The sequence below is a fragment of the Micromys minutus genome, assembly GCF_963924665.1.
Source record: "Micromys minutus genome assembly, chromosome: X".
In the NCBI taxonomy this organism is placed as follows: Eukaryota; Metazoa; Chordata; class Mammalia; order Rodentia; family Muridae; genus Micromys; species Micromys minutus.
Window position 1 is genome coordinate 54,278,906 of NC_137970.1, and position 72,089 is coordinate 54,350,994.

Below are 72,089 nucleotides of genomic sequence, written 5' to 3' on the forward strand. Positions count from 1 at the left end.
AGTAGTCATCAAAAGTCTCCCAACCAAAAAAAGCTCAGGTCCAGACGGGTTCAGTGCAGAATTTTATCAGACATTTATTGGGGATATAACACCAATACTCTCCAAACTATTCCAAAAGATAGAATCAGATGGAATACTACCTAACTCATTTTTTGAGGCTACAATAACCCTCGTACCTAAACCACACAAAGACCCTACAAGGAAAGAGAACTTCAGACCAATCTCACTTATGAACATTGATGCAAAAATACTCAACAAAATCCTTGCAAACTGAATCCAAGAACACATTAAAGCAATCATTCATCATGACCAAGTAGGCTTCATCCCTGGGATGCAGGGATGGTATAATATAAGGAAATCCATCAATGTAATCCACCATATAAACAAACTCAAAGATCAAAATCACATGGTCATCTCACTAGATGCTGAGAAAGCATTTGACAAAATCCAACACCCCTTCATGTTAAAAGTCCTGGAAAGAACAGGAATCCAAGGTCCATACCTAAACATAATAAAAGCAATATACAGCAAACCAACAGCCAACATCAAACTTAATGGCGAGAAACTTGAAGCTATCCCACTAAAATCAGGGACTCGACATGGCTGCCCACTCTCCCCCTACCTATTCAACATAGTACTGGAAGTCCTGGCTGGAGCAATTAGACAGCAAAAGGAGATCAAGAGGATACAAATCGGAAAAGAAGAGATAAAAACATCACTCTTTGCCGATGACATGATAGTGTACTTGAGTGACCCCAAAAATTCCACCAGAGAACTTCTAAAGCTGATAAACAAGTTCAGCAAAGTGGCTGGATACAAAATTAACTCAAACAAATCAGTAGCCTTCCTATACTCAAAGGACAAACATGTCGAGAATAAATTAGGGAAAAGGTACTTTTCACAATCGTCACAAAAACTATGAAATACCTTTGTGTGACTCTAACTAAGCAAGTGAAGGACCTGTATGACAAGAACTTCAAACCTCTAAGGAAAGAACTTGAGGAGGATCTCAGAAAATGGAAAGATCTCAAATGTTCATGGATTGGAAAGATCAACATCTTAAAAATGGCCATCCTACCAAAAGCAATCTACAGATTCAATTCAATCCCCATCAAAATTCCAACCCAGTTCTTCATGGAACTGGAAAGATCAATGTGCAATTTCATATGGAATAACAAAAGACCTAGAATAGCTAAATCCATCCTCAACAACAAAAAACATCTGCAGGAATCACTATTCCTGACCTCAAGCTATATTACAAGGCAATTGTGCTGAAAACTGCATGGTACTGGTACAGAAATAAGCATGTGGATCAATGGAATAGAATAGAAGATCCAGAAATGAGCCCTCATGAGACACTTTAATACACAACAAAGATATAAGGCTGTTATGAACATGGTGGAGCATGTGTCCTTGTCATATGTTGGAGCATCTTTGGGGTATATGCCCAGGAGTGGAATAGCTGGATCTTCAGGTTGTACTATGTCCAATTTTCAGAGGAACCACCAGACTGATTTCCAGAGTGGTTGTACCAGTTTGCAACCCCACCAACAGAGGAATGAGTGTTCCTATTTCTCCACATCCTCAACAGCATCTGCTGTCATCTGAGTTTTTGATCTTAGTCATTATGACTGGTGTGAGGTGGAATCTCAGGGGGTTTTTTTTGATTTGCATTTTTCTGATGACTAGGGATATTGAGCATTTCCTTAGGTGTTTACATGCTTTCTTTATGGAGGAAGTGAAAGGTGTCTTTACTCTGCTATTGTAAATAATGCCTATTCATGATTAATAACTCTTTTCTGTACCATTCTGGATGACTATCATTTGGCTCAGGAAAATTCACTCTTATGGACATTCAGCCTCTGGGATCCTCCTATTTCTCTGATCTCTGTCATGAAACTTTGGTTGTTTTTGTCTATGATGACAGATAAAAATATCAAGGTAAGCAAAAATCAGTTGGGAAAGTAGGGTTAAGGGAGAGAAAGATAAGAGATAATATTTACTCGTTTGTTTAGATGATTCACACAAGCCTGAGAAAGTAAAAATGAAGCTACAATGAAAACACACCTGTTTTCATTTGGATGCTATTTCTTCTGTAAGTTATCTTTTGGACACCTAAATAGAATAAATAGACATATTAATCTCGGAAAGTCTAGACTTTGCATTTCATTGTTTTTTACCTTTTACTATGATTGTTTTCAAATGCACAACAATAGATCTAATTGCAGTGAAAAGCCATATAATCATCACTTAGAGTCCAGAAATTAGCATTTTAATATCTGTGCTTTGTTAAATATGTGCCTATTTTTCTTTTATACATCTTCCAATTCAAATTGTTTTGATGAATTTCAAAGTTTCAAATATCAGTATACTATTTTCAAACTTTCCAGTATACATAACTATAGTACAAGTTTTCTTTAGTGTTTTTTTCCTTTTGTCTGGTATTAGATTTTTGTCGTCTACAAATAGTACCAGCTCTGGGGTTACAGAAAACACTCATTTACTACACCATAGCAGCTGGATGCTCTCTTCAAATTAGAAACAGGCTTAAAGCATGAGACCAATTAGACTGAATTGTCATCCAAAAATTTTGGGGAAGAATTTACTAGTCTGTCCATGGTATAGGCTGAAATTAGTTCCTTATTGGCATAAGGTATCTGATTTCTTAGTACATGTTAACCAACGACTATTCTCAGCTCTTAAAGACCACTCATACTACTTACCATGTGTCTCCATTCACACCTGGGGCTCACAAATTAGTAATGAAGAATCTGTCTTGTAATGAATTCTTATACTCAATCTCTTTTGCTTTGAATTGTTTGACTGCTTATTCTCTGACATTTTCACCCAGGTTTAAAGGAATCGAGAGTACAAACTCGCCCATATTATCAGTCTTTCTTAGAGGCAACTTCAGGTAAAATTACGTGTTCAAAGGGGTTTTCTATTGATTTCCCTTGGGATTATATCAGTCACGTAACCTGGACTTCACATTTATCCTGTGATTTGAAAGATAAATATGTTGTGTACTACATTCCATATGTCTCAACAAACTCACTTACCCCATGAACGTGTAGAATAATAGGAAAAATATATTTAATTTTATAAGAAAACTGTCAAGATGTTTCTAAAAAATAGTTGTGCTACTTTATACCCCCCCACCCAAGAAATAGTGCTTTGTTAGCTTCAAGTCAGCACTAACATTTTATGTGGTCATATTTAATGTTAGCCATTCTAGCAAACTGTAATCATCTGTTACTTTGCCTTTGTTTCTTATTTCATTGATGACGTTTTTGTAAATGGTTTCACATGCTCAGTGTTCATTTGTGTATCTTCCTTTGTGACTTGTCTGTTCAAATATTTTACACATTTTAACATGGGTATTTTATTATTGAATTTAAGGACGTATTTACACATTGTACATTCCAGTCTTGATTCAATTACATGTCTTTGCAAATATTTTTTTCCTAGGATGTAGTTTGATTAGTAATTTCCCTAATGATGTGTTTTGATGAGCAGCTTTAAAATTAGATGAAGTCTAATTGACTTTTAAGCACAATGTCACTGTGGGTCATGAGGGAAAAGATGTCCATCAACAAAAAGCATGTTTCCCACTGGGACATGAAGTAACTGCAGGGATGAGGCCTCTTAGTGCCTTTGTGTGGTGTATTACTGCTTAAAATTATCAGTTAAATATTTATAAGTACAAAAATAACAGGGTACATGTTATATTGGAGGAGGGATTGTTGTGAAGACACTTCATTTAATAGTCATAAAGAGAAACTTATTAATAACTATAGTTTTTGTGTGTAAATGTATGCTCTGCGTACATGTTTGTGTGAATGTGGGCATGAAGGTATGCATGCATCTGCATGTGTGTAGAGGCCAGAAGTCAATGTCAGATATCTTTCTCTATCAGTGTTAACCTTATTTTTAAATATTTTATTGGCGTGTATTATATTTATTATTTTATTAATATTTATAGAATTTAAAATAAAATATTGCTTTGACATTTTATATATGACAAAAGACTTCAGTTTTAGATTTTTGGATATTCACATGACATAACATTTGCATGCAATGTTCTCCAGATGTCTGCTAAGTGCATTTGATCTAAGGATTTTCTGTCAGGATGACCTGCCTGTTGATAAGCCTGAGGTATTAAAGTTACTTACTGTTATTGTGTTAGGTTAACATGTCACTCTTGGTCTAGTACTACTTGTTTTATAAAGCCAGGTGTATATCACATTCATATTTACAACTGTAGTTTCTTTTTGACAGATTGTTCCATTAATCAATAAGATGCGATCTTATTTCTATCTTCTGATGAGTTTCAGTTTGAAGTCTGTTTTCTTAGCTAATAGAATAATGAAGACCCCTTGAGTCCTACTTCCATCTGTTCACATAAAATAATGCCTTTCATGTAAGATACTCTTTGATGGTGAGGTGTGCTTCTTGAAGACAGCAGATAGAAGATCTCTTTTATTTTCTCAATTCACTTCTGTCTTTATACGAGTATATGTATGTGTATGGTGTGTTCATATGTGGGCATGTATGTGCATATGTGTATATTCACTTCTAAATGCATGTGTAGGGGTCAGAGGTTCTCACTGAGTGTCTTCCTCTACTGTTCTTCACCATGATTTTTGACAAAGTATCCTTGTCTTGGGGTTTTTATTCTTGAGCTAAAATATGAAGATCATAAGCAACTTGGGGAGGAAGGGTTTATTTAATCTGGTAGATTACAGTCCATCATGGAAAGATGTCAGAGGAAGAACCTGAAAGCAGGAGCTGCTTTCAGCAGGAGCTCATGGAGTGTTGCTTACCGGCTTGCTCTTTAGATCTTACTCAGCTTCCTTTATATCACCTAAGCCCACATGCCCAGGGGTGGCACCACCCACAGTGAGATGGACTCACCCACAACAGTCATCAGTCAAAAAAAAATTCACCAAGCCTGGTGTGGTGCTGCAGACCTTTGATAGCAACAATCGAGAAGCAGATCTTTGAGTTCTAAACCAGCCTTGTCTACAAAGGGATTTCCAGGACAGCCAGGGCTACACAGAGAAACCTGTCTCAAAAAAGAAAACAATCAATAAAACAAACAAAAGCACCAGTGGCTTGCCATGGGCCAATTTGGTGGAGACATTTTTTTTTGTAAGTTGGGGTTCTCCTTTCCAAATTGACTATAGCTTGAGACACATTGACATAAATCTAGCCAGTACATTCTTTCACCAAATATGGGACTTGCTACTTCAGTTAGACTTTCTGGTCGATGAGTCACTTGTAGATCTGTCTCTGCCCCCACCTAGCTAAGGCATTACAGATGTTTGCCATCACTCTGAGCTTTTATATGAATGCTAGTGTTACCAACTCAGGTTGCAACATTTTACCAACTGTTGTATTTCCCCAGGTCTTGCTTTTTTAAATACAACCCAGTAGACGGTATCTTTTTCTCTCCTTGCTGTTATTGTTTTGTATTGAGCCAGGGTCTCTCCATTTATTCTAGGATGTCCTGGCAGTTGGTCTCTAGTCCAGGTGCATACTTTATAGAGTGTGACATCTCTATAGCCCACCGAATTATCACATCACATGTAAACTTTTAATCTTTTATATATCCTTATGCTACCTCAAGATTCTCTACTTTTTCTTAATAATGTCAGTTAACTAGCCAATTATAAACATTGTTTTATTTTTGTTCAGATATCAGTATGAAATACATATTGTGATAAGTCTTGCTTATCCCATTTTTCTAGTTGCTTTTTCTGTTTGTTGAATGAAAAGTTAAATAAAAAAGGATAGCTTTTCCTGGTCAGAAAATATATAATTCTTACATTTACTATGAGTTGATGTTACAGAACAGAAGCAAACAATTAAACATATAAATTAAGTAATAACATTATTTCTCCTATGTATTTATGTACACAAATTTCAAAATATTTTGTGGACATAAATGTAGGAAAGCTATGTGTTGACTCCATTGTAGGAAGACCATTATGGAACCCAAAATTATCCAAGGTATCTATGAAATAAATCAGTTCTAGGTCATTGCCACTTTTATTTTCATTGTTGTACAATGAAAACTTTGAAAGGTCACAGTATGCACCGGCTAGCAACAGATTTAAGTTAAGAAGAATATTGAAATTCCAGTTGTTTCCTAAGCCTAATAATGGGATTTGCAAATCTGTAAAACTATAACACTCTTACTTTATTCAATGGATTACAGTTATTTTTATTGAATTGTTATCAATGCGATATAATACACTTACTATTGCTTTTAAAATGAATTAATGCATAATTTTAAAAATGTCATTAAAAAAACAAAAAGGTGTGTGGGTACCTTTATATATTTATGTATTTTTTATATTATCGAAATTCAAAGACCCTGAAAATTACTACATTAAATCATCCGAAAAGACTTGTTCAAAGCCAGGCAATGAGGCAGAGACAGGCAGATAGTTGTCTGTGAGTTGGATATAAACCTGGTCTTCAAAGCAAATTCCGGGACAGCCAGGGTTACACAGAGAAATCCTGTCTCCAAAACCAAACCAAAAAAAAAAAAAAAAATTACTTGTTCAACTAAAAGTTTTACAAATTTCAGACTTGAATAGAACAAAACATAGTATCCTCTGACTCCAATTAAATGTTGTCTTTTATAACACTTGCTTTGATCATGATGTCCGTTCAGAGCAGTAAAACCTTAAGACAGATGGAGTTTGCAGTATAAGCTACTGATTTACATATAGCTTAACAACACTGTACACTGGATAAGCATTGGTTTGAACTGTTGAATAGTAACTATACCAATAGTCTTTTCTGGTTATTTATTTATTTGCATCCCAAGTACTGTACCACCTCCTGAACTTCCCATCATGATGTCTCTTCCCCCATTCCTCTGAGACAGTGCTCCTCTTTATGGACAGTTTGTCATCTTTAAAACTTGGTCAAAATTAACAAATTTTTTTTTCATTCTCCAGGAAAAGAGAATCACAGCTAGGTATGGTGGTACAAGCCTTTAAGCCAAGCACTTTGGAGGTAGAGACAGGAGGATCTCTATGAGTTCAAGGTCAGCCTGGCCTACACTACAAGTCCCATGGCAGCCAGGACTACATGGAAAGACACTGTATTTTAAAAAGGAGCACTGTTGCCTGGAACCGGTCCCTTCCAGCCTCCATCTGAGCCCAGAGGTAAAGCGGGCCCAGTGCTTCTGGGACTCACAGCCTGCCAGAAGAGAGCTGAGCACCCACAAGCACACTCACTCCTAAACCCAGGCCTACAGGCCCACAGGAAAGACAAGCTCCAGTCAGAGACAACAAGATCAATTAGCACCACAGATAAAAAGTTGGTGAGAGGCAAGCACAAGAACCTAAGAAACAGAAACCAAGACAACATGGGAAAATCAGAACCCAGTTTCCTACCACAGCAAGTAGTGGATATCCTAACACAGCAGAAAAAACAAGATTTGGACTTAAAATCATTCCTGCCAATGATGATAGAGGGCTTCCAGAAGATAATGAATAACTCTCTTAAAGAAATATAGGAAAACATAGGTAAACAAGAAGAACCCCTTGTAACACACACACACACACACACACACACACACACAAAAACCCACAAAAATACTTTAGAGAATTACAGGAAAACACAAGCAAACAGTTGAAGGAATTGAACAAAACCATGCAGGATCTATAAATGAAAACAGAAACAATAAAGAGATTATAAAGGGAAACAACCCTGGAGATAGAAAACCTGAGAAAGAGATCAGGAGTCATAGCATAAAATAACAGAATACAAGAGATGAAAGAGAGAATCTTAGGGGCATAAGTTACCATAGAAAACATTGACATAACAGTTAGAGAAACATGCAAAAAACCAAAAAGCTCCTAAACCAAAATATCCAAGACACACAGGACACAATGAGAGAACCAAACCTAAGGATGACAGGTGTAGAAGACAGAAGACTCCCAATGTAGGGAGCCGAATGCAAATGTCATTACAAGATGGCACTGGCTCCCTCACGGTTTGAGGTAAACAACTCCATATATAGTAATGCTCTTGTCAGCTAAGGCGCTACACCCTGCTCATGCGCGGTACATAACCTATCTCCAGCCAATCCCGAGGCCTCTGGTGTCAGCAGACTGGTGACAACCAATCATGGCAAGCCCGTATGCGCTTCTCCCTATATAAGTGGACAGCTAGGGTGGTTCGGGGCCCTTCGCTTCCTGCTCTCCCCTTCAATCAAGAGGCTCCCACAATAAAGCATGATCTGAGAAGAATCCTCTGGTGGTGGTGGTCTTTCCTCGCTGGTCGAGGAGCGCGCCGCATCCCAACTAAAAGGCCCAGTAAATATCTTCAACAAAATTATACAAGAAAACTTCCCTAACCTAAAGAAAGAGATAACCATGAACTTAAAAGAAACCTATAGAACTTCAAATAGATTGGACCAAAAAGAAATTCTTCCCAACAAATAATAGTCAAAACACCAAATATACAAAAAAAAAAAAAAAAAAAAAAAAAAGAAAGAATGCTAAGAGCAGTAAGGGAAAAAGGACATGTAACAAATAAAGGAAGACCAATCAGAATTACACCCGACTTCTCGACAGAGACAATGAAAGTTAGAAGATCCTGGACAGACATCATACAGACCTTAAGAGAACACAAATGCCAACTGATGTAATTATATACAACAAAACTCTCAATTACCATAGATGGAGAAACCAAGATATTCCAGGACAAAATGTAATTTACACAATATCTGTCCACAAATCCAACACTACAAAGAATGATAGATAGAAAACTCCAAAAAGAAAAAAAGAAAACTACACCCTAGGTACAGCAAGAAAGTAATCTTGAAACAAAACCAAAAGAAGATTACCACTGGTTCTTTGAGAAAATTAACAAGATTGATAAATCCTTAGCCAGACTACTAGAGAGCACAGAAAGAGTTTCCAAATTAACAAAATCAGAAATGAAAAGAAAGACATAACAACAGAAACTGGGGATATTCAAGAAATCATCAGATCCTACTACAAAAGCCTATATTCAACAAAACTGGAAAATTTCCAGGAAATGGACAAATTTCTAGACCAAAGTTAAATCAGAATCAGATAAACCATCTAAACAGCCCCAGAAATGACTAAAGTAAGACAAGCAGTCATCAAAACATCAAAAGCCTCCCAACCAAAAAGAAAAAAGAAAAATCCCAGGATAAGCTGGGTTTCATACAGAATTCTATCAGACCTTAATAGAAGAAGTAATCCCAATACTGTCGAGACTATTCCACAAAATAGAAACAGAAGAAACAATTCCTTCTTCAAAGCATCTTCAACAAATGGTGCTGTTTCAACTGGCAGTCAGCATGCAGAAGAATGCAAATCAATCCTTTCTTATCTCCTGTACAAAGCTCAAGTCCAAGTGGATCAAAAACCCACACATAAAACCAGGAACACTGAGAAAGAGCTTAGAACACATAGGCACAGGGGAATATTTCCTGAACAGAACACCAATGACTTATGTTCTAAGAGCAAGAATCAACAAATGGGACCTCATGAAACTGTAACGTTTCTGTAATGCTAAGGACACTCTCAAGAAGACAAAATGACAGCCACCAGGTTGGGAAAGGATTTTTACCAATCCTACACCTGATTGAGAGCTAATATCAAATGCATATAAAGAAATAAAAAAGTTAGACTCCAGAGAATTAAAGAATCCTAATAAAATTTGGGTGCAGAGCTAAACAAGAATTCTCAAATGAGGAATACTGAATGGCTGAGAAGCACCTAAAGAAATGCTCAACATCCCTAGTCATCAGGAAAATGCAAATCACAACAACCTTGAGATTCTACCTCTCACCAGTCAGAATGGCTAAGATCAAAAACTCAGATGACAGCAGATGCTGACAAGGATGTGGAGAAAGAGGAACACTCCTCCACTTTTTGTGGGGTTGCAAACTGGTACAACCACTCTGGAAATCAGTCTGGCAGTTCCTCTGAAAATTTGACATAGTACTACCTGAAGACCCAACTATTCCACTCCTGGGCATATACCCTAAAGATGCTCCAACATATGACAAGGACACATGCTCCACCATGTTCATAGCAGCCTTATTTATAATAACCAGAAGCTGAAAAGAACCCAGCTGTCTTTCAACAGAGGAATGAATACAGAAAGTGTATCACAATGGAGAACTACTCAGCTATTTATTTTCTCTTATAACTTTATTTTTTTAAAAAGAGAAATACATATACAGATTTTTCAAGGAATTTTTGCATAACACTATATGAACATTTTTTGTCAGTATGCCCAGCTATTATAAACAATGACTTTACAACATTTCTAGGCAAATGGATGGAACTCGAGTATATCATCCTGAGTGAGATAACCCAGTCATAAAAGAACACACGTGGTATGCATTCACTGATAACTGGATACTAGCCCCAGAAAATTCTGAATACCTAAGACCTTATGAATCCTCAGTCCTTCTTTCAAGGGAGAAAACATCACTCATGGGAGGAAGTGCAGGATCAAGTTGAAGAGCAGGGTTTGAAGAGTGGAATCGTTCAGATGCTGCCTTACCTGGGGATCCACCCCATATAGAGCCACCAAACCCAAGTACTATTGCTGATGCCGAGAAGTACTTACTGGCAGCAACCAGATAAAGATGACTCCTTAGGGGCTCTGCCAGTGTCATACAGATGCAGCTGAGCATGCTTGTAGCCAACCAGTGGACTGAACACAGGGATCCCAATGAAGGTGTTAAAGAAAGGACTGAAGGAGCTGAAAGGGGTTGCAACCTCATGGGAAGAACAACATTATTAACCAACCAAACCATCCACAACCTCCATGGACTAAAGCACCAACCATTGAGCACACAATGAGAGACCTATGCTTCCAGTTGCATATGTTACTGAAGATAGCAGTGTGTGGCATTAATGAGAGAAGAGGCCTTTGGTTCAGGGAGGGCATGTCTTTCTTATGTAGGGGAATGCCAAGGCAATGGAGTGGAGAGTGTGATTAGTATCCTGAGTGAGATAACCCAGTCACAAAAGAACAGACATAATATCTAGTCACTGATAATGGGATACTAACCCCAGAAAGCTCTGAACACCCCAGAAACAACTCACAGACTGTGTGAAGTTCAAGAAAAAAAAGAAAGAAAAGAAAAACCAATTAAGCTCAATCCTTACACACCAAGAAAACTTTGACTAATTCCTGGTTACATCTTGTTTTACATGTACTTTATGCTCATTGTAACTAGTAAGATCTTAATGCACACTATCAAACCTTTGGAAAAAAAAGCCAAGCACTGACAAAAAATATATTTGTATACTTTTATGCAAAAATGCTAAAAAAATTGTTCATTTATCTTTGTTTTTTAAAATAAAGTTGTTTTTAAAAAAGGAGCTAGTGCACCTTCCTGAAGAAAAGTGGAATGGGAGGGGGAATGGGAGTGGGGTGGGGGAAGTGAATAACTTTTCAAATGTAAAATACAGAGAGTATCTATTAAAAATAAAATATTTTTCTATAATATAGTCACCAGAAAAACAAATACAAAACAACCAATATTACACTTAAATTCATATGTGTATCTATTTTAAAGCATCTACTATCATTCTCAATACTTCCCAAATAGGCATTGTTACTCTTTGTAATATTGTAAATCCAATGAGATAATAGCCTGTCTTATCTCTATGTATTTTACCATGTAGGATTTATCACATTAGAAAATGGCTACTCAAAGATGTCTGCTCTTGTTTGTCAGGCAAGCATTTGCGTATTGAGACTATGGAGAACACAATAAGCCAATTTTACAGTGTACATCGAACTTCTTCCCTTCGAAAACAAGACTGAAAACAGAAGAAATAATATGCTAAGAGGAGGCAGCTTTCCTTTGGCAAAAACTACTTCCTCAGGTTTTGGCACACCTTTCACCTATACCTAGCTTTAAGAAACCTATGAAGAAGAGCTGAAGAAATACCTCAGTGGCTAAAACCCATGATTCATGTTTTATTCCCAGTACCCATGATCAGCAGCTCATAATTGCCTATAATTTCAGCTCAAACTTCAGCCTCTAACCCCGCAGACACACATACACAAAGTTAAAAAGAATAACAATTTTTTAAAAAATATATCTTATGAAATAAAAATATTGACTTGAAATTAGAAGAGTGGTTATTAGAGGTACTGAGTGCAAGGGAAAAAAGAGTGAATTGGTATGAAAAATGAACTGCTATACCCATGTATAGAAATATCCCAGTGTGTATCCAATTAACTTGTATAATTAATATGTATTAATAAAAAACTATTAAGAAGCAGCAAGCATAGCAGCAGAAAATCATTCATTTTTAAAAATCAACATATCTGAACCATACTTTATAAATAACTGTCAAGAAATCAGCAAAGGAATCTAACTTGAGGAAATAAGATTATCAATATTTTAATAACACCAATTTTAAACATATTCAGTAAATTATACACATCTGACAAAAACATGACAAATGTATGAAAAACTAAGTCATAGAGAGTTATGCAGCCTATGAGTTAGCTTGAAAGTCACAACTTTCAGTTGCTATCTCTTGCTGCTTCCTTCGTCAAACAGTAGACTTAGAAAGGAGCTTCATCATGAATATACCCTCCAATTTCTAGACTAGTTTATCAAAAGCAGTTACAACAATAGTTCATACAAAATTTCATGAAATGAAGTATTCTTAAATTGCAGAACTCTTCATTACAAGTGCCTTTTGGAATATTGTGAATACAATTGCAATTAAGGTCCTATTGCCTAGTTTCTACTTAGTAATTCTTTCTGTCTTAGGACTATTTAAGTAGAAAAGACAAAGTTTAAACTACCAGAATGTTTATTTGTAACCCGGGGCACTGATGCAGTAGTAGAGATGTCTCACTACTCATCAAAGGAGCTTTATTTCATATGGAGTGCTAGGAGGGTAGATATTAAACTTCTGGACATAGTAATTCCTTTAATCACCATGGTGACCAAGTAATTAACAAGCAACTGAACTGTGGAAGGATTCGTTCTCTCATGATGTTTAAGGCGAGGCAAGCCAGAAAGCGACTCCGTGTTGGTAGGAAAATCATCAGGTGGTTTGTTTGCACCTCAGTAACTAACCAGAAAAGCAGAGGAAGGAGGAGAAGCAGGGCTCAATTGTGAACCTTTAGGATTTTTTCCCTGCCCCACACTAATAACCCATTATTTCAATGCAGCCTCACTTTCTAAAGTCTCTACAAACCCCTAAGGCAAGATAACAAATTGGAAACCAAATATTCAAACTCATGGACCTATGTGGGACACTTCTTATTAGAACAATGACATTATATTCTGACAGTCCCCCAGCCATGGCCAACTCATAAAATAAAAGACATTTACACCAAATTCAAAGGTCCCAATAATTTAGTGTTTAAAAGTCCAAAGTCTTCACCATCTGTTGGGTGAAGCCACGCAGATGACTGTTATAGTAACCTCTTATCTGCAAATATTGCAGAATATTAATAGTGTCAGGGTGGGCTCTTGATTCACACAGCAACTGCAGCAACTGATGGAAACAGGTAGAGAACCAAAGCCAGACATTAAGTAGAGCTTGGGGAATCTTGTGAAAGAGGGGGAGGAAAGATTTAAGAAGCAAGAGAGGTCAATGAGAACACAAGAAAGCTTACAGAATCAAATATCGTGGGTCCACAGAAGCTTACAGATATTAAACCACAACCCAGAAAGCGTGCATGAGATGGGCCTAAGCCCTCTCATACATGTTACATATGTAACAGATGTGCTGCTTGGTCTTCATGTGGGACCTCTAACAGCAGGGGTAGAGGCTGTCTCTAACTCTGTTGCCTGCCTTTAGATCCCTTTCCTTTAACTAGGATGCTGTACTGGCTGGTTTTGTGTCAACGCGACACAAGCTGGAGTTATCACAGAGAAAGGAGCCTCAGTTGAGGAAATGCCTCCATGAGATCCAGCTGTAAGGCATTTTCTCAACTAGTGATCAAGGCGGGAGGGCCCAGCGCATTGTGGGGGGTACCATCCCTGGGCTGGTAGACCTGGGTCCTATAAGAAAGCAGGCTGAGCAAGCCAGGGGAAGCAAGCCAGTAAGTAACATCCTCCATGGCCTCTGCATCAACTCCTGCTTCCTGACCCGCTTGGCTTCCAGTCCTGATATCCTTTGGTGATGAACAGCAATACGGAAGTGTAAGTTGAATAAATGCTTTCCTTCCCAACTTGCTTCTTGGTCATGATGTTTTGTGCAGGAATAGCAATCCTGACTAAGACAGATGATTAGAATATGAACCCAGTCCTACTTCAACTAAGGCATGTTGGGATATTCCTCTGAGGAGAATGTGAGCAAGGAATAAGGGGAGGGTATTGGAGAGGGAGGGGCTAGGAGGGGGTAGGGGAAGTTCTGATGAGAATCTAAATAAATTAATTAATTACTAAAAATAAAAGGTATAAAACACAAGTTTAATTATTTTAAAACTTTTTTGAGACTCAATGCAATCTTTTACCTGTGGTCTCCTTTAGTACATGTATATAATGCTCCAGGATAAACATTTTAATTCTAAAAGGAAATATGAAATATAAAAACATATCAAGAAATCAAAGCATTATTGAAAAATTGGAGGACAAACAGATAAACTTACAGTGCCTTGCCTAGAATCTAATTTCTGTGATGGTATCACCTAGGTTTTGTGTAGCTCTACCATTCAAGTCTTGTTGCCAGTGACAACTATGGTCTCTCTTGGGCCAGCTCTACAGAGTGGTTGCAGCTATTTTTTTTGAAGGGGGGAGGTGAATGCTCTCAATTCAGTTTTGAGGTGTCCACTGAACCTTAAACCTTTACCTTCACAACTTCATGCACACGATGGCCCAGGAACTCCAGGAAGGGGATTAGACCCTGTTGTAGTCAACTGACCTTAATGGCTTTCTGGATCCTCCACAAAAGTCTCTCTTTCTCCTTTCATTCTTGCATCCTACAAGCCTGTAACCTCATCACTACATGAACAGCCCCAAGTTCTGCCATCCCAATCATCAGCCTGACTTCTATGTATCTCATTTGTGTGCTTTCACAGCTCAACCTTGAAAAATATCCCCCTTGTGCCTGCCCTAGAATGCACAGAGATCTGTGTGCCTCTGCCTCAGTCTGAGTACTGAGATTAAAGCCTTACACCACCATGAGCTGAAAGTTTGTCCTTTGAATGATCTCAATCTCTTTAATAATTATAGTTACTGTGGTATACCTGACTTTCTGCTACATCCACCACTTTTACCTTGTTCATGTTCCTTCCCTTGACAAACTGTGCTTATAACTGTTCTGTTCTTTTAAAAAAATGAATTCTCACTATAAACATCTCAAAGGGAATAAAGCTATGCCCTATTGCCTGAATATAGCACTGTCTAAATGCTGCCTTGTCTTAATATATCACCTTCCAAATACTTTAATCACTAATTTTAAATTTAGTCTTTCTTAAAGTTTCAGAACATGAGTAGAATCCATCCAGATGTTTTATGCACATATAAGATAAATGACCTCTAGCTCAATTGCTGAGTCCTTCATCTTGAAACTTTATGAACCCAGCCTTCCCTGTCCACATGCTGGGTGAAGGAAAAGAGTCCATCATGCTAGGAAAGGTATGGCCACTGATGGTTCCATGGAGGCAGAGATACAAAGAGGCTTATATGTCAGTGGCCAACTGGGAAGTCCCAAATCATTGCTGTTAGCATATTTGCATTATCATTCTTATTCCCACAATGTGCAAAGGGTTATTATAGGGACTTTTCAAGTTGTATGTAATTTAGTTCTTACACTAATGCTAAAAGAGTTCCTTTCTGCTTATAAAGTTGTTAGAGCTATTATTTAGTGATTAAATAATTTCTCCAATGTTATTCAACTAGAAAGGGGCAAAAATGGGATACAACAATTGTGTTTGACTAAAATGAAAAGATTGCCTGTCAGAGTTGTTTTTTATGTTATCATTTGTATTAAGGTGCACCTGCATTTATATATTCACTGGCACAGAAAAACTAATGTTCATTGAATTAATAAATGAATCCATGATTATTTACCACCTTATTTTTTTTCTTATAGAAGGTATTAAAATGACTTTATTCTATGAGCATAGTAGAGAAAAGATGCCTAAAAATATATTATGACAAACAAATTCTGCTTAAAGTTTCAAAATAGCATTGATGGTCAATTTAATTTGCTCACTGAAGCTGGAAATTAGGAGAGTTAGCCTACAATTTCTTTTGCAGCAATTCTATTTGCCTAATCATAATATAATTCTGCTTGGAAACAAACATAGCAACCATAATTAAGCTTTACTTCTAACTTCTAATTGACTGTAAACCAATAACAGCATGCTTTCACTGAACAAGTCACAGAGAGCACACACACCATTCCATAGAATTCCACCTGTGGCTCCCTCTTTACGCTTACTATGAAGCCAATTTAATTCTCATGCGCCTTGCTTGCAGTTTCTCTTTTAGAATGACCTTTTCCTAATCATATTCCTAAGACACTGTGTGAATTTTGTTATTTATTTTTTTCACCTAGCTTACCAGCCTTGAAATTATTATGTGTATTCTGTTCTTTTATTTTTTTCTTGCCCATGCAGGTGGTCAAGGATTAAAAACAAATTGCCACGGATTTAGCCACATGGGGGATAATTGAACTGTGTCCATACACACTTTACCCAAAGCCTATCTGTAGTTGGTTGAACAAACAGTAAGAATTACTAGGAGAGCAATGAGTGGCAATTCAAGAATGTTATATTTAGTACTCTAAACACTGGCTTCTACTCTATACTCGGAAAATTATTATTTCTGCTGTTAGACAACTCTCCTAAGATCAATGCACCTCAGTTTTCTTACATAAAACTGTATTTGTAAAGTTTTATATACTTTATATTGCTCAATGGATTTTTGGCACTAGTGGCAATGGAGACAGTGAAAGTGATTGCATAATGTGTGTGTGTGTGTGTGTGTGTGTGTGTGTGTGTGTGTGTGTGTGTGTGTACTAATATAGAATTATCATCATAAGAGTTGTTTATTTCATCCCCTAAACATCACTTAAGTCAGCACTTGTAACAAGAAGAGTTTTAAGTAATTGACATGTTTTTCCATAATTAAGGCTATAATGTGAAAGAAAGGAAATGAAATGAAATCTAAAATAAAGGTAAGAAATACCCTTGTATTTTCTCTAATACCAGAGGATGCAAAACCCTAGTTAAATGCTATCAATTACATATATTCTTGGAACACTGAGAAAGTTAATATAGCAAAGATCCTGAGACACTTTAAACTCTCAGTTAAAAAAAAAAAGTCCTTGGCATTTTACGAAGAGTATGGGTGTTTTTGTTTTGTTTTGTTTTTATCCAAGTACCTTTGCTATTTTTGACGACTTGTAAGGCTAGAAATTTTAATTTCCTTCTCCATAAAGTTATTAAAATCAGTAAAATCACACAGTTCTCAAATAACATGTTTTTTTTTTTTTTTTTTTCAAATTCAAGGATCACTCTTTTTTTCAAGCATAAAAGTTCTGTTTAAATACGTTTGGTTAATGTAATTGTTTTCTAAAATCATTTTCTCTTCTTCATAAAGCATTATGTCACAGTGGCTACCCGGCATGATAACAACTTACAAATTACTAAAGAAGTCTGTGAAATGTCTTTATGGATAAATAAATCTATAGCCCAGTTTCAAACTCAGTAGTCACATACGTATAGGGCACATAATTTGTACATAGGACGATATACATTATTTCATTATTGAAACAGATAATAGTCAACAGTGTGAAGACTTGCATACATGACATGAAGGTGAAGCACTAAAGCAACTGATCATTGGGAGCAATGTTTACCACTGTTATCTAGCCATTTCAGATAAAAGGGTTTCCCTCTGAATTAGTGAAAAATTGCTTCATTCATTCATTTCACATTGAAGACAGAAAACTACTGTCTCTGAAATTTTAATTTACTTAAATATGTGGTGAATGATAAATTAGTACCCAATATGTTTGTTCTATGAATATATTAAGTTTCAGGCTGACCACTAAGTCTATCTGTCCAGCTACTGAATCAAATGTACTACGAGATACATCTAATTGTGTGGGAAATTATAATTTAGATGGATTATTTTAAGATTGGTTTGAAAACATGATTAATCATTTATTCATTACAGTTGTGGTTAACTGTGAGAAGGTGTACTGGGACTAAAATATTCTGGGTTAAAGTGCCCAATTTTGCCACTGAAGGGCTTATAGCATCGTAAATATTCTAAATGATCTCCAAGGACCCCCACTCTTCTCACCTGTAAATAAGTGTATTGCACTAAATGTTTCTGCTTTCCTCTCAGTGCTCAAAGCACTCCCACATTTAAAATGTAATCAAGAAAATTTATTCCAGAATTCATGAAACTTTAAATACCTTTGTGGTGTGTATTCTCATACTCATTTTATTCCTCAAAGCTGTTTAAAAATAAGATGCCATAACCAATGAGTGAAAATTCACACATAGAATAAAGATGTAAGCATAAAGAATTTAGTGGCTTTGGGTATTTTAATGTATATAGTCAATTTTTCCCTACTGTTTGGATACTTCATAAAATAATTGTCAATAAAAGCTATTAATTCCAAACTTAGTCATCAGTGAAAACAAACAAACAAGTCCACCCATAATTATGACTTGTCAAACAAGTAACTGAAAAAAATTTAAAATTAGTTGCTGAACATGAATAGAACATTAATTTTTCTTTATGCACATTTCTTTATGCATAATTACCTGTGAAGAGGTAAAACTGTTTTAGAATGTTTAATTGTAAGCTTCTATCTTATGAGAATATGAAGTTTCTGAATATGTCTGTAATTTTAACAATAACATCTTTTCATTTCTTTTCCATTTTCCCTGCACAAAAATTTTTAAAATATTCAAGTAAATAATAAAATAAAGCAAAATATTGTGATAATTGTATGTATGCTGTCTGTTATGCATATATTCCTGAGATTAAACTATATACGACAAAAAGTAGACTTTATTTGATTCTATTGATATTCCTTTATATGATTTTCTAACAGTTCATCTACACTATCAACAAACGTACTGAAACTAAAATTTAAAACCATGTTATTTACAGTCACTTTACTTAATATCTAGAAAAAAACTAGGTGCTAATTTAATGAAGCATACTGGTTTTAAATCCTAAAAATAACAAAATTCTGATAAAAGAAAATGAATGAAGGGTGTTAGCAAAATGTCAGAGTAGGAAGTCACCTGTATGTCACTCACACTAAGCTACACTTGCATCCCTGTTACCCTCTCCCTATTCATTTTGGCCCACTGGTCATCTGTATTCCTTGGCTAGTATACTACTCCTCCATCACCAAAATAAACCTTCCACTCTGTTTCCATTATCTTTTCATCTTATTTTTCTAGTCCTGTTTTTCTATACCCCCTTTATATAAGAATATTTTGGATCTAGGCACATGAAGATACTCCTAGATATAATAATAAATTATGTTTATGAAAGTTTGTATTACCATGTAAGGTAATATTACTAGGCTCCAGGAGTTAGAACTTGGATATCTTTGAAGGCCAGTCAGCAGCTGATGGAACATGTAGAGAACGTTTCTAAATTGTTACAATTAATATAGGAGTATCTATAATTATCTCAAAATAATAATTTAATCAACTAAAATATATTAAAGTTTGTTTAGTCCTATAATTTCTTACATAGGACACTTATTAAAAATCAGAAACAAAAGAATTTTATAGTTGCTCAGTTTAGAATACTTTAAATATTTAAAAAGCAGGGACTTGAGAAATGACTCAATGGTTATGAGCACTTGCTTTTCTTGTAAAGGACTTGGGTTTGGTTTCCAGTATCCACATGACAGCCAACAAGTGTCTGTAACTGTAGATCAAAGGGATTTGCTGCCATCTGGCCTATATGTAGTGCACAGACATACTTACAGACAGACACTCATGTACATAAAATAAAAATAAATAAAAAATGAAGGTAACCTTCTTATGTGTATGTCTCATTCAATCAAGTCAAAATATAAAGTCAAAAATTTTAAATAATAAAATTTACATTATAAATATTCTCATTGTGATGTTCATTTGCTTAAAAGTAACACCATAAAGAATTATTTTTTACTCATTCTATTTTAGAGTGGTGATTATATTTTATTAGAAAAAAGTACTTGTAATTTTTTGGTGAAAATAAAAAATTGGTGGAGAATAGTTGTATATCTCCTCCAACTTGCTCAACCCAGTTTAATTGGACCTCTCATCAGCTATACACTCTTCCTGTTCCTGTCCCTTCTCCCTCCTTCCCCCTCTCCCTACTCCTTATCCTCCACCTGTTTCTTCCTCCCCCTTCTCTGTCATCCTATTTACCAGAATTTAGCATACATATATATTCTAGAAGTTTTGTATTCATTGATTTTGTATTTATTATTGTATTTCTTTTGAAATGTTAATGATTGATTTTATATTGATGATATTAATGTATGAACAGTGTTTATTTTAGGATGTTAGAATATTGTGCTTTATGCAAGATGTCTTTTGTGTCTTCATAATAATAATAAGAGTAACAACATATTTATTAGAACACATTGTCCAGAATTTAGTACATCACTCCCCTAACCGCAAAGCAACTTGAGATTATTATTGTTCAGTCTTTGTAACTTCGACATTAGTGTTAAGAAAAGAGTGATAGGGTTAAAATTAGTGTTGAGTTACTCATATGACAGTATCTTGTTATAACTTTTATTTCTCCCTAGAATAATACTTTTCATTGAGATTTTTTAATGTTTATTAACTCAGTACATAGCAATCCAATTGGGTTTGCCTAACATACACTGTGCTACTGGAAGTGCAGATTGCAAAGCCTCTTTAGAAAATTAGTTGGCAGGATTTATACATGACCCACACCCCAGCAATTCCACTTCTGCTATATATACTCAACAGAAATGGATGCATGTGGTCACTAAAAACATGCACAAAAATATTCATAGAGGCTTTATTCATATGAACTCCAAGCTATAAACTACCTAGACTATAAACAATTTAATGAATAAATTAGGTACATTCACACAACAGAATTTTATATGTTCTCATACTGGCCAAAGTACCACTTCAGAGGAAAATACGATTGAACCTCATAAACCTGAGGCAGAATGAAAAATTCAGATACCAAAGTGACCGGGCATTATAATATACATTTAGAAATGGAAAATTAGATAAAATTAAATTGTGCTATGAATAGTCAGTTCCCTTTGTTAGGGAGTGGATAATGAAAAATAGGAAGCCTAAAAGGATCTTTTGGGATGCTTATATAATGTTATTTGGTTTGGATGTGTTCAGTATAGGAAAACTGAATTTCAATTAAAACCCCTGTACATTTATATGTATAAATTGTAGAATCAAAGTAAAAAATCAAACCAAACCATAAAAACTATATCAAGGAAATCATGTGTTTCTGCTTTAGTAATTACTCACATGAAATAATTTATGAAGGATTATGGTTGCATTTTATTTTTATATTTTGTTTCTCCATGTGATCAGTGAACTAACTCACTATGTTTCTGTCCAAATAGTTCCTTCAATTGTTTATGTCTGATTAGATTCAGCCATTAAAATTTAAATTTGTTTCAGTATTAACTGTTTGTGGGGATGATCTATAAAATGATTTGTCTTCCATTCTGAGTAATATAACTAGTTTAAATTGGAATTCTGAAACGCTTATCAAAGAAACCTTACAACCTGAAAGTTTGCATTGATCTCTTAGATTATATTTCCAGTGTAACCCATAACATATACACAAACAAGTATTGGGGACAAAATGGTTATCTTGGAATGAGAACAGTTAACTGGCTGCTTTCTCTTTTTATGATAATTTTAAAAAGCCAGTGCAATTTCTGTAATTATAAAACCAAAGTAACTGTAAATAGACTTCTTCTAGATCATCCATTACATTTTGCTAGTCATTTGCTATTTTCTTTCTCCTGTCCTGTGTTTCTTTATATTGCTGAAGCTCGCATCTTCATCTACTATTCTACTGTATGTGAAGTAACTTCAGTTTCATGTAGATACTCAAATATTTTATATTCTCAAGCTCTCATCACTATGTTTTCTTACATAATCAGTGTTGATCTGACATTGCAGATAATCTGGATATAAAACTGTTTCCATGTCTAATTTCATAAATACTTTCTTTAGGACTATTTTTTTCTAAGTGTTAACATCACACTTATCTAGAGACTGGATTTTTGCAAAGCAATTGTAGAGGGAAATTTGTTTGCTGTACATTTGGAATGGCAAAATTGAATATGAAAATATATGCAGAAATATTTTCATCTGATCTTAAGGCATAGGTAAGAGAATAATATCAGAATAGATGATCACAGTCAAACCAACCTAAGACATTCTTCAACTTCCAACTTAGAAATTACCCTCAAATGTTTCACTTCTCAAATAACTCATTAAAACTTCTCCTAAAAAGTGGTACTATAAAACAACCCAAGCAGATAGAAAGTAAAACATCATAATCTTTACAAAACTCTTTTTATACTTGGCATAGTGAAACAACATTTTATGTGTTACCTTTCTGGAAGAGTAGATAGGAGATACATTTTTTTCAGACTGTATATGTATAAAAATTTTCTAATTGTGCTTTATTAGTAAGTTGTCCTTGTATAGAATTCAAAGCTTGATGTCACATTTTATCATAATTTTAAAAGCATGATCCTTTACTTTGTTATTAAAATGTCTTACAACTAATTTCTTTTCTGTGCATGTATGTGCATGTTTGTGCATGTATGAGACAGAGCATGAATATGTCACTTTTTCAACTGTTCTTGTAATACCATGCTCTACAATACTAAGATCTCTGCATAATATGACCTGTCATATTGTCATATTTATGTTTTCAGCTTAAACTGTACTGAATACTTGATGAATTTTTAAAATAGAAAATTTCAGATGACCTAGTAATAAAAGGTTCTTGCATAATTTCTCTGCTAATTTCCATTTCATATGCTTGTTACTTGTAACTATCTATTCCAAAATTTAATGACATAAAATAGAAATATTATGAGTTCTCAAGATTGAATGAGTATTCACGGGTATGATAAAGTGGCACCCACTGTAAAGCTTTCATGTTATTATATTCTGATCATGCAAAGAAGTAGTGATATGATGACCTGAACACATTTCTGGTTGACTGGATCTTTAAAAATGTCTTTTTGCACTGACGTGTCCAATACCTCATGTAGACTGATTAGATCCGTGAACATCAGCCAGGCATTTATCTCCATGTGTAAACTTTCCTACAGTGTCATTGTCTAAGGGATGTTTAACTTGTCAAATGGAAGTTGGGTTTCTGTAAGAACACACACACTCATTGATCCAAAAAACAGAAAGTCAAAATCACCAGTTATTTGGTATATGGTACAATTTTTATTGGATATCATATTTATTTACATTTCCAATGTCCTCTTTCCCAGCTTCCCTTCTGAAAACCAATCTCATCCCCAATGAGGATGCTTCAAATTTGGGTGCTCCTCCAATCACTTACCCACCCCCACCTCACTGTGCTGGCATTCCCATACACTGGGGCATCGGCCTTCACAAGACCAAGGGCCTCTCCTCCCATTAATGCCAGATAACCTCATCCTCTGCTACATACGCAGCTGGAGCCAGGGGTCCCTCTATGTGTACTCTTTGTTTTATGGTTTAGCTCCTCAGAGCTATTTAGTACCTCATGGTTTATATTGTTGTTCTAATTATGGGGCTGCAAACATCTTCACCTTATTCAGTCTTTCCTTTAACTCTATTGGGAAACCCTTACTCAGTACAAAGGTTGGCTGCCAGCACTCACATCTGCTTGTTAGGCTCTGGCAGAGCCTTTCAGGAGACAGCTGTATCAGGCTCCTGTCAGCAAACACGTCTTGGTATCAGCAATAGTGTTTAGGATTAGTGCCTGTATCTGGGATGGATTTCCAGGCACGACAGTCTCTGAATGGCCTTTCCTTCAGTCTCTGTACCACACTTTGGCCTCATATTTTCTCCTGTGAGTACTTTGTTCCCCCTTCTAAGGACTGAAGCATCCATACTTTGAGCTTCATACAGTCTGTAAATTGTATCCTGTGTATTCCAGCTTTTGGGCTAATATTTACTTATCAGTGAGTGCATTCCACATGAGTACTTTTGTAACTGAGTTACCTGATTCAGGGTGATATTTTCTAGTTTCATCCATTTGCCTAGGGATTTCATAACGTCATTGTTTTTAATAGATGAGTAGTATTCCATTGTGTAAATATAGCACATTTTGTGTATCCATTCCTCTGTTGAAGAACATCTCCGTTCTTTCCAGCTTCTGGCTATTATAAATAAGGCTGCTATGAACATAGGGGAACATGTATCCTTGTTATATGTTGGACCATCTTTAGGGTATATGCCCAGAAGTGGAATAGCTGGGTCCTCAGGTAGTACTATGTCCAATTTTCTGAGAAACTGCTAGAATGATTTCTACAGTGGGTGTACCAGCTTGGAATCTCACCAAAAAAAATGGAGGAGTATTCCTCTTTCTCCACATCCTGGCCTGCATCTGCTGTCACCTGAGTTTTTGATCTTAGCTATATTGACTGGTATGAGGTGGGATCTCAGGGTTGTTTTAATTTGTATTTCCCTGTTGACTAAGGATGTTGAACATTTCTTTGGCTACTTCTCAGTCACTTGAGATTCCTCAGTTGAGAATCCATTGTTTAGCTCTGTACCCCATTTTTAATAGGGTTTTTTGTTCTTTGGAGTACAACTTCATAAGTTCTTTGTAGAAAATAGATATTAGCCCTCTATCAGATGTAGGATTGGTAAAGATTTTTTTCTATCTGTTGGTTGCCATTTTGCCATTTTGTCGCATTGACAGTGTCCTTTGCCTTACAGAAGACTTGCAATTTCATGAGGTCCCATTTGTCCATTCTTGATCTTAGAGCATAAGCCATTGGTGTTCTGTTCAGAAAAAAAATTCCCCTGTGCCCATGTCTTTGAGGCTCTTTCCACTTTCCCTTATATTAATTTCAATGTTCTTGGATTCCGTTTGCGAGAATTTTATTATTTTCGCATCGATCTTAATAACTGAAATTTGTCTGAAGCTTTCTTTCTTTGCTGGATATTTGTATGGTTTAGGTATAAGCATAATGTGTCTTCATAGAATGAGCTGGGTAGTGTTCCTCCTGTTTCTATTTTGTGGAATATTTTGAGGGGTATTGGTATTAGGTCTTCTTTGAAGGTCTGATATGATTTTGCACTAAATATGCTGCCTGCCAGTTGAACCAGCACCATTTGTTGAAAATGCTGTCTTTTTTTCCCCCACTAGATGGTTTTAGATCCTTTGTCAAAGATCAAGTATCCATAAGTGTGTGGGTTCATTTCTGGATCGCCAATTCTATTCCATTAATCTACCTGTCTGTCTCTGTACCAATACCATGCAGTATTTATCAGGATTTCTCTGTAATACAGCTTGAGGTCAGGGATGGTGATTACCCCGAAGTTCTTTTATTATTGAAAAAATTTTTGCTATCATAGGTTTTTGGTTATTCCAAGTGAATTTGCAAATTGCTCTAACTCAACAAAGAATTGAGTTGGAATTATGATGAGGATTGCATTAAATTTGTACATTGTTTTCAACAAGATGGCTATTTTTACCATATCAATCCTGCAAATCCATGAGCATGGGAGATATTTCCATCTTCTGAGATCTTCCTAGATTTTTTTCTTCAGACACATGAAGTTTTTGTCATGCAGATCTTTCTCTTGCTTGGTTAGAGTCACACCAATACATTTTCTTTTATTTGTGACTATTATAGAGGGTTTTACACACACACACACACACACACACACACACACACACACACACACACACATTATATGATTCTCTAATCTTTTCCTCAGCCTCTTTATTCTTTGAATAGAAAAAAAGCTATGGATTTGTTTGAGTTAGTTTTATATCCAGCCACTTTGCTGAAGTTGGTTGTCAGGTTTAGGAGTTCTCTGGTGGAATTTTTGGGGTCACTTAAGTATACTATCATATCATCTGCAAATAGTGATATTTTTACTTCAACCTTTCCAATTTATATATGTTTGTTGTCCTTTTGTTCTCCAGTTGCTCAGCTAGGACTTCAAATACTAACAGATAAGGAAAAAGTGGGCAGACTTGTCTATTCCCTAATTTTAGTGTGAAAGCTTCAAAGTTTCTCTCCATTTAGTTTTTGTTGGTCTGGTGCATATTGCTTTTACCATTTTTAGGTATGAGCCTTAAATTCCTGATCTTTCCAGAATGCTTAACATGAAGGACTGTTGAATTTCTTCAAATGCTTTTACAGAATCAAATGAGATGATCATGTGTTTATTTATTCTCTTTGAGTTGATTTATATAGTGAACTGCACTGATAGATTTTTGTATATTGAACCATCCTTGCATCCCTGGGATAAAGCCTACTTGATCATAAAGGATGAGAATTTTGATGTGTTCTTGGATACGGTTTGTGAGAATTTTATCGTGTATTTTTGCATCAGTGATCATAAGGGAGATTGCTCTAACTTCCTTTTTCTTTGTTGGGTCTTTGTTTGGTGTAAGCATAATTGTGGCTTCATAGAATGAGTTGGGTAGTATTTCTTCTGTTTGTATTTTGTAGCATATTTTAAAGAGTACTTGCCTTTGGTTTTCTTTGAAGGTTTGATAGAATTCTGCACTAAACTCATAAAGCCCTGGCCATTTTTTGTTTTTTGGTTGGGATATTTTAATGACTGCTTATTTTTCTTTAGGGGTTATGGGACTGTCTAAATAGTTTATCTGATCCTGATTTAACTTTGATAGCTGGCATCTATCTAGAAAATTGGCCATTTTCTCCAGATTTTCCAGTTTTGTTCAGTATATGGTAGTAGGATTTAATGATTTCTTGAAATTCCTCAGTTTCTGTTGTTATGTCTTCCTTATTTTGTTTATTTGGATACTCTCTTTGTGCCCCTAGTTTTTTTTTGGTTAAGTACTTATCAATCTTGTTGATTTTCTCAGAGAACCTGCTCCTGGCTTTATAGAGTTGTTTTTGTTTCTATTTGGTTAATTTCAGCCCTGTGTTTGATTATTTCCTACACTCTATTCCTCTTGGGTGAATCATTTGCTTCTTTTTGTTATATATACAAGCTTTTTTTTTTTTAAGCGGCACTCAGAGTTATGAGTTTCCCTTTTAACCCTGCTTTCATTGTGTCCCATAGTTTGGGTATGCTGTGCCTTCACTTTCATTAAAGTCCTTAATTTCTTTCTTTATCTCTTCACTGACTAAGTTATCACTGAGTAGAGAGCTGTCCAGCTTCCCTGTGTATGTGGGCTTTCTGTCGTTTTTGTTGTTATAGAAGATCAGCCTTAGTCTGTGGTGATCTGATAGGATGCATGGGAGTATGTTAATCTTCTTGTATCCGTTGTGCCTTGTTTTGTGACTGATTATATGGTCAATTTTGGAGAAGGTACCATCAGGTGCTAGGAAGGTATAATCTTTTGTTTTAGGATGAAATGTTCTATAGATATATATTAAATCCTTTTGACACAGTGAAGCTAACAGAAATTATGAGCCAAAAGGATGTGTCTCTGTTCCATTTCTGTTTCCATGATCTGTCCATTGGTGAGAGTGGGGTATTGTCTCCCATTATTATTGTGTGAAGTGCAATGTGTGCTTTGAGCTTTAGTAAAAGAAAGTTTCTCTTATGAATGTGGTTATCCTTACATTTGGAGCATAGATATTCAGAATTTAGAGTTAATCTTGATAGATTTTCCTTTGATGTGTAAAAAGTGTCCTTCCTTTCTTTTCTCATCTTTTTTGATAACTTTTGGTTGAACATATATTTTGTTCAATATTAGAATCGATACTTTAGCTTGTTTCTAGGGACCATTTGCTTAGAATTTTTTTGCCCAGCCTTTTACTCTGAGGTAGTGCCTGTCCTTTTCACTGTGGTGTGTTTCCTTTATGCAGCAACATGCTGGGTCCTATTTATGTATCCCGAATGATAGTCTATGTCTTTTTATTTGGGAATTGAGTCCATTGATGTTAAGAGATATGGACCAGTGATTGTTGTTTCCATGTTTTTTGTTGTTGTTAGAGGTGGAATTATGTTTATGTGGGTATCTTCTTTTGGGTTTGTTGCAAGATTATTTTCTAACTTTTCCCGGGGTGTAGTTTCTCTTCTTGTGTTGGAGATTTCCATCTATTATTCTTTGTGGGGCTGGATTTGTAAACAGATACCATGTAAATTTGGTTTTGTCCTGGAATATCTTGGTCTCTCCATCTATGGTAATTGAGAGTTTTGCTGGATATAGTAGCCTGGGCTGGCATTTGTGTTCTCGTAGGGTCTGAATGACATCTGTCCAGGATCTTCTAGCTTTTATGGTCTTGTTGAAACATCTGGTGTAATTCTGATAGGTCTGCCTTTATGTGTTACTTGATCTTTTTTCCCTTACTGCTTTTAATATTTTTCTTTGTTTTGTGCATTTGGTGTTTTGACTATATTGTGATGACAGTAATTTCTTTTCTTTTCCAGTCTATTTGAAGTTCTATAGACTTCTTGCATGTTTATCTCCTTCTTTAGGTTAGGAAAGTTTTCTATATATTTTTAAAGGTAGTTACTGGTATTTTCTTTAAGTTAGGAATCTTTGCTCTATTCTATACCTATAATCTTAGTTTTGGTCTTCTCCTCATTGTGTCCTGGATTTCCTGGATATTTTGGGTTAGGAGCATTTTGAATGTTTGGTTTTCTCTGAGTGGTGTATTAATGTTTTCTATGCTATATTCTATTTCCATCTTAGATCCTGGATGGTTTTGTTCAATTCCTTCACCTGTTTGGTTGTGTTTTCTGTATTTCTTTAAGAGATTCATGTGTTTCCTTTTTAATTGAATCAACCAGTTTACCTGTGTTTCCTTGTATTTCTGTTTTTAAAATTTTATTTTATTTCTATGAGTACACTGTAGCTGTCAGACATACCAGAAGAGGGCATCAGATCCCATTACAGATAGTTGTGAGCCACCATGTGGTTGTTGGGATTTGAACTCAGGACCTCTACAAGAGCAATCAGCACTCTTAACTGCTGAGCCATCTCTCTAGCCCCACTTGTATTTCTTTAATGGAGTTATTTATGTCCTTCTAAAGGTCCTCTATCATCATAATGAAGTTTGATTTTAAGTCAAAATGTTGCTTTTCCAGTGTATTAGGTTATCCAACCCTTGCTGTGGTTTCTCCACTGGACTCCTCCTCCCCCTTTACCCTGATTCTATGAGGGTGCACCCACACACACACTCCTGCCTCACTGCCCTATCATTCTGCTACACTGGGGGCATCAAGCTTTCACAGGACCAAGGACCTCCCCTCCCATTGATGCCAATTAAGGTCCATTTAGCTCCTTTAGTTCTTCCCTTAACTCCTCCATTGGGTTCCCTGTGATCAGTCAAATGGTTGGCCTCAAGCATCTGCATCTGTACTGGTTAGGATCTGGAGGAGCCTCTCAGCAGACAGTTGTATCAGGATCCTGTCAGCAAGCACTTCTTGGCATCAGCAACAGTGTCCAGGTTTGGTGTCTGCATGTGGGATGGATTCCCCATGTGGGGCAGTCTCTGGATGGCCTTTCCTTCAGGCCCATCCTTCCACCAGGGGAACCATGCCTAACTTCTGGATAAGGTCTTTATAGGTTCTCCCTCCCCTTTCAGCTAATGTCATCCCCATGGGGTCATCTGGGACTTTCTGGTGGCTACCCCTAGTTCGCCATCCTCCATTGCTACATGCCTCTTTTCAATTTCCTGACCCTCTGTACATCTCTCCTGCCTCTTCCCACACCTGATCCTGCTCTTTTTCCCTACCCCCTTCTCCTTTCCTCTCAAGTACTTCCCACCCTTTACTACCTTTGAGTATTTTGTTCCCCCTTCTAAGTAGGACTGAAGTATCTACTCTGGTCTTCCTTCCTCTTGAGCTTCATGTGGTCCATGAGTTGAATCATGGGTGTTCCAAGCTCTTTGCCTAATATCCACTTATCAGTGTGAGTACATGATGTGTGTGTTCTTTTGTGAGTGGGTTACCTCACTCAAGATGATATTTTCTAGATGAGATGGCTCAGTTGTTAAGAGAATTTATTTTTTCTCTATAGGATTCAATACTCATTACATATCTGGTTGCAACCATCTCTAGTTCTAGTTCCAGAGGGATCCAATTTCATTTTCTGGCTTCTGCTGGCACCAAGAACATAAGTGGTACACAGATATACATACATACAGATGAAATACACATACACATAAATAACATTAAATTTATGTTTAAAACCACAATGCATTTATAGAAATATTATTATTGAATCCAAAGCCCAAAGGAGCAGTAGCAAACTTGTAAACTTAATATGAAGCAAAGAATAAGAATGTATTCATAATTTGAGCAGAATGAAGAGAAAAAAGTAAACATGAAGTAGGAAAGAGTTCAGGTTATAAAAATAAAACAAAATTTTAAAATATTAATGTGTTCAATATACTCAAAACATGCCCTACCATGCCACATGGTCATAGTAGCCTTATTTGTGATAACCAGAACCTGGAAGCAACCCAGATATCCCAAAACAGAAGAATGAATACAGAAAATGTGGTTAATTTATACAATGGACTACTAGTCAACTACTAAAAATGAGGCCATCATGAGTTTTGCAGGCAAATGGATGAAACTAGAAAATATCATCCTGAGTGAGGTAACTCAGAAACAAAGGAACATGCACAGTATGTACTCACTAATCAGCAGGTATTAGTCAAAAAATACAGTCAAAATATCTAGGGTATAATCCACAGAACTCAAGAAGGTTAACAAGCAAAAGTTCCCAAATGAGAACACCTCATTCACACTTGGGAGGGAGAAAAAAGCAAACACAGGAGAAAGGAGGGATGGAGAGAGGAACCTTGGTGGGAAAAGATACTAGGAGGGGAAGAGAGGAACATGATCAGGTATTGGGTGGTGGTGATGGGTGGAACAGTAGTGAAGTCCTGACATCTAGCACAAAGAATGGAAACAGGCAACCTCAGGAGGTAGGAGGTGGGGAGCGCCGTCTAGAATGTACCAGGGACCCGGGAGGTGATACTCTCAGGACTCAGAGGGAGTTCTTAGATGAAATGCCCTACAGTGGGGAGAGGAACATCTAGAGTACAAAGACATGGGATCAAGTAGAGTGTTGGGGTTACCATTCTACAGTCAAAAACTCTCACCCATAATTGTTCCAGTCTGAACAAATTGCAGAAATGGAAATGGAGAAGAGCCTGAAGAAAACAAGGTCCAGTGCCCAGCCCAACTTGGGGTCCAGCTCAAGGGGAGGCTCCAAGGCTTGAAACTATTACTGATGCTATAGGAAGGGGATAAAGTCTGGACTGTAAAAACAAGATTAAAGAATACATGAAAAATAAAATAAAAATTATTGATGACAAGGTTTATCTTAAGGTTTTATTGCTGTGAACAGACACCATGACCAAGGCAAGTCTTATAAATGACAACATTTAAATGGGGCAGGCTTACAGGTTCAGAAGTTCCGTCCATTATCATCAAGGCAAGAGCATAGTAGCATCCAAGGAGGCATAGTGCAGGAGGAGCTGATAGTTCTACATCTTCATTTGAAGGAAGCCAGGAATGGACTGAGAATCCTCAGGCAGCTAGGTGGAGTGTCTCAAAGCCCACTTCCAGAGTGACACATTTCTTTCCAAAAGGCCACATCTTCTAATTGTGCCACTCCTTGTGCCAAGCATATACAAACCATCATATTCCACTCTCTGGCCCCCATCGGCTTGATCAAGCACATGAGTCTATGGGGGCCATATGTAAACATAGCATAATAAAAAAACTACACTTTCAAAGTTCCCATAGTGTATATCAGTATCAACAATGTTAAAAGTCCAAAGTTCAAGTCTCTTCTGAGATTCATCCAACCACTTAACTATAATCCCTGAATTAAGACAGACAACCAACTAGGTAAACTCCAAGTCTGATTTCAAAGCATTCTTCAGATCTTCATCTCCTTGTTCATCTTTGTTGACTGTAATAAACTTCCTTCTCTTGAGCTGGCTCTACTCCCTGTTAGCTTTCCTTGGCAGGTATCCCAAGTATCTTTAACATATTTGAGTCTCTAAGACAGCTTCAATATTATAGCTTCTTTCAATGTCTAGTATCCACACATGATCTTCTGGGTTCCTCAGTATGGCTGGCCTCACTTCTCCAGCACTGCCCTCTCTAATATAACACTGTTGCTGTTGTTCTTGGTGATCATCCCATGGTTCTGGCATCTCCAATATACTGGGGTCTTACATTGCAACTAGGCTTCACCAATAGCCTTTCATAGGCTCCCTTCATGGTGCCAAGCCTCAACTCTGCATGACCCTCAGTCCTGGATTGTCAGATACACCTGAGGCTGTACTTTCACCAAGGGCCTTATGGCCTCTCATAGTCCCAAGTCTCAGCTGTTCTTCATGATGCCTTCATGCCTTCAAAACCAGTGCCACCTCGGTGACTCTTACACATTACCAAGTACAGCTGCAGCTTAAGGTGCAACCTTGGCTGTCTCCGGAACATAGCTTTTTGTGCTCTCAGAATACATTTCCCAGATTTCACCTCAGTGATGCTAGTCTCTTCTTAATCATCACTAATTCCTTTGTTCCAGCTAACCAGGATCAATTGTCTTAGTAGTCTCCTTCTCCTCTTAAACATAGACACATGACCAAAGCTGCCGAGTTGTACTGCTTCTAGGAGTTGGAACGTGCCACCTTGTTCTATTACATCATCACTAGCTTCCTCATTTCTAACTCATTCACTACCTAAGCTTGGCTGGCCTGGATCTTGCTCTATAGATTGACCTTGAATTTAGAGATCTGTACGCCTATCTCCTAGGGATATAGGCATTTACCACCATTGTTGGATTTAAGCTTTTGTTTACCTAGAACTTTTGGGCTGGCCTTGAACTCAGAGATCTGCACGTCTTTGCCTCCCGGGATTAAAAGTTTGTACTAGGTTGCCTGGAGCTAACATGGCTGGGTGGGATCTTGCCCCAAGGTTATTATTTCCTTAATTCAATTTAATATTCTTGAACACAGAATTCAGCTTCATTTCACTTGCTGGTGTCCCTTTAATATGTGAACCATATATTTTGTATTTTCCTTTCTTAACTTGCTCCATTTCATTAAAATACTCTTGATAAGAGTGAACTTTAGTAACTATACAGCAGAATTTACACCGTGCTGTTTTGAGAATTTTTCAAAACAATTCATCTCAATCTCTTCACCCTAATCTCAGGCAGACTCTTTGGACAAGGCCAAAATCAGCCATATTCTTCACCAAAATACTTCAAAAACAGTCTCTAGGCCACATATTGAAATTCTCCATGAAACTGCTTTGGCCAAGTTGGATAATTTAAAATCACTCTCAGTAACAAGTCTTTAATATTCCTACTAGGATAGCACAGTAAGCCCCATTTAAAGCCTTTCATGGCTTTCCAAAACCAAAATCCCCAAATCCACATTCTTCCAAACAAAAGCATGGTCAGGCCTATCACAGCAGTACCTCAGTCCCTGGTACCAATTTCTGTCTTAGTTAGGGTTTTATTGATGTGAACAGACACCATGACCAAGGCAAGTCTTATAAATGACAACATTTAAATGGGGATGGCTTAAAGGTTCAGAGGTTCAGTCCATTATCATCAAGGCGAGAGCATGGCAGCACCCAGGCAGGCATGGTGCAGTAGGAGATGAGAGTTCTACATCTTTATCTGAAGGAAGCCAGAAACAGACTAAGCATCTTCTGGCAGCTAGGAGGAATGTTTCCAAGCCCACCCCCAAAGTTGCACACTTCCTCCAACAAGGCCACACCTTCTAATAGTACCACTCCTTGTGCCAAGCATATACAAACCATCACAAGGTTGTGAGGGGCAAGTGGTCTAATGGATAGTAAATCTCACTACAGATTAGAAGGTTAAAGTAAAAATACAAAGTTTAAAAGAATGTACTTGGGGGATGGAGTAATGGTTCAATTGTTATGTTTTCTGTTCCCTAAGAGGACCTAGGTTTCATTCACAGCACTCACATAGTGGCCTTCAAATATTTGTAACTCCAGTCTTAGTGCATCTAAATTCCTCGTCTGGTCTCCTCATGCACTGTATGTGGGTCATGTATATGTAGTCAAAGTGCTTATGTACATCTTTAAAAGGGAAAATTGTCATTGAAAGAAGAAAAACAGAATGAACTGTGATAGCTTACACTGACCGATAACTTCTCAATGAATCATGACTTCACATTCCTGTTTACCAACTTTCTTATATTTGAATACAGATCAACTTGACTAAAAAGGACAATATTGGAAAACTATTATTACTCTATGTTAAATTGGGCTTTTACCTTGTAATGGCTATTTCTGGTTGTCAGCATGAGTATATTTGGAATGAACTACAATCCAGAATCAGAGGGTTCACCTGTGATCCAGATAGTGAGCCTAGAAGACACAAGTTTCTGACCTGGACTTTGTCGTGGAGATCTTGAGGCACAGTGGCTGTGAAAAGTTTAGATCTAGGCAAAGTAGTACATGCCTTTAATCCTAGGATACTGAGGCAAGAAGATCTCTGAGTTCAAAGTCAGCCTGGGATAAAACAAGTCCCAGATCAAGCCTTTGTGGTATATGCCTTTAATCTGGGCCACACCTTCTGCTGGGCCACACCTTCTGCTGGAGACCTACACAAGGACAATGGAAGAAGGAAGATTCACTCTTTTTGCCTGCTTGCACTTACTTACCACCAAAACTTTTGGAATCTCTTTCTATAGAAGACCAGCTGAAACAACTAGTTTTGTGGGACTGAGGAACTACTAGATTCTTGGACTTCCAATTCACAACTGCCCATTGTTGGGGATTTGGACTACAGACTGTAAGTTATCATAATAAATTTCCTATAAATAAATATAGAGATATAGTCCATACATTCTGTGAATCTAGAGAACTAATAAACATCTACTTATATTTTCTTCTTAAAGAAATCAATATCATTTTGAATATTATTATTTTTATGAAATACAGGTAATTCATATCATTTTACTGTAATATTTACTAATGATTCAAGAGTATTATACAATGAGCTTCAATCAGATTGATATGCCTTCTTCTCACCATAATTCTTCCCAGGTCTACTCCAATGGCCCTAACCCCAGTAGATGAATTACTTATTAAGAATAGGTGATAGGATTCAAGCTTCTCTAAATAGTCAATTCTTTCTTCCTTTTTTAAAAATATTAATCCTTTCATAATTTCATACAAGTGTTTAAGGTATTTCTGACATATGTATATCTTCTTTCCTCTCTCTTATCCTCCTCCTCATCTTGCTCAAATTCTTTCCTCTAAGTTCACCTCTTTCTCTTTGGTCCCCCTCATCAACTTCTTGTGATTTTCTGAGTATAATCACTCTTGTTTGCTTGAACACAGGTAGGAGATTATTTACTAGATCAAGGGCAATTTCCTAGTGGCTACAGCACTGAATACCATGTCGGCTCCTCTTCTTCCTCTTCCTCCTCTTCCAGTAGCCATTAACTGCTAATGGCTTTTCAGAGAAGGGTGGAATCTCAAGAACCCCTCCCCTATCCTTGATGGAATATGAAAGGCTCATTTCATGTAGTTCTTATACAGGTAGCACCATCTGCTTTTTATGATAAGAATTAATTGTATCCATCATGTAAATATCATAATAAGAAGCATCTATATTCTAAAAATAAAATTCAAATGAACTATTTACTTTCCATTATAAGCCATTACAGATTTGATGTAATTTAATTTTTAACACAGGTGTGGCACAGCCACAGCAGATTTGGTGGGTTTTTTTCCTCCACTTATGATGTTAAGCAACTTGTTTTAAAAGGACTTTTTTTTTTTAATTTTGCAAAAGTGCTTCATTAACATTTTCAAAATTTTAATTCTTTTTTTTCTATTCATCATTTAAAAAAATATCTTTAATTTATGTTTACAAACCAGTTGTTATCCCCCTCTTGGTCTGCCTGAAAACAGTTCCTCATCCCATTTCTCCTCCCCTAGTCTCCAAAAGGATATTGTCACCCAAACCTAACCCAAAAGGCCTCCCCACTCCCTGGGAACTACAGTCTCTCAAGCACCTTCTCTTACTGAGGCCAAACCAGGCAGTCCTCTGTTATATATGTGTCAGGGGGTCTGACACATATCGTGTATGCTACCTGATTGGTTGCCCACTTTTAGAGATCTCTAGGCTCCAGGTTAATTGGGACTTCTGGTCCTCCAACAGGGTCACCCTCCTCCTCAGCTTCTTCCAGCTTTTCCCTAACTCAGCCACAGGAGTCACCAGCTTCTGTCCATTGGTTGGGTGTAAATATCTGTATCTCACTCTTTTAGCTGCTTGTTGGGTCTTTTGAAGGGCAGTAGTTTTGATAGGCCCCGTTTTGTGAGTACCCTATAGCATCAGTAATAGTGTTGGGCCTTGGGCCCCACCCCCTCTGAGATGGATGCCAATCTGAGCTTGTCCCTGGACCTCCTTTCCCTCAGGCTCTTCTCCATTTTTGTCCCTAAAGTTTTTTTTAGACAGGAACAATTCTGGGTCAGAGTTTTTGATCTGTGCATTGGGTCCATGTGTGATTCTCTGCAAAAGTATGTTTTTGATATCTGGTTACCCAATACCATAGCATGTGCTCAGCTCTGAAATTATATGTATACAAACAACAACAACAACAACAAAATAAACCTCAGTAGGTTGTATTTATATATTTAGACAAACAAATATAGATTCCTTATGTAAGGTAGCAGACACACTCCTAAAATTTATTTTTAATTGTTCTTTTCTCAATTTATTTCAACAAACTGAATTATAAATTATTTACTGCTGTGCTTTTAATGAAAAATGTCCCTAGACAATTTTTGGGTTTATTTGACACTGAGATAATTGTTCTGTTGGTTGAGTCTGTAGAACCTTTAGGAGGTAGAACCTAGTTGAAGGAAGTAGGTTATGGGAGGTAGGCCCTGAGGGTTATAACCCTGGGCCATTGCATATGACCTTCCTGCTTACTGGAAGGAATCATGTGAGCAAGCTCAGCAGCAAGTTCCCACGGACACAAGCACCTCCATTTTAGTCACAATTACTTCCTTATCCAGATGGACTGCCTTCTCTGAATTGTGGGCCAAAGAAATCCTTTCTCTACTAACTTGTTTTAGGTATTTGACCATAGGGAGATAAGGTTAATTTAATACTCTAGTTATAAGGTACAGGGTGATTTTTGTTAAATTTATTTTGTTTTTCATACATATACAATGTTTTTTATTTGAGCCATTCATGGATGCATACAATGTATTGTGATTTTGTGCACCCTCATGTTCCCTCCAACTCCTGCCAGGTTCCCCCAATACCTTCTTCCTCCCAACTTTATATATGTCCTCTTTATAACCACTAGTTCTAATTAGTACTGCCCATATGGTCACTGGTGTGGGACCATCCACTGGAGCATGGGCAGTATAATTTTAATTTGTTTATTTATCCAAGAAAATTCATTCTTCTAAGAAAACTTTGATTATGGCATGCATTCTCTTTTTATCCTATATCATACTGACCAATGAAGAAAACTTTAAAGTCACACTGCAAAATTTTAGATAAAATTTTAGCACTATACAGTACCAAATCACTCATTCTATCAGTTTTACCAAAATCTTGTGCTGCTGATGACATAAACAAAGATGTCTCCTATTACTAAGGAAATGTTAAGTGATCTTCACGAGTAATTTGTTTTCTATAGTGAGTCCTATAGAGTGCCTTTTTATACTCTGGCTATTTCTCCACATCTTTAGATAAGACCACTTTACTATAGATTTGTATCACATTTTTTACCGATACCTACAGATACCTTGTGTGTGAATCAGCTGGCACTCCTTTTTTTTTTTTTTAAATGCAATCATTATTGTTTACTGGATATTTTCTTACATTTCAAATGTCATCCCCTTTCCCAGATTCCCCTCTGGAGTCCTCCTATTTCATACCCCCTTCCTTGCCACTATGAGGGTGTTGCCCCTACCCACCCACCCATTCCCTCCCACCTCACTGTCCTGGCATTCCCCTACTCTGGGGGAAGGAGCCTTCACATGGCCAAGGGCTTTTCTTCCTATTGATACCAGACAAGGTCATCCTCTGCTACATATGCAACTGGAGTCATGGGTCCATCCATGGTGCTCTTTGGTTGGTGGTTTAGTCCTTGGGAGCTCTGGGGGGTCTGGTTGGTTGATAATGTTGCTCTTCCTATGTGAAGCTAACCCCTTCAGCTCCTTCAGTCCTTTCTCTAGCTCCTACATTTAGGACCCGTTCTCATTCCAGTGGTTGGATGCCCTCTAGCACTCCTTCTACTCTAACTCTTTTCCATTTTGATACTATTGAGACTTAGAGAAATTATACAAAAATATTTTTTTTACGGTATGGTGAATATGAAATCCATAAATGAAGTAAGATCTATGGAAGAAAAGTTTACTTGAGTGTAAGAGTATAAAAGAACAACTCTATGGTTGCAATCCCTGTTCTGGTTGTACAAATGCATTACACAATTAATGTTATCAGGTAGAGCTGACTACTTTGTACAGAGGACAGGGTTGCAGATGAAAAGAAAACTTATGTACAGAGAAAACACTTGTAGTGTCACTCTGACCACTGACAACAGAATAGATTAAAACGACAAATTCATGCGGGATGCTATGGCAGTGTTTTCTGCCCTTGTATAATAATGATGTCCGTTGAACATCATTCCTGCTTTTACCTCCAACTATTTTTTAATTTATTTTTTATTGATTATTACCCTTCATAAACCCCATCCCATCGCTCCTCACCCCCTTCCCTTTGCATCTTTTAAGGTGCTCCCCCACTCACTCATGCCTCCCCACCCTGGAATTTCCCCTACACTGGGCCATAGAGCCTCCACAGGATCAAGGTGCTCCCCTCCCAGTGATGCCAGACAATGCCATCTGGAGTCAGGGGGTTTTCCCCCTTGTAGAGCTTTGAATTTCTTTTAAAAATTATTTATGTATTTATTTTATTTATATGAGTACACTGTCTTCCGACACACAAGAAGAGGGTTGTGAGGCACCATGTACTTGTTGGGTATTGAACTCAGGACCTCTGGAAGAGCAGCCAGTGCTCTTAAACACTGAGCCATCTCTACAGCTGAATTCTTACATCTTAAAAATGCATAGCACTCTTGTAAGTTACAAGAGAATCATATGGATTCATTAATATGGATTCATTATTAATTAAATAAAAGCTACTACATGTCACCACTGATCATAGAGTAACTCAAAAACTAGTGAGTGTTCACTGCCGATTTGTAACTGATACCATTAGAAACAATAGGAATATCCATGAAAAATAAAATGTGCTTTGACTGGATGGAATATCCTTAAGTTATAAAAATTAATGGGTTTTATGAACATATCTATGTTATTATGAAATATGAACATACACTTCATATTTTAAAATGATTAAATAGTGAACATCATACTTTATAATTGTATTTCAAGGAAAAAATTCTCAAATGCTTTCTTGAACACCAGATGGGATAAAAATTAAGGAAACTAATATTTTATTAAACTATAATTTTTGAAATATCACAAACCATAATCATCTTTGTGGAACTCTTTTATTACGGTAAATCCAGCAAAATTTTGTGCATACACATATAATCAAAACTGCCCTCCTGAAATAAACATTCAAATTTCTTCAAAAATGAAATTAAAATTTTATATTTTTTTCCAAGCTACTAATTTACAGTTATATTTGGTATTGGCAATTCTAACTCTTAGCATTGCCTGAAAATAGTTGACCTTCTTTATAAAAGCAACCTAGAGAACTACAGTAAAGTTGTGCCAAACTCTTTCTTTTGGAATTCTCTTATTCTGCAAAATTACCATGTATAAGAATAAAATTGAAACTCAAAGATTTAATACATAACTTACACACAATGAAATTCACAAAGTTGCAAGTATACATTTTATATTTTGTACTACTATAATCACAAAATGAATAAAGGTGTTATGTTAGGTATTTTGCAACTAATAACCTGTATGGTGATGATCTGAGATTGAATGATGATAAAGAAAAGCACTGTTTATAAAATATCTGATAAAAATATTTATCTCTATTAACATTACAACAGGAAGGTATGTGTTACCAAATTATGATCTCACAGAGGGCAGTTTTAGACAATGCTCAGAGGCTCCTCTTTCTCTCCATCTTGTTTGAAGTCTTTGTTTTCAGCTTCTTCTGCCTCCATCTTGTTTTCATCATTTCCTTCACCTGCAGCAACCTCTTGCTCTTCTTCCTCCTTTCTATCCTCCTCTTTTCCATCACCCTTCTCTTTTATTTCTTCCTCATGCTGACCTTCCTTTCTATCTTCCTCATGCTGATCTCCTTTTCCATCTTCCTTATGCTGACCTTCCTTTCCATCTTCCTCATGCTGACCTTCCTTTCCATCTTCCTCATGCTGACCTTCCTTTCCATCTTCCTTATGCTGACCTTCCTTTCCATCTTCCTTATACTGCTCTTCCTTTCCATCTTCCTCAGGCTGATCTTCCTTTCCATCTTCATCATGATGATCTTCCTTTCCATCTTCCTCAGGCTGACCTTCCTTTCCATCTTCCTCAGGCTGTCCTTCCTTTCCCTCTTCCTTGTTTTCTTCCTCTTTGCATTTCCAATCATACTCCATAGTTTCTTCTTTCTGTTCTTTCACTTCTTCCTCTTCTGTTTCAGCTTCCCCCTTTTTGTCGTCTTTTTCTTCTTCCTTCTTCCCATTGTCTTCTTCTTTGTCATCTTCTTTTTCATTGTCTCCTTTCTTTTCATCATCTTTGGCCTCCTTTGCATATTCACATTCTGATGCCCCTGGTTTCTCTTTTAGGCCTTCTTCCCTTTTTCCATCTTCTGTCTCCTCACCTGTATCTTCGTGTTCTTTTCCATCTTCATTTTTATCCACATCTTGAATGTTTGCTTCTAGCTCATCATCTTTGCCTTCTGCTGCCACTGCATCTTTCTTTTCTCCTCCATCTTCTTCAGTGTTTTCATTTATCTGTTCTTTTACTTCCGCAGCTTCCATTTTAGGAATGGGTGCCTAGAAATGAGGAAAAAAATTATAAATTTAGAGCTGTTTTGTCTCTCAAATTTAGATCGATCATACATGTTTCATGAAAGGTCTACTTATATTTCATTTGCTGAAAGTAGTTTTCCTACATAAGGAAAATAGTCCAAACAATATGTAAGTATCTTGATACAAAGAGCCACAAATAGATGTCTGCAACCATAACTTTAGTGAATCATGTCTATATGAGTACTATCCATTACAAATATAATGAAACAAAGTAAATAAAGATTATTAAACAAAGATTATTTATTCGTTGTCATAAATTCTCAGTAAGTGAAACATATGGAGATAAAATCTTTGGGAAATAATGCCACTTTTCTGTTCTTTTGAGACAAGATCTTGCCCAGGTTGGTCTTGAATTCACAGTGATTCTCTGGCTTCTAATTACCAAATATTGTCTGGTTGGTTTGAATATAAACAGCCATGGTAGGTTACTATATTTTAATGATTAATCATCATGGAGTGGCACTACTTGAGAAAGATTGGGTATTGCCTTATAGAAGGAGGTGTGGCTTTGTGTTGGTCACTATGGGTGGGCTTTGAGGTTTAAGAAGCCCAAGCCAGGCCCAGTGTTAGTCTCTCCTCCTGCTATCTGCAAATCCAGTTGTGGAACTCTCAGCTGTTTATTACTCCAGTACCAAGTCTGCCTGCATGCTGCCATGGTCCTGCCATGAAAATAATGGACTAAACCTCTGAAATTGTAAGCCAGCCCCAATTAAATGCTTTTCTTTATATGAATTGTTATGGTTGTGGTGTTTCTTTACAGTAATAAAACCCTAAGACACTGAGGTAGCAGACATGTACTGCTAAACACTAAGATTTGTGTGGTTTTTGGTGTTTTTTCCAGACAGGGTTTCATTATGTAGCTCTGGCTGTCCTGGAACTCACTATGTTGACCAGGCCTTAACCTCAGAGACAAACTTACCCCTGACTTGCAAGATATTTGTGCTTTCTAAAAACAAAAATTAGTTGAAAATCCTGGATGATTACTTAGATATTACATTCATGCACATGTTTGATACCTCAATTTTGGTATTTCACTAGAATACCTAAAATGTAGTATACATTAATATATAGCACTCATTGAATTCATGACACATTGCTGGCCATGTCACTCAGTTGATAGAGTGCTTGAATAAATGAAGCTCTATGTTGGGTCACCAGCCTTACATAACTTAGGTTTGTATGGTAGTGCAGGTCTGTAATCATAGCACTTAGTAGGGGGAGGTAAGGAGGACCAGAAGAGGAAGTGGAGACAGGGAGGACCAAAAGTTCCAGGTCATTTTTGGCTATATAATGAGTTCGAGGCCATCCAAGGCTCCAGGAGACCTGATCTGAAACAAAAAATTCTAAGACAGTTTATTTTATCATTTATAGAAGAAATAAAAATAAAATGCAATTCTCTTGAAAAAGAAGTTACAAATAACCATAAGCTTACAAAAGAAATTAAAGCTTGGCTTATATTTAATGAGAGAATTATATTTGTTGTAATTCATTCCTTACTGGCATTGTTAAATCAATATTAATGCTAACCAACTATTTGTGCTAAAGTTACCTGCAATGCTAATATTTTTCATTCATTTTCTATTTAGATACCGTTTTGCCACAAAACCACTATTTGTTCAATATTTCTGTTTTTACAGTAAAAAGAAAATTCCATTATTTTCACTTGAGTTGTTATGTTTTCAAGAAGATAGATTGCCTGGTACCTCAATAATTTTGGCTTCTCCATTTTCAGCATTTTCCATGTTGCATTCTTCTTTACCAACTTCTGGCTTGGTTTCAGGAATGGTTATGGTACCTGTGTCTTTATTTTCTTCCACAACATTTGTGGTCTTTGTTTTCTGCCAAGGAACACAAGAATAAAAAGACAGAGTTTAGCTGCTATGTTAATCCGATAGCTAAAGATCCATTAACAGCTGATAAAAAAGATTTTTAACATACTATACATAAATCTGATAGCAATAAAATTAACGTATAACTTTCTCAGTGATACTTCTAAAGCAGCATTATGTATGTATTCTGTTAACCTGATATAAATTAAAGAAATATACTTTTATGATGAGTGTAATGAGAAGTAACAAGTTAGCGTTGACTATTGCCCACCAAGGTCCAATTGCCAGCATCAGGTTAGCTGGATAAATTGAATGTCTCTTACCAAAAGTCAGTTGATTGCTGTCTAGTCTAATCATTAACAAGAAGGCTGGAATTATAAAGTCTCCACTGGTAGTAATTAAAAGAAATGTCATGTTAGAACATCAATTTAGACACATCTAGAAGAGATCACCATAGGATGCAACTGTTTTAATCTTTATATCTGTAGGCCTTTTTAAAGTTTTGCTATAACAAAGTATGTTGGTTAAGTATATATATACAGAAGAAAGATGCCAGATGCCAGAAATAAAAATGTTTAAACCCTAGATCTTTCACTTACATAGAGTGATCTTGAGAGATAATGGTATAAATCTCTCAGACTGTGTTTTCATACACAAAAGGATAACATCACTCACAACAAAGGGATATTGTTGGAAAATTGAGAAAACACATATGGAATTACATTAGAAATTATGTATTGCAATGTACGTAAAAAGCTATTATTCTGTTTTCAAATAAGGAACAGATCTGAGAAAGATAAGTACTTTTTATAATACATGATTATATAACACCCCTTATGGTTTACTCCTATACTTTCCATACCTTCCATATATCTGGTGCTGCATCAATATATAAATAAATTGACTGACTGAGACAATTAAACAAGGGATTTTAAAATAAAAAATATAAAAAAGCATCTTACAAGAATGGCCATAGTTTTGTGTGTCTTCAGTCACAAAATGATGAGATTACATGATGTCAAAATTGATTCCCCCCACAGGGGAAATCTAGTCCCCCACGACCACCAATGTGCAGTCAAGTTTCCTGTAGCTGCGGAAGTCACAGGGGTCAGCATATGTGGAGTGCAATGGATAATAAGCTGCTCCCTGGAAAAACCACCTTCGTGATCATGGTATTTCCCTGCCAGGTAAGTATTCAAATATTCTTCTGGAGTGTTTTTTGAAGAGGGGAGTACTTATTTATAGTCTATCATCTAGGGAAGTCAGGGCAGAAACCTGGAAGCAGGGGTGACGCAGCAGCCATGGAGAAACACTTCTTACTGGCTTCTCCTCATCAAATATTTTTATAACTATAATGTTTTCTGATTTTTGTAATTATCAATAAACATTTTTATAAAGCAATTAACAGTGAACCTAATATTAATTTTACTTCCCTTTCAGCCTGTCATTGGCTATAAAATACAAGCACCAAAGTCTATATAGAAGCAGTTGACTCCATTTAAAGCAACAAACATGATAGGCACTTCCTGAAGCATTATCAAGTATTAGTTACTGCTATCATTATAATACTATTGAGTTACTGCAGTTTATGGACTTTGTTTTCCCAGAGATATTGGTAAATCTCAAAGGCATACACATTTAATGGGTCTACCCGCCAACATTTTTATTTTATATTTACAATATTGTGTTGAAACTACCAAATAAAAATGCTCTACAATCCATCCAATCATAAAACATATACAAATATTCACAATCCAGTAGACCTATATGCCCCATATTTTACATTAGATTTCTGTCTAAGCAAGGTATGAAGAAAACTAAAGGATCAGGTACGTGTACTTTCAAAATTTATTTCTAAAAAAAATATTTTCCTTAATCTTATAATTTGAATATTTACCCTTGAAGTTGATGCTCTTTTAGGTTTCAACTCCGGTGTAAAGGGCACAGGCATCTGTATCAAAAAATGTCATTATATGAGAAAAGAAGAAATCATATTTGAAGAAAGAGCACTAACAATGAAATCCATAAGTACAATTTAAGCCAAGCACTAGGAAAAGAACCCTTTTCCTTAATGTATAAAGTTTCTCCCATAAACCTTCAAAACCTTGTATTAAACATAATATTATGCAGGTTTCCCAATTTTAAAAACTCAATTCCATGATACATGGGCAGCATTTTATATATACCACTTACAGCAGACAGTCGAGCTGATCTTCTCTTTGGCTGGAAGTAGAAAAAAAATAGTCAAAAAATATGTATATACAAATCTAGAATTATTTTCACTGAGAAAATATTTGGTGTAGCACTGTGTAAATGTTGCTATTAAGGAAGTGATAAATTTTGATAAGAAATGTCATAGACACATCTGATCCAACCCCTGAAACCTTTCATATATGCTCAGAAATCCCATGACAAGCTTCTTTCACTGAGACAAATCAGCAAGATGGCTATTTCTGAAGAGCACATTTTAAAATTAAAATATATTTCTGCTCACCAACTGCCTGACAAAGCAGAATTTGAGCCTAAGGTGCTCTCTGGATCTTATAACAAGCACAGTAGGGTCTGGAACGCCAAACCGTCAGCCATTTGTTTTGTCAGTGTGCTTTGAGACAGCACTGGCAGACACAACGTTAGTGCTCATGTGGTACAGATATAACTACCAGCATTTTTACCTAATGCTGTGTCTTCAGTTTCTGAAATGGGTGTGGTTTTGTCCCCCCAGAGAAACTCACAAACTAAAGACACTCACCTCCTGGCTCGCATCACCTGCAGCCTATGTAGAGGAAGAAAATACAAAAAGAAAAAAAATAGATTAATCAATATGAAAATATAGACCAGAAAATGTCGCCAGTGGGTTATAATTACAACTTTAGACACTTGTGACTGCTTCCCTGGGTTCCTGTTCCAGCAGCCACGTGTTGCTTTCTAGCAGCTATTCTACACCTACTGTTTTAATAACATGAAACGTGTACCAAGATGCAAGTTCATGCTTAAGACCCGTTTACAAAGAGTCCGTGTCATACTTTTGAATAAATAACGTCACTTAAGAACAAACCCTTTTCATTTTGAATTCCACCTGCTCTAATGTTAAAGCCAAAACAAGGGTTGGCCGGTCCGGACGAACTAAGGCGGAGCTTATTGCAGTTTCCTTTCTTGCCTTATGTTTGCTATGCAATTGTATCTATCTCACCAGCTCTACTGATTACGGACTATTTTCCTCCTCAGGTTCTGCATACAAAACAATGATCCCACCATTCTTTCAAGGAAGGACGTCTTTGTTCTAATGTCAACGTTTAGGTCAGAGAAGCAGGCGGCCGATTTTAAAAGTTCCCGCCACTACCTGCTACAAGGTTGCTGTCAGCTCTGCAAAATAGCAAGATCCATTGCACAAGCCGAAAAGAGCCCGGCCCAGGCGGCGGGAGCCTCGGGAAGGGGGGCGGTGATTAGAAACAATTGCTTTCGGTATCTGAGTAGCCCTTTACCCGGGGAATTACCAAGCTATTTCAATGATACAGCCCCAGAGCACTGAGGAATTTCGGCCTCATTTCTATGTTCTAGGAATACGGAAGGCAGATGGAGTCACAAAAATATAAAAACAATCCTAAGGCTTTTACATTAACACAGTATTTTATTTTATGATTTCACCAAGCAATGAAACAGCATTCAGGTTTAGTCGTATGAGACTCGGGGAGGGGTCACGCAAACACTGAACTTCAAACTTATTTCCTATCTGCGCAGAGACAGGAATTTTGAAGTGAAGGGTTACAGAAGACCTGTAGCCCTTGGTAGCTCGGATCAACTCTCCATGTCTAAAGTGAACTAATCCCACGCCACCCCACCATCCAAGACTGGCAGTAGTTTCTCGGACGAGGCTCTCTAATCACCTTTCCACCTTTAACTAGAGAGTTCCGAGAGTGCCAAATCTCTCAGATCTAAAGTTTCTAATTACAGCGGTGAATCTCTCCCTTCTCTAGGACAGTTTGAAGTCTGCGCCGCCTAATGGCACAGGATTACCATTGCATAGCCATCTGGCATGACAAGAAGTGGAGGAGGGAAGAGGGGGGAAAAGGAAAAAAAGAAAACGGAAAGAACAAAGGCAAAAACAAGAGAAAGCCAGGGCTTTCCTTCCCCCAAACGGGACGGTTCCCCGAGAAAAGCTGGAGGTAGAGGAGGAAGCTGGCGCTGGAAGTGTGGTTGGGAGAAGAGTTCTCCAATAGGGTAAGCGGAGGAAGGGGGGTGGGGTAGGAAGCGACAGCACAGCGCTATGGCTGTTTGTAATTCAGCATGGAGACACCTCTCAAACGATTCTCTCCCTTAAACAAAACAAGCCAAAAGTGAACTACCAGTTGCATACGAGACCTTCCGAAACCAAACACAGACAGATCGCTACCTTTCCCTCGCCTTCCATTCAGAACATCACAAAAATCAAACTAGAAGCCAAAATGCTCTTTCAAAAAGATAGAAATCTCTGCCGTAGGAAATATGTATTTCGGTAGTAAATCTCCCGTCTATCTTCCCATTTCACTTACCTTTCTTTTGGGCATTGTTGAAGCTCTCCGTAGGAGATCCTTAGGCAGGAGGGAAAAAGGCCGAGAGGAGTCTCTGCCTGACCGCTCCGCGAGCGACTGAGTTTTCAATGAACTAATTGCAGCACGATATGTACTCGCGTCCCCCCTCCCCCTAAAAAAAAATCTCTCGTTATTGGCAACATTAAACACGCCAAGACGCAACCAAACTACGTGAATGGTTACCCGAAGTGGGAGCCAGGTTGGAGTGACAGGCTGTCAGGCCAATGAGGGGAGGTGGCCGGTTCGGAAGGCGTGGCTCGCGAACTTGCCCGAAGCCCTCGTACGCTGCCGGTTTTGACTGCCTCTAGGGTGCCGGAGTCCACGCACTTAGCAGACGCCTAGTGCTCCAACGTGACCAGCAGGAAATCCAGTTTTCTTGCCTTTTCACCCTTTTTAAGTTAGAACGACAAACGAAAGCTCAAACAGTTGGTTTTTTCCCCCACGATCTCCACCCCCCCTTCCTTCTTCGCGCGGGCTGGCGGGCCCTTTTGAGACTGGATTGAGCCAGAAGCTCCAGTCTTTCCCAGTTAGCAAAAGGGCGAGGTCGGAGTGACAGGATCGTTCGTTTAGGGATCAGAAAAAGAGTGGCAACGTTTCTGGTCATGAGAACTTCCCGCCAATGCTGAACTGTGGTTCTGGCTTTAGAAGGGAGCCAGAATTGCGCGCCTCCCGCAGGTGGAGAGTAGCAATAAATCTAGGACCTGGAAGAGCAGGACTCGCCTGCAGGCCGCCTACCTTCTAAAAGAGCTAGTACTCTGCCTGGAAGGAGTCGAGCAAGAATTAAATGGGGCCACGCGGGAAGTCTGTAATAGCAGAGGTCTACCCAGAGGAAGAGCATTGGCTTTAATGGATTCGCAATTTAAAGGTGATATTTAAGACTACATAGAAGACAAAACAAAACCATTTGTTATATTCATTACTGACACACTTGAGGTGTATCATTATTATTATTATTATTTTATTTTTTGGCCCACGGAAGTGCCACCTAAATCTATTCTAGTCTCAGACAGTGTTTAAGTTCTGAGGATCTTCCATTTGTCTGCTAGTGTCGGAGTCTGAGACCTAAACGTTTGGAGAAAGGAAAATAAGATGCTTAGAAATAATTCCGGTTAAAACAGAGCGCTGAGGGCTGCTAATTTTTACTGGAACTAAGCATGCTGGGTCCCTGCAGCCTTTTTTTAAGATATGCTTTGCTTCGGTTGTTCAAAGAGCTAATTGTATTTAAAAGTGCTTCAACAGGCTGCATTCCCTAAGCTGAAAGTCTAGTCAAAAAGGAAAATTAACCTTGTAAACAGTCAGTTAAAAATTTAGGCCCCGGCCTAGTGGTATATGCCTTTAATTCCAGCACTTGGGAGGCAGAAGCAGGCAGATCACTGTGAGATAAAGACTAGCCTGGTCTACATTTATCAAGCAAGCTGGAGCTTTCTACTGAAACCCTGCTTCACTTCGTCCCCTCCCCCAACTCTTTTTCAAAGTTCCTGTAGCTTAAAGGAAAACCAGACCATCCATTTCAAAAAAGTACTAGCCAGGCTTGGTGTTGGCTGTGTAGCAGTGAGATGCTTAGATTCATGTCATTCTAGGTTAAAGAGACATCCTGCCACAAACAAACACACAAAAAACCAAATAACAAACCTCATGTGACTGCCTATATGATTTACATATCACCAAACCTTCTGTTTAATCTAAAACGCACCTTGACAGAACCTAACATTATGAGTTTTGCCCCATCTTCCCAAGTGTTTAGCCAGGGGAGTCAAACAAACTACTAACCCTAAGACCTACTGAACCTACTCCCTTAACTTCACACTGCATTCTGTGCAAGAAGACTACTGAAAGGCACATTTACATTTGCTTCCTTGGCCTGCAGTTACGTGTCATCTGACCTGGCCTTTTAGTTACCTTTAAGTGAAAGCACTGTTGGAAGAACCTAGGTATCTTTCAGTAATTTGATTTTCTGAGAGAAAATTGGTTTCAATATAAGAATTGTCTCATAAGGATAGGAGAGAAATGAAGAGAACGAAAAGGGATTAGCGACGGAATGCATCCATTCAACAAATTCTTATTTACCATTATTTTGTGGGTTAGATTTTTGTTTTTGCAGACTTGCTTATACAAATGCAAGCCCCTGTGGCATACACAGTAGCTGTACCCAGTTTCTGCCCTTAAGGATTTTCGTAGCTCTGTGGAATTGAGAAAACAGATGCATATGTATTTACAAATCAAAGTTGCATATATTATATGAATTGTGAAGTTTATATTTAATAATGCCGTGGGGGCAGGAAGGCTCCTTTTAAAACTGAAGAGTTTGAAGAAAGGCTTTTCGTATCTGGCCCTGAATGCTAGTGGAGATTGTTACACTATAACACTGCAGAGGCAAAGCTTGGACCTGTTGGGGGAACAGACTGGCCAGTCCCAGGAAATTGAAACAAATGGTGAAGATGAGCTGAGGGAGGTGAATCTCAAGTTGGAAGCCGTGTTAAATGTGCTCTCGGAGCGCGTGAGCTCTCTGGCACCTCTCAGGTTTGTCAGCTATTTTCTGCTTTGGTCGGTCTTTCCTCTTTGGAGCCCAACCTGTTCAAACTGTGATTTTCTCTTTTCAGATTGCTTACATGTGAAATGTCTGTCTGCCTCTTCACCCCACCCCCATAATTCTTTCTAGTAGTAAACAAGAAGGGTTTCCTTTGTGCCAGTCGACTTCCTTTAGCGCGTGGCCTTTGTGACATGTTTACCTGTGTCTGAAGCTCCATTATTTACAGTGTCACATACAAAATTCACCAAATGGTGCAATCCTAGCCTAGTATGACCTCTTTAGCAAAGGGTTTGTCAACCATTTCAGCCCATCAAAGCACATACTATATAATTTAGATTAAAGCTCCAAGTTCCACAAGCAAGGTCTCACTATGTAGCCTGGCTGACCTGGAACTCTGCTTACATGAAGCTGGCTTGGTCCTCACAGAGATCCATCTGCCTCTGCCCCCAAGTATTCCTATTAAAGGCATGTAACACCGTATCTAGTCATGCCCAACTTTGACTGGAAATTGACTCAAACTTGTTTTTCTTTCCTGAATATTTTTCATCACATCAGATGGCAGGTCTCTCCTGCAAAGTTTACCATAGTTACAAATTACTTTTCCAAAATTAATAAATTATTACAAATTCTGAATATTATTTTATGCAGTGGTCAATGTGAGATTTTTAAAATGGATCACTTATTTTTAAAATTACACTAGCTTGTTTCTCTTTTTCATTAAAAGCTATGAATACTGATTGCCTGGCAATTATCCACAGGATAATTTCCCTTGGCTATTAAGTATGCCTACTATGACTGTCACAATTTAGAGTAACTGTAGCATATCCATTCAGTAACCAGTGGGAAATGGGAAAGGAAGATGTAAAATTTACAGATTAAATATATCAACATTAAAAATGTTTGCCATAGAGAATCTAAAATAAAATATTGGCATTATGTGCTTATAAGAGAAGGGATCATAGGGAGTTAGGGAAAAACAATCTTCAGATGTCCCACACATTCAGACATTCAGTTTAATGTGTGTGTGTGTGTGTGTGTGTGTGAATAGTAAAAATATTCTTGATGCACCATTTTATATACAAGGGAATCACAAAGGTACGGAATGGTAATAAATATCTTTTCCATATTAAAATACCTCTGAGTTTGGTTACACATGGTTATCATTAGTATTCCGGCTATATGTTAAAAATTTTAAAAATTATCCAAAAAGTGCTTAATATTATTAACATATAATAACATAAATCTTACTATAACAAAATAATGTTTTAATATATTATTTGGTGTTTTTATGGTAAAATAAACATTAAGTCCAAAATGATTCCAATGCGTCAGAGCACTCATTTTTGAAATGAGTTAGCTTATTGGTAGCACTTTCCTGAGAGTAAATCTTGAAACATTGTAAAACTGAGAATCTGAGACTTCTTTCTCCAGGTTGAAGACTAATAAAACACTGAATTCTGACTGGCTCCTGATAGGATGCCTTTTGAAGGTGTGCTTCTAGTGGTAGAAAAAAATAAAACAGTAAATTTTGATTTTAATATTTAAACAAATGAAAATTTAAACTTTCAGATATTAAAGCTCAGAAGAAACTAACTGGAGATTTTCTAGTTTAATACTCTTGTAATACAGATCAGCAAACTCAAGCACAGACAACTTAAATGCATTTTCTGTGGCCATCTATCAGAGGTAGAGGAGAGAAATGTAATGGATTATAAGACATGAGGCTGCTTATTTCCATTCATTCCCTTGGTCATCTGGTCTTCTCTCCTGTTCCCTCCCCATCAGCTGATCCTGTTTCCCCTCCCCCACCACTCCTCTCTCTCACATAGGTCCTTCCCTCTCCCTGCCTCCCATGATTATTTTCTTCCCCCTTCTAGGTAGAATGAAAGCCTCCTCACTTGGGCCTTTCTGATTGTCACACTTCTTAGTGTCCATGAGTTTTATCCTAGGTATTATGTACATTATGGCTAATATCCACTTATCAGTGACTACATTCCATGCGTGTCATTTTGTGTCTGAGTTACCTCACTCAGGATTATATTTTATAGTTCCATCCATTTGCCTGCAAAACTCAGGATGTCCTCGTTTTTAATACCTGAAAAGGATTCCACTGGGTAAATGAACTGCATTTTCTGTATTCATTCTTCAGTTGAGGGACAGCTGGGTTCTTTCCAGCTTCTAGCTATCACAAATAAGGCTGCTATGAACATGGAGAGAGGAGAGCAAGGCAACCATGTGAGGTCTCATGAGGAGCTGGAGCCTCTGGCCATAACTACAGGCAGGTGGTCAGAGACGTTTGGCAAGAGCTAGATAGGACTAGCCACTGAAGTTTAGGGCAGGTGGGAGAGACTAAGATAAGAACTTTATAAGGGCCTGCTTTTCCAGGCAGGAGATAGCAGTGCCCAGCAATTGTGCCAGAAGGCAAGTTGCAATTAGACAACTGCGTGACTGCGATTTTTATCAGCAGATTCAAGGAAGCTGGGAGGGGGCTGGTAGCATGGCCACCTCCCAGACTCAAGGCCAGTAGAGTTTATAACTACTATCTACAGTGTGTTCCTGGATTTGGTTTTGGAGAATTATGTTGCATATTGTTACATTAATATTCATAATCAAAATTGGTCGGAGGTTCTTTGTTTTTTTGTTGGATCTTAGTGTGGTTTACATATCAGAATAATAGTGGCTTCATAGAATAAATTAGTGTTTCTTCTGCTAGTATTTTGTTGAATAATTTGAGTACTGTTATTAGCTCTTCTTTGAATGTCTAGGAGAACTCTGCACTAAAGCCATCTGGCCCTGGGCTTTTTTTGGTGTTGTTGTTGTTGTTAGGAGGTTTTAAATGCCTATTTCTAATTCCTCAGGGGTTATGAAACTGTTTAGATAGTTTACCTGGGTCTTGATTTAACTTTCATATGTGGTATCAATCTAGAAAATCATCCATTTCATATAGATTTTCATATTGGTTTGGCTAAGTGTTTATTTATCTTGTTGACTTTCTCAAAGAACCAGCTCCTGGTTTTTATAGTATAGTTCTCTTTGTTTCTAATCGGTTGATTTCAGCCTTGAGTTTGATTATTTCCCGCCTCTACTCCTCTTAGTGTGTAGCCCTCTTTCTTTACTAGAGCTTTCTGGTGTACTGTTAAGTTGCTTGTATGGGACCTCTCCAATTTTCTTATGAAGTCACTCAGTGCTATGAATTTTCCTCTTAACAATGCTTTCATTATGTCCCATAAATTTGGGTATGACGTGTCTTCATTTTCATTGAATTATAAATTTTCCTTTCTTCCCTAACCAAGTTATCATTAAGTAGAGAGTTCTTCAGTTTCCATGGGTATGTGGACATTCTGTTGTTTCTGTGGTTAATTAAAGTCTAGCCTTAGTCCATGGTGATTTGACAGAATGCATGGGATTATTTCAATCTTCTTGTATCTGTTGAAGTTTGTTTTGTGTTTGATTATATGGAGAAGGTCCCATGGGGTGCTGAAAGGAAGGTATAGTCTCTTGTTTTGGAGTATAATATTCCTTAGACATCTGTTAGTTCAATTTGGTTCATAGCTTCTGTTACTTTTGCTGTGTCTCTGTTTGGTTTCTGTTTCCATGATCTGTTCTTCGGTGAGAGTTGGGTATTGAAGTCTCCCAACATTATTGTGTGGGGTCCAATGTGTATTTTGAGCATTAGTAAAGTTTCTTTTACTAATGTGGGTGTCTTTGCATTTGAGACATTGAAATGTTTTCTTGGTGAATTTTTCCTTTGAATATGAAGTGCCCTTCCCCATCTTGTTTGATAATTTTTGGTTTGATAATCTTTTATCAGATATTAGAATAGCAACTCAAGCTTTTTGTTCTTGGAACCATCTTGGAAAACTTTCTTCTAGCCTTTTACTCTGAGGTAGCATCTAACTTTGTTAGTGAGGTATGTTTCTCATGTGCAGTAAAATGCTGGGTCCTGTTTATGCATAGTTTGTTAGCCTGTGTCTTTTAATTAGGAATTGAGTTAATCGATGTTGTTTTATATTAAAGCCAATGATTTGTTCGTTACTGTTATTTTTGTTGCTGGAGGTGACATTATGTGTGCATGATTCTATTTTGAGTTTGTTATGAATTGTTTAATTTTTTGTGTTTCCTTGGGTGTAGTTATTCTCCTTGTATTGGAGATTTCCTTCTCATATCTCTTGTAGGGCTGAATTAGTAGAAATATATTGTTTAAATTTGGTTTTATCATGGAGTATCTTGGTTTCTTCACCTATGGTGATTAAGAGGATTGTTGAGTATAATATCTTGGGCTGGCATTTGTGTTCTAAAAATATGGAATGTTTCATGAATTTGCATGTTATCATTGTCCAGGGGCCATGCTAATCTTCTATGTCTTATTCCAATTTTAGTATATGTGCTGCTGAAGCAATCACTTCCTGTGTTCTTGAAGGGAGTTATTTATGTTCTCCTTAAAGATCTCTATCTTCTTCATGAGATGGGATTGTTGGTCAGAATCTTGCTTTTCATGTATGTTAGGGTATTTGGGGCTTGCTGTGGTAGGAGTACTGGGTTCTTATAGTGCCAAATTGCACTGGGTTCTGTCCTTTAAGTTCTTGCAATTAACTCTTGCTATTGGCTTTCTCTGGTGTTAACTGGCCTGGGTGTCTTTGACTGGAGCTGGCCTGCTTGGAATCACGTAGAGCTTTTTGACCTGGGTTAAAGTTAGCCTCGGGGTAAGCAGGTAGTGCAGTCTTTGCTTAGGGGGGCCTTCTATGTGTTTGGTTAAAGCAGGTCTCCTGCATCCCTGGTTAGGCCAGATATCCTGTGTTCCTGGTTCAGGTTTATTCTGGCTCCTCAGAGGCCTCAACTATGCAGACTACTTTTATAAAAGAAAGCACACAGCAATCAACAGATGCCCTTGGCTTCCTATTTGAATATTGAATATAGAGCTTTTTTTTTTTAAAGGATCTGTTTCTCAGAGCCTCAGACACCAGTAAGACCTGATTAGAAACAATCTCTTTCCTCTGAGAAAACAGTAGAAACCTGTAGAATAGATTGTGTGTGTGAAATCAATATCTTCTCTAAGAATAAATATTCAATCAAGTAACCTGATGCCATTTTAACTAGAGGCTAAAGTTGTTAAATGCTTCTTTTAAAAGACATTCATGGTAATAGATTTTCTAATATGAAGGGTTTTTTTTTTTTTTTTTTTTTTTTTTTTTGTCTCCAGTTCCAGTTTCTGGCCTTGCAATTACTGACTTAACAGATTATTTTATATTAAGTCCTGGGTAACCTTACCTAAACTAATACAGAATGCAAGTCGATTTTTTTTATTTTGGGAGGAATTAGAAGTCTATGTTGTTTATAATACTGTGTATTATTTAATAAGTTGACCATGCTCTGGTGGAAGGCCATATGAATCCAAGAATATTTAGGCAGTACAAATTTGCCCTGATAGTGTTAAAGAAGACACAATGTTGAGAACAAATGAAAAGGAAAGGGGGGTTTACATGAGAAGAGTTAATAAAGGGAGGGTGAATACAATGATTTAATTTATGAACTGCTCAGAAAACATATCTATATCTATATGCACTCCAGAGTTTTCAATCAAAGGCAGAGTGCAGCAAAAGAAACTGATCACCATTAGTGAATAATCACTATAAAATTACTTTCTAAGGGAAACTTGAGGAGAACAAACATTTAGTGTAAAATGGCTGCTTTTAAAACCACGGGGACTTTAGTTCAGTTCCCCAGTACCCATGTAAAATCCAGGTACATTATTACTCACTTGTAACCAGCACTTATGGCAGGCGATGGGAGAGTAGATCCCTGAAACTCATTGTTCAGTCACTAGTGGGGACCCGAGTTTCTTCTCTTCCTTCTCCCAATGGTGGACTGTTAACCTGTAAATGGAAAACAATACTCCCCTAAAAGATGTGTGTGAGGACACACACACACACACACACACACACACACACACACATACACACACACACACACACACACACACACATACACACATACACAGCAAGGGAGAGGGAGGGAGAGAGCAGAAAGAAAGAGAGAGGAATGAACCAGACATTTTGAGCGGGTGACAGTAGCATTTTTGTGTTCTTAAAGTATTAAGCCATCCTGAAAAGCAGTGGGATATGTTAATTCACCATTTATTTTACAAGAAAGCATTCTTTTTTGATTGGTTGGTTTTATATGAAATTATAAAGTAACAATATGTAACAGTTTTATTATTGTGTCTGAGAGTCTCTCTCTGTCTCTGTCTCCTCCCTGCCAGTGTTTGTGTGTGTGTGTGTGTGTGTGTGTGTGTGTGTGTAAGACATCCAACAATGAGCATGTGAAGATCAGAGGGCAACTCTGGAGTCAGATGCTGTCTCCTTCCTCTGCTGCTTCTGGGGATTGAACTCAGGTCATCAGGCTTTCACAGCAAATGACTTTACCGGGTGAGCCATCTCTGTTTGTTTGTTTTAGCTTGTTTTTATAAAGCTGGTTCATGCTTGCTTCCTTTGTTAAAAAAATACATTTCCTTTTCTCAGTTACTTAAAAGCTTAGAAATAATATTTTATATTGAAATATCCAACTGCCCAAGTGAATAGTTATATTCAATTCTCACATATTATAACGAAATTATATCAGTCTAGAATTATGTGTTTTCATTATTTAAAGAAAACTAAATTATTCTTAGGACTCTTTATTTTCAGGGTATAATTGACTAAAAGGAAATAAGACAATGATTTTAAGATATATTCATTAAATATTTTACTTGTTGAATTATATACTGTTTAGTATTCTTCTAAATGTAGATAAGTTTCTGCTTCAGATTAAAGGAGAATCTAATTATTCCCTTGGTCCTTTCTGCATTATCTTCTAGTGTCCTTTTTAGGGCTTAATTTCTCCTGTTTAAGGCCCTTGTTGGAGTGTTTTTTTAAGTGATGAAATGTATTTTGGTTGTGAGGGTTTTGCTATATGAAAATTTATGAACAATTGTTTAAGTATTAAAGCCAAAGCCATTGTTTTGTGAGTTTAGGCTAAGTTTTGCCCACAAAATGTATAAACTAATTATATTTTGCCATCTCAGTTTTATCTGTAACATGACAGGAAACTCTCCTTAAATTATGACTTTTGCTTTGTTTCCATTTCAAGAACTTATCTAAGCCCTCACATCTGTTCCTCTCAAGCAGTTGTTCATACAAATTGTTAGATCTTGTGTGTCAAACAAAGGGATTCCAAAGAGAAAGGAAATGAGCCAAACTGAAAGACTGAAACAGACAGAAGATGGGTGGGGGTTGGGATACTCTTACCAGTCTAGGAATATGCTCACTTCTCTTACCATGGCCTACATTTAATATATTTAAAAGGATTCTGTTTTGTGACTTGGTGAGGTGAGCTTCTTCTTTTGATTTGCAAGTCATTGTGTGAAACTGAACATCTTTTTATGTTCTATGGCCATTTGTATTTATTTTGTGTGAGTTGTTTTACCACATTCCTTATTCTTTTATGGCACTTCTTTTGTCTTTGAGCTATTTCACATTTTTCATTGATTAATTTATTTATTCACTTTGCATCCCTATTGCAGCCCCCCTCCTCCCTTTTCTCAGTCTCACTCTTGCAAATTCCTCCCATTACATCTTCTCCTTCTCCTCAAAGAAGAGGAAGTCCCTGTGGGTGTCATTCTGTCCCAACATCAAGTTGCAGCAAAACTAAACACATTCTTTCCTACTAAGGCCCAATCTCGGGCAGTCCAGTTAGGGGACGGGGATCCAATGCCAGGCAACATAGTAAGAGACAGATCCCTGCTCCAATATTTTGGAGATAAATATGAAAACCAAGTTATATATTGCTACAAAAGTGTAAGGAGACTGAGGTCCAGCCCATGCATGCTCTTTGGTCAGTGGTTCTGTCTCTTTAAGGCCCCATGGGCCCAGGTTAGTTGACTCTGTAGGTTTTCTTGTTGTGTCCTTGATCCTTTATCCTATTTCCCACTCTTCCACATGAGCTCTAGCTGTTGCTTGGCTGTGGGTCTCTGCATTTGTTTCCATCTGCTGCTAGATGAAGCCTCTCACATTTTAAATCCATACCCAATCATTATAAGCATTTATGGGGCTCAATATAAATACAATGTGTAATGACCAAAACAAGTTAGTTACTATCTTTACCTCTTCAAACGTGTTGGGGGGGTAGAAAACTGAGGACATATTGTCTGTGGTCCATGCTGGGGTCCATAGTGCTATTGAGACCAGGAGCCATGTTGAGGATGAGGCCCATGTTTCCACTGAAGGACAGGTGTATATCTGTGACCTTTACTGCCACCCGAAGCCATGTTGATGCTCCTGGGCTGGGCTCCACGGGGATCACACTGATTTCTGTAGTCCATGTTGCTCCAGAGTCTGTGTTGATGTGCTTGGCCTGTGCAGCCATTGAGAGATATGATGGTGTTCCTGGCCTGTGTTGTGGCAGAGGGCCATTTTGATGCCTATGATCTGTACTTTCACCAGAGATAATGCTGAAGTCCATGGCATTTGCTCACACCAGAAGCCTTGTGGATTTTAAAATCACAAAGACAACCCTCAGTGACACACCTCCTCTAACAAGACCACACCTCCTAATCCTTCCTAAACTATTTCATCAACTGGGGAACAAATATTCAAATATATGAGCCTATGGAGCAATTCACATTCCAACCACAACAGAAGCCAACTTATTTTTAGTTTCTACATGTGAGTAAGATCATGTGGTTTCTTGGGTTTTTTGATACTTGTACTTATTTTTACTAAAGAAAGACTTTAGTTTTACATAGTCTTACCACTATTTTTGCACTTCTGTTTTGCTCCTCAAAGAATTTTCCTATTCAGACTTCCCTTTAGCAAGGAATAACACTTGTTTAGGGGTGCAGGAAGTGGTATTTTATTGGGTTTTTTTTTTTGAGACAAAATATATCTGATTGTCACATACTGGCCTGTAACTCATGGTTCTCCTTCCCCAACTCCAAGTCCTGGAATTACAGATGGGCATCTACATAGCCTGGCTAGTTCAATTTTTTATAGGGAAATGTTTATTAATTTCTCTAGACACCCTGTTTGGGTTAATATCTAGAATATAGTTTTATTTTTCTAAAGTATGAACTAGTATCACAGCTTAGAATTTATCATCTACATGTAGAAATCTGACGTCCAAAATGATGAAGTAACTTGAGATTTCCACTTGTGTTATTTGCAAAGTTAAAACTTAAATCTGGGTCTCCTACTTCAACTTTTGGTCTATATATTTATTTCCAATAAAGTATACTGACTCATTGTCACGGCATGTGCTTAATTAAGTACTTTCCTGGCTTGACAGCATTGTGATTTACTCTAACCCTGTAGAAATTGGATGAAAAAGCTTTTTAATTATAAACAATTATCTGCTTGCCTGCAAGAAAGTGGAATTAGAAAAATGATGTATTTCCTTGTATTAGGAAAATCTATACCAGGAACTTAAAATAAAGTGGGAGGGAAAAGAAGGAGGCAAAGAGGGAAAGGGAAATAAAGAAGAAGGGGGAGTAAAAGGGAGAGAGAGAGGGAGGGAGACACACACACATGGAGGGGAGAGAGAGTTCAGAGTTCAGTTGTACTTTAGACTGGTTCTTGGTGTATGGTGTGCAGGTAATAATCACAGTGCTATCATGAAGAAAATTGGAATGTGAATAAGAATAGGAGAAGAACAGAAAATTCTACTTCTTAGGTCAGATATCATAGGGTCACTCCTAGAAGACAATTAGAAATGAAATTCCAAATTTTATTCATATTAAATTATAATGATAACAATAGTTTCAATTTATAAAGGGCTGCTATGTGTTAATTATAGCTATAATTTATATAAATCATCTCTGATTCTCAATTTACAAATAATTCAGTTAGTAATGGAATAAAATAGAATTCAAATTAAAATCAGTTTGACCAGAACCTCAACTCTTCCTACTGCATTTCAGATCTTCTAGTTTTCTTGTTTATTTGGAAGTTCTACTTTTAGATACTGCTTCAAAAATCTATTGTTATAAGAATATTCAGTCTATAAAATTTTGCTAATGTAATTGATTTGATAGTGACTTAATTATGTTTGGCTTACTGTCTGGCAGTTTTAAATTTTCAATTCTCCCTGGGATACAGTACCATCTTGCCTATAATTGAGAAAGAGAAGATCAATGCTGGTAGAATATAATTATCCGGACCACTGCTATAATTCATGTTTATTTTTCCACAAATATTCACTTAAGAGTCACCAAAGTCTAGCAGCATTATTAAACGCTAAGAATATAAATACATGTCTCCAATCCTTAAGAACTCAATAGCTCCTGATTTGGTAGAGATCAGAGTGCTTACAAATATTACAAATTATAATATATTGTGATATTTGATCTTATATACACATATATGCAAAGCAATATGGAAATAAGAGTAAAACACAAGTCATAGTGTCTAGTGGTGGCATTAGAAAAGAACTTTAGGGGAGAAAAAGGCAAAAAAATAGCCAGGAATACTTTTTAGTCATTATAGATAAGTGATATTTGTTAAAATGTTTTGATATAATTATTTATTTTTCATGATACACATGAAAACAAATAAATAGTTATTTTGCCAATATATTCTCACAAATTTACTTGTAGGCCATCAGTATTGAAATAGCCACATTCTGACTGCTATTGCTTTATTCAAGTCACTATCATTGCTTCCTGAATTCAATGCAACTTTGTATGATTTTTTTGCTATAACTGGACAATTCTAGTATCCATATTGGATATAAATTTCTCATTCACTGCTAACAGGATGGCTTTTCCCCCCCATTCTTCTGAAAAGAGAAGCAAAAAAAAATTGCTTTGATTGCTCTCAGGTTTATTCTTGCACAGGAACTGGTTTGGGTTGAGAAGTAATTTATGAATGCCCAGGAAGAATAAAAAATGTGTTCCAGACAACTACCATGTTAGGCAAGTAAAAACAGGTATGGATCAGCCAGCTGATGTGTGGAATAATTTAACCTCTTTATATAAGATGTTGACCAGCCAAAACAGGCAAAAATGTTTTATATGCCTTATATGTATGACACATAATTTCAATGCTATGAAAAATTCAAACCAGCATTTTTTCAACCTAATTGTGTTGTTTTTTTTTTTTTTTTTATTGTCTTATTTTCTGTTGCCAATTCGGTTCAATGTTTCAATTAAAACTTTAAATGTAAAAAGATCTGGAACTCTAGTAAATTGAATGTCCATTATACTTTTTATGACAAGGAACATGAATATACAGTGTTTTTTCAATGAACAGCAAGCATGAATGAATATATTGATAATGACTCTAAAAATAGGTTTATATTCCAACAAAGAGTAAAATCAAAAACTAGTGTTTATGCATATTTCATAGAAATTGACTAAATAATGAGCTTTACTATCCTAGAAATTATGCTGTGTTGTGGTTCAATTTCTCTATGCCCTTTGGTTACAAGAATTGATTACAACCAGCTTCAGATCTGCATGAGTTTGGACATTATATTTGATTTCAGAGTGAACTTGAATGTTACAAGTGAGTTTGAAACTTAATTTCTTTTGGTTTCTTTGACAATTTAATTACTTTAAATTTGTGATAACATTATTTTAAATTTACTTCCTAGATGTATTTTATTTCATTAAGCATTACAGATGCTGGCGGATCCCTATGAGTTTGATCCTGGCCTCCACACATGCCAGCCGTGTCTACATACTGAGTTCCATGGTCCTTTTACAACTGGTAGCATTATTAGACGAAAATTCAACAAAAATGGCCAGATATAAGGTGCATGCCGTTAGTCCCAGCACTTACAAAATAGTAGTATGTGGATCCTTGTGAGTTTATGGTCATTTTGGCCTACATAGTGAGGTCCATGCTAGCCTGTTACATTATGAGACCTTGTCTCAAAAACAAAACAAAACAAAACAGAAACAGAAAAGTAGTCAAGACCAGACCAACCTAGACTTCAACATGGTGAAAAAAACCAAAAAAATCACACCACCCTACCCTAGATGTCGAGCCATCAACCTCAGGTGCGAAACCCAAGAAAGCTAAGACCTGCCATCAACTTGAAACTAGAACTGCTGGCAAGAAGAATTGTCAGTCTAGTTCCAAACGTAGGGGGAAGGTGCAAAAGACAACGAAGAAGGGCAAGAAAACCCTGCCAACAATCCAAAAGAGAAAGGCTTCTGTAAAAACTTCACCTACAAAAAGACTCAAAAGGCAAAGGGAAAAGCATTATTCGGCCACTACCACCGCCTGATAGAAGAGATGACAACTGGTGCTGAGAAGGAGCCAGAGCAAAGCAGCACAGAGAGCTCCAGTATTTCAACGAGTGATCAGGAAAGCCAATAGCGTCAGCAAGCCACCAATGACCTAGAAATCCGCTCAAATGTCTGGCAGCTGAATGATGTCAAACTGTGTAGATCTAAAATTTACTACACAGTGTCTTGACACTGATGAAAATAAAATCAATCTGATATGAAAAAAAGGAAAACTAGTCAATAATGAAATAATGATATAACACAAAACCTAATTGGCTTGTTCATCTCCCTTACTCAATTTTATTCTTCAGGTTTTCAGTTTTGGTGGTCATTCAAGGTTCAGAAATGTTAAATAGTTATTTTTAGACCTAACACATTATACTATTTTTGAGTCTGGGTCACAAATTAGTGGTCTTCCTAATTTTGTTCCCATGTGCTTGGATTAGAAGTTTGCAATCATAAACTTCACACCAAAAGAAGCAAACAAAATTTTAAATTATATACCATTGTTGAGTAATAAAGACATGCCTTGTACTGTCACTAAATCTTCCCGTATAGGCATGTATCAGAACATTATCATCAGTGACTCTCCAAAAACAAGAGACAGACAGACAGAGAGACAAAGATTCTGACAGAGAGTAAGAAACAGAGAGACTCATTTTTCTACATATTCCAATGGATAGGGTATCTTAAACATTCTGCCATTGTTAGATGTGTTGCTGAATATCCCAGTACTTACAAAGTGTGGACAGGGATATATATATATATATATATATATATATATATATATATATATATCCTGTGGAATTATAGGTTTCAGAATATGCTACTTGTGGTCTATGCTTTTGACTGTGGAGAGTCACATAGAGAGTCTCTGTCTGTGATAGGATGAAACAGAATTCATATGGTAGTTAAATAAGTAAGCAAAGACTGTAGGATAATTTTAGCTCTCCTGGGTACTATTTAACTCACCTATGGGTATTTATCTGTGTGTGTGTGTGTGTGTGTGTGTGTGTGTGTGTGTGTGTGTGTGTGTGTGTGTAACTGTAAGTGCATGAGGTACATGTTGAGTACTGGGGACAGCCTCAGGTATTTGTGCTCAGTTAATTTTCACTGTTTTGTTTAGGGCAAGGATATCCAGAGTTATTTGTCCCCAGCTGTCATCTTGACATCACTTGGACTACAAGCAAACAGCACTATGCCAGTAGTTTATGAGGGTGCTAATGACTTGACATCAGAGCTTCATTCTTTCAGGGCAAAGACTTTACCAGCTGAGCTATCATTCCAGACATATTTTTTAATAGTAAAAAAAAAAATCTTTATATTAGGGCCATATCTTAATGGTAAAGTAGTTACCTAGAATATATGAGGCCCTCAATTCCCCACATCAAAAAGTAAATATAGTTATGATGATGGCACATATTTAAAATTATATGGTTATAAGTATTTTGCCCACATGCATGTCTGTGTACCACATATGTATATGTCAGATGCCCACAAGACCAGTTAAGGGCACCAAATACCTTGAGAATGGAGTTACAGATATTTGCAAGCTACTATGTGGGTGCTAGAAATCTAATCTAAGTCCTCTCAAAGAGCAGCCAGTGCTCTTAATGAGTGAACGATCTTTCCAGTCCTGCCACAACATTTAACACAGGATCTTTAAAATGACTCTTCCATTCATCCAAAACTAATTTATAAGTAAACTTCATTTCCATGGTTCAAAATACATGTTTAATTTATTAGTATTTATTGGTATACCTAAATGGTTTGGTTTGTCATTAAAATATGCAAACTAAACCTTAAGGGGATGTATTTTAATATCTATTGTTATAAGTATAGGGGAATTATGGAATCAGTGCCTCTGGTTTGGATGAACAGAGGGGAGAAAGCTTTTTGAAAATTGTTTTTTTCAAGGTGTCTTAGCTCTCAATTCTACATTAAACTTGGTAATGTTATATCTGCACCTTGCTAGATAGTCTCTAATTCTGGAACTGTTATGATTTATTAAACCTTAGACTTCCAGATATAAGATAAACAGAAACCTCAGAAAATGTACTATTGTTTTCTTCAAAGGCCATATTCTAATATTCAGAGGCAAATAATGGTGTACGTATTTTATAAGAAGACACTGTCAACTAATCATCTATAGAGTGATTTGCCAATTCAATTGATAATTTGGGTTTCATTCACAGAGTGCCTCACACAAGATTATATGTAACTATCTCTAGTGATTCTCATCTGAAGAACTGTCTCCAACTACTAGTATATGGTTATCAAGATACAGCGTTCCTTGAATTTAAGTGGAATCTGCCACCTTCTATCATCCAGACTTGCATAGCAGTGTGTCTATTTAGAAGTGTTGAATTCCTGGAATATGCATATTCCATTCCACATGTAGAAGTCATAATCAACAATACCAACTGAGAATCCACACAATTGCTGGCAACACTTCCTGTATATACAAATGTATAAGCCTTGAAATGGTTATGCCCCCAGTTGTTTCATATCTGTAGGTTAGGCCATAGATATTTGAAAACAAAAACAATCGATTCTGGGACAGGAGACATGACTCAGCATTTAAGAGAACTGTCTACTCTTGCAGAAGATGCAGGTCTGGTTTATAGCACTCATAGCGTGGCTCAAAACACTCTGTAACTCCAGTAATATGGGACTTTTCACCATCTTCTGTCCTCTGCAAGCAGTGCACACATGGAGTAAATACTCTTATGTATGTTCAAGCAAAACATTCACTCACTAAGAACAAAAACAAATTTTTGAAGAAAGGCAATCCTATAATATTCTGTCTACATTCTTCATGAACAAAATTATTAGACATAATCAAGTGGTTTTTTGGGCCTTTAAGTTTGGAGTGATTTTTGCACTCAGCCATAGTTATTTGAATAGATTTGTTTTTTTTTTTACTTACAAGTAGAATGTTGTTATAACAAAGCATGAGAATATATACTTTTAGCTTTAGGGCCAGACAGTAGCCAGAATTTGGAAGGACACAGGAAATGGTAGTGAAAAGAGCCCTGAAAAGCTTGTTCATGAAGGATTCAAGGAAAATGATAAATTTAACAAAAGGAGCAGCCTTTCTGAGGAGCAGAAAACCAGTAACATAGCTCTGTGCTAACATGAAAAATATGGCATAATATCTCCCTAGCTTGACATTGCTATGGAAATACTCAGGTAAAGTACTGAAAGTGCCACTTGGCTTCTTTTCACACTATGTGATACAATCCAGAAGAAGAAATATAAGATAAAGAATAAAATCTTATAAAGAATCCAGGACCTGATGAGTTTGAAAATGATACTGTTTCTCTTTTTCACCCTCTGCAGACAGTTACTCTGAAATATGAAAGGATTTTAGGGCAAAGATCAAAACAAGGATGATAATACAGGATCCTTTGTTAAACTTCAGAAAGAGGTGAGCTAGTTTGTCTTAATACCGTACACACACACACACACACACACACACACACACCAAAAAAAAAAAAAAAAAAAAAAAAAAAAACCTCAAATAAGGATCTTAAGGATGTTACATATCTCTTTTTTTTTTCTAAACAATGGGATTTCTAAGAAGTTTAGGAGGTTATTCCCACAGTACATTCACAGGAAACCCAAATGAGCAAATACAAAGGAAATCTTATTTGGCTATGAGTGCTGTCTAATTGAGTGGATTGTATCTGGATGCAAAGTAAATTAAAATATGCTAAAAAGGAGGTGGAAAAAAATCACTGAAGTTTTCAAGGTATTACTCATCAAATAGGACTGAAGATAGAGATATTTACAAAATGGGGTGTTCTGCGCTCTGAGACTATTACATGAAAAAGCCTGAGTAAAGCATTTAATTGAATTAGCTGCAAATACGAGGATAGTGTTGTTTTGAGACAGGCTATATCCCAGGCTGTCCTGGAACTTGCAATGTAGCTGAGGAGAGCTGGGAACTTCTGATCCTTCTGGCACTACCTTCTGATTGCCACCATTACATGTGTGTACATCTGTGCCTAGTTTATGTAGTAATGGGGATTAAAGCCAAAGGCTTCACGTCTGTTACCTTACCCCTCTATCAGCTGAGCTAAATATCCACTCTTGGGTTTGGTTTTGCTCTTGTTTCCTTCTAGCTCTGCCCCACCCACCCAAACAAATAAACAAACAAGGACAAAATGTCTCAGAGTTTGAGAACACAAGACCAGAGGCTGAGTAGGGAGTGCTAGACAGTAATTTCCAACTAATGGGGTAGAACAGTGGCAACATGTGGCCAGCTAGATTGCATGAAACAATAATTTTTAGCTTTATGTCTTCATGTTAGGAAGGGCTCAAAGAAGTAAACTTAATAAAAACTGAGGATCTTTATCTCACCTGCACTCGATTTAGATAAAGAGATCTGCCAGACTGTTGCTAAAATGTCAATGGACTTTGGAATCTTGGAGGAGGGAGTTCCTGTATTTTGCATGGGGGGGAAGGGTGGTGGTTACTATAGACAGAGAGAAGACTGTAGACAATTGTGTTTTCTAGTGTGCTGATATCCTGTCCTCTGTGTTCTTTGAAAATGTTACATTTAGTACCTACGTCCTTTTTCCTCTTGAAGAGCAACCCCTTTTCCCATTCCCTTGATAAGATTTCTTGTCCCCTGCTTTTTCACTCTGTATTGCCCTCCAACACCCTATCCTCAGAATGGTCCTCTCACTCTCCTGGTTTCTGTAGTTACTACAGGATAGGTACTCAGGTCCAAAGATTTAGAGCTAGGTGCCTCCAACAGAAGAGAACATTCAACTTTTGTCTTTCAGACTCAGGGTTGTCTCACTCAATTTGATGCTTTCTAGTTCTACTTACTTGCAAAGTTCATCCTTTCATTTTTCTGTCCAGATGAACAGTAGTCCATAGTGTATATGTACCATATTTCATTTCCTAGGACCATCAGAAGCTACATTTATAAATTCTCACCAACATGACTGCTCAAACATGAGCTGAACAAAGATAACACCAAATAGACATGCCAAAGTGGACAGGAAAAAGGCCCATGAAGTCTCAAACCTACACAAAGAATTATAGGTAATTGAAGAAAGCTGGGAGAAAGAGGTGGTCCTTCAATTTATCTCTGCTATGCCTTTTCCAGACTCTACACACTAACTCAGACTTTGTAAAAATAATGAGTGATCTGGAAATTTGAGTGGTTATATAGAGTATTGTAAAATAGTAACCAAAATAGCTTCTTATAACCCCATTAAAAACTTTCTCTCATTTCTTCCTTTTTCTGAATATGGAACCCAGAGCTGTATACATGTTAAGCAAGGAGTCTACCACTTAGCTATATATCCAGACCTTCCTTTACTTCTTTTTGTTGTTAACTTGTAGCTGGTTCTCACTAAGTTGCCTAGGTTGGCACTGAACTCATTTTGTCTGAGGCACATCTTGAGTTCTTTTTATTCTCTTGCCTCAGTTTCCCAAGTAGCTGAGATTATAGGCCTGTCCCATTGGGTAGAACTTCCTAATTACCCTCATTAATAACACAAGTTGTAGCCAAATATAACAGCTTCGGTTGAGGATTCAAATTAAGGTTTGTTTATATTTATAGGAAGAAAAACAGTATCAACCAACCAGACCCCCAAGAGCTCCCAAGGACTAAACTACCAACAAAAGAGTACTCATGGAGTGACCCATGGCTCCAGCTGCATATGTAGCAGAGGATGGCCTTATTGGGCATCAATGGGAGAAGAGGCCATTGGCCCTATGAAGGCTTAATTCCCGAATATAGGAAAATGCCAGGGTGGGGAGTCTAGAGAGTGGATGGGATGGGGGAGCACACTCATAGAAGAAGGGATTGAATAGTGGAGTTCTTGGAGGGAAAACTGGGAAAGGGGATGACATTTGAAATACAAATAAAGAAAATAACCAATGAAAAAGAAAAAAAAGTACGTATATATGTATGTATATATTTAAAGTTCATGTGTATATATGTATACTACCTGTATGCAGAAGACAGTAGAGGTTATAAAGGGTGGTGAAACCCAGAAACTGGGATTACAGGCTATTGAGATGCGCTGTGGCCATGTGGGTGTGTGGGCCATACTCAGGCCCTCTTGAGCTGCATCAAGTATGCTTACCAGCTAAACTAAGCCGTCTCTCCAGCCTGAGTTGTTTGTTTTTTTAATTCTGAAAATAATACTGCTATGAAAAACTCACTATTGCTTTCACTGGTAGTTTGTTAGATGTATATATGAAAAATTATAAGCATGTCTGTTGATTTCAAAATATCCAACATATCTAGCTATGGAACTCTAATGCATATTTGTATTTTATTACTAGACATAAGTCCAGGAAGTATTATTATAATCATTATGATAATCTAAAGGGATAGGAAAGAAATATGTGTTCTAAAACCCATAATTTTGGATATTCTTATGTGATATTTATTTGAGATTCACTGTTTGATACATTAATATTCATCTGACAGCTAAGACAATACATTGTAGAGGCTTCTAATTTTTACTATCCAAGAACATCATCTACAAATAAGAAAAATCAATCCTCAGAAACTGAAACTATTTTGTGTCATTAGTTACCACACAAATCTCCAGACTTTCTTCTTTATTTAAATTGTTATAAAATGTCAGGAATGTACAACAGCAATGGAAGCCACACATAATTAAAGCTATATTAAGCAATACCAGAAAGGCTGTCTTTAAGGGTTACTGAGCCCTTTCCATTAGTGATCTGCTTTCTCTCAAATAACACTGCTATTTCAAAATTGCTGACTAAGTAAGTCTGAAGTTTCATCACCAAATTTTAGTTGAGTACATTTATAGTGTAGTCTGACATGCATCAATTTATTACCTGCTGGGAGGAAAACTCAATCTAAGATCACAAGAAAAAAGATGGAGACTCTGGAAGACTCCTGTGTGAATTTGCCTTCCTTCTGTTATTTGTCTTTTCAAGGCACATGCTGGTATTATCAAATCAAGGCCACCCCTTTGCTCACTCCTTCCCATACTGTGTAGCTATATTTCCCCATCTCTGTTATAGACTGTTAATCTAAGAACTGAGAATTCTTTGTCCAGTTATCAAAATTTGAGTCTATAACGTTATGCATTTCATTATGAATGCTTCTCATTTTGTTTCCCATGACACTTTTTTACTCTATTTTTTTTTCCCAAGGATAATGCCTCCCGAATTTCTGGATTGCTGTGTTATTTACTTCAAGGTGACTACAAAATGTGTAGAAAAGCTAAATCACACACAACACTAAACAAATAAGCTAGAATATGTAAAAGGCAATGATTAGGTGTCATCTAGTCCAGAGAACTTATAGCAAAAACATCTGGAATCCTTGTTTCATAACTTTTTTTCCTACCAACCAAATTGTTCAACACTGCCCCTGTTTGATTAAAAAGAAATGAATAAGACTATAAGCTTTCTACAGTCTGGTGTTTTGTCAGTTTTTTTTTTTTTCTGATTGTCTGACATTATTGTATGACGAACAACAGGTGGTTCATTTAAAATTTTATTGAAATATTAAAGTCAAGACAGTTTTTGTCTGGGAGACAGTTTGTTATAGCAGAAAGAGCATTGTTTTCTGACTCATCTTTGACCTTGAACATTGGAGTTACCAGTGATTTCAGTGTAGACCACATTATCTTTTAAATTTCTCTCTCCCTCCTCCTTATTCTGATTCTATTTACTCCCATGCTTCAATTACCATATATAAGATGATGAATCTGATTCCCTATTCTCTCCATTTCTGTCTCTGAGTCCACGTTTACAATTACCTACTTCACATCTCTACTTGAATGACTTTTAGGTATCTAAAATTCATCATATTCAAAATTGAGCTCATTATATTTTCCCCATATAAGCCATTGATATGAGTCAAATCAACCCTGCTGTGCTATGTATAGGATTGATTATGGATAATTTTTGCCTTTAAATTACTAGAGTATTATTTTCATATGCAGACCGATAATAGACCCTTAAAAAAATTCTCATTGTTTGTCTTATATATACCAGCTCACTGATAATTGAACACTAACCCCAGAAAGCTCTGAACACCCCAGAAACAACTCACAGACTATATGAAGTTCAAGAAAAACAAAGTCCAAAAAAAAAAAAAAAAAAGAAAATTGAAAAAACATTATGCTTAATCTTTACACACCAAGAAAACTTTGACTAATTCCAGGTTACATCTTGTTTTACATGTACTTTATGCTCATTGAAACTAGTAAGATTTTAATGCACACTATCAAAACTTAAAAAAACAAGTACTGACAAAAATGTATTCATATACTTTTATGCAAAAATTCTTAAAATCTTTACATTTATATTTTTATACTCAATTTAATGTGGCAATAATTTAAAGTTCTCTTCTACAGAGTTTATAAACAATCTATGGCCTGTAAAGGAATGAGCAAAATAATTTTACTATTTTGGGGAGACCAGTTATTTGAAATTGAGGCTTTCTTATCCGTATGAAAAGCCTTGTACTGTCTGCATCTTCATTTTTAAATACATCTTTTTAAGAATGGAGAAATGAGCAATTCTTTATCTGGCCAATAGAAGACTGATTTATTAATGAGCCATTAATATGTTTAAATATGTGACTCCTTTAAAGACATGGGAAGTTATAGAAAAAAATCAAAGGACTAAGAGCTTCTGTTTCCCTCTCGAATAGAGTAGGAACTGAAGGAATAAATCTTGTCTTGTAAATGAGTGCTATTCCAAACAGAGGTAATTCAGCCTGGACATTGTGCCAGAGCAGGATGTCACAAATAGCAGAACTATTGTGAGACCATGTATCTGTGAACCAAACCTGGGTTTCCCAGAGAAAGAAATGCTTATTTTCACTTTTTTTGTAAAAATTGTCTAGCAAAGATATGGATATACTGAGTGTGGCATATACATATTGACAGGGAGAGGCCCTCCATATGCCCCCTACTTCTACTCCTTTTGAGATGTCAACATTTGTGAACATTCTGGAAGGGTTTTTGGGTAAGTAATACCAGGAGCCCAACTACCCAAGGAGCCAAATAACCTCCTGGAAAAAAAATCTTAGGGAAGCAAATAATGCAGAATTCAGGGTGTAGTGAAAGATAAAATAGGTCAGTTCCATTAAAAAAGATGACCCGAATTACAGCATAGTTGTACAATATGAGTCAGCTTATTCATAGGTACTTGTACTTTAGTACTAAAGGAATACCAGGAAAATTTTAAAAAGAGGTTATAAAGAAGCAAATGTGATGAGCTGTCCCATATATATTTTCATGACACAGTAAGTATTTAAGCCTGAAACTGACCTGTCAGAAACATTAATATTAGTATTCCCTGATATGAAATGTCATCTTCAGTCTATATAGCCCTCTCAGATAAGGATACCAGCAATTGTGTCTAAAAGTGTCCAAGAGTAGTGATAACAGAAAGAACCATCAATAGTCATTAGTACCAAGTGGTGCCTTAAGAGGCAGTGGACTTCATAGGTTATTTTGAAAGAGAAGGCAACATTACAGGAAGAAGAGGAAGATATTTGGAGACATTATGTGGAATCAAAGAGAACTGCTTCCTGTGGTATCTGAGAAATGTCCTGTCCATATACTTAAGCTTATTTTTGATGCACTGGGTTCATATGTGGTAAGAAACAGAATAGGCAGTCTTTTTCTAAGAGTAAATATGTCCATAATAATGCAA

General features: G+C 36.9%; 1 protein-coding gene across 1 annotated transcript; it reads right to left on the reverse strand.

The window, feature by feature from the left end:
* Window positions 1–39,715: 39,715 nt before the first annotated feature.
* Window positions 39,716–47,717, reverse strand: LOC308414641 (uncharacterized protein). The gene is made up of 6 exons (XM_080909877.1): window positions 47,578–47,717; window positions 45,798–45,821; window positions 45,242–45,271; window positions 44,946–44,999; window positions 42,923–43,057; window positions 39,716–41,183 (listed from the first exon to the last, which is right to left on the reverse strand). The coding sequence occupies exons 1-6, from the start codon at window positions 47,590–47,592 to the stop codon at window positions 40,278–40,280; spliced, it is 1,164 nt and encodes a 387-aa protein (XP_080766003.1). The 5' UTR covers window positions 47,593–47,717; the 3' UTR covers window positions 39,716–40,277.
* Window positions 47,718–72,089: the final 24,372 nt, after the last annotated feature.

Bases quoted from the DNA above. Each gene is read 5' to 3' on its own strand.
- LOC308414641 (XM_080909877.1), bottom strand. The intron at 45,000-45,241 runs GTAAGTGGTATA...TTTTTGATACAG, and splicing joins GATCAGCTCGACTGTCTGCT to ATGCCTGTGCCCTTTACACC. The intron at 41,184-42,922 runs GTACCAGGCAAT...CCTCATTTCTAG, and splicing joins GAGAAGCCAAAATTATTGAG to GCACCCATTCCTAAAATGGA.